Below are 70,683 nucleotides of genomic sequence, written 5' to 3'. Positions count from 1 at the left end.
CTCTGGGCACAATGAGATTATATCTGCTGGGAAAAAAAAAAAACTCTGCACTGGCGTCAGGAAGGGCATCCGGCCAGTAAAACACTCTGCTAGAAAATTTTCCTTCCATCTATCCATCTTTACAATGACGTTTTGGCTGCGACCCCTCTTAAAAACAACTGCACGGTGGGAAGAAGTGAAGCTTAAGGAATCTGGACAAAATGCGAAATACTTACAGGTAAACTGCTGTTCCCAATCATTCAGCGTTTCTCTCTGCGTGGCATCCAGGTCAGAGAGGTCGTCGTACTCATCTTTCAGAGCTTCTTTATCGAGGCAGAAAGTTGCGAGGCCACGGGAAGCGTCTCTTCCAGCAAAGATGCCGTAAGGTCCCTCTGCAGAGCACAGCCCACAGTTAGAACAATAGCAACAACACTTAGACTTATATACCGCTTTACAGCCCTCTCTAAGCAGTTTACAGAGTCTACCTATTGCCCCCCAAAATCTGGGTCCTCATTTTACTTATCTCGGAAGGATGGAAGGCTGAGTCAACCTTCAGCCGGTCAGGATCGAACTCCCGGCAATGGGCAGAGTTCGCAATAGCAATAGCATTTAGATTTATATGCTGTTTCACAATGCTTTCCAGCCCTCTCTAAGCGGTTTACAGAGTCAGCCTCTTGCTCGGGGGGGCGCAGACACAACACCGGGTTCTCATTTTACCGACCATTGGAAGGATGGAAGGCTGAGTCAATCTTGAACCGGTCAGGATCGAACTGCTGGCAGTGGACAGAGTTAGCCTGCAATATTGCATTCTAATAGGAAGGAAGGAAGGAAGGAAGGAAGGAAAGGAAAGGAGGGAGGGCAATAGCACTTAAGACTTATATACCAGTTTAAGTGCTTTATAGTCCTAAGCGGTTTAGAGTCAGCCTATTGCCCCCAACAATCTGGGTCCTCATTTTACCCACCTCGGAAGGATGGAAGGTTGAATCAACCTTGAGCTGGTATGGATGGATGGATGGATGGGGAAAGAAAGGGAAGGGAAGGAAGGAAGGAAGGACGGAAGGAAGGAAAGAAAGAATAGCAATAGCACTTAAACTTATATACCGCTTCGTATCCCTCTCTAAGCGGTTTACAGAGTCAGCCTCTTGCCTCCAACGATTGGGGTCCTCATTTTACCCACCTTGGAAGGATGGAAGGCTGAGTCAACCTTGAGCCTGGTGAGATTCGAACTGCCAAATTGCAGTCAGCAGAAGTCGCCTGCAGTACTGCACTCTAACCACTGCGCCAGCACAGAGGCATTCACGTCCCTACTTTGAAAAGTCTTGTTAAATTTGGATCCTCCAATACTTGGGTAAGCAGATCTAACCTTTGCGCAGGATTTTAAAAGCAAAGGCTTGCTTTAAAAAAAAAAAAATAGTTGCCTGGTTTTTCTAAAGGCTGCAGTTTTACCTGGATCCATCAAGGACTTTAAACAGTAACCGTAAATCAGTAATTTTGCTCCTTCTTACAAATTGGTGCTGGGTTTGGGAAATGTTGAAATGTTTAATCGTTCTCTAGCTACTGGCCTCCCGCCCCCCCTCAACGAACAGAAATTTTACTCCGTTATGTTGAATTTTGTTAGCCTTGACATTCTCAGGGTTTTAGGAACGTTGAAAAAACACAGACAAGCCCTCAAAAAAGCAATGGCAAGACTGTGCAGAAATGGATAGATTGACATTGAAAATTAAACAGAAAGAAGACTCAGAATATTATCAAAGACAGAACTTATTTTACCAGTGGTTGGGGGAAAAAGGGGCTAGAGATTAAGAAGGGAATCTGTATCTTTAAGCCAATTAAATATCCAGACACCCTGGTGTTTATTAAGCGCTAACAACTGCAAGCAATAGAAAATTAATACAATTTATTTTTTAAAAAAGCCAATGGCATTGTTGCAAGAAAGAGAACCAATGATGTAGATTTCTGAAACTCTGGCTTAGAAACATTTAGCTTTGTGAAGATTAGGCTATCTTTTTTTTTTTTTTTGAATTTATATCCCGCCCTTCTCCGAAGACTCAGGGCGGCTTACATTGTGTTAAGCAATAGTCTCATCCATTTGTATATTAAATACAAAGTCAACTTTTATTGCCCCCAACAATCTGGGTCCTCATTTTACCTACCTTATAAAGGATGGAAGGCTGAGTCAACCTTGGGCCTGGTGGGACTTGAACCTGCAGTAATTGCAGGCAGCTGTGTTAATAACAGACTGCATTAACCTGTTGAGCCACCAGAGGCCAACAAAGTCCTTGATAGTCGTCCCTCGATAGGCCTCACCGCACTATCAAACCAGATGTTTAGACTGGGATTTATTTGACCTTTTTAATCCAGCTCTGGAGCCCTTTCTTCATTATTATGATTTGCTTCCCGAAGCCCTGCAAACCAGGTGGTTATAGAAACATACTTCGAATAGCTTTGCAAGATTCGGTAAACATGCAAAGAAGGAGGATCGGAAAAACCTGTTTGGCCAACGCCAGGCGAGGATTGCCAAGAGATTGCCATTCTGGTTTTCTTGCTCCTTGCCTAATCTCTGAAAGGAAGAACTGCAGGGGGGGGGGCTTCGAGGCAAAGCCATTTGGCCTTGTGTAATGCACAACCTCCCACAGGTTGTGCCGAAGGCGGAGTGGCGAAAGGCACCCAACGAAGGGCAACGTTGCAGCCTTTGGATTGACCTTCTTAAGACTTGGGGGGTGGATAATCCCCCTCGGAGAACAAGTCCGGCTACTTAGACGATGACGTGGAATTGAGATGGAAATTGGGGGGGACGCAGGCAGGCAAGCTTGGCAACAGCAGCTGGCACAGAACGGTCTGTTTCCTACACGCACACCCGTCCTAAATTATAGATTTAAACCATATGAAAGAACTCTTCGGCGAGGAGGCAAGCGTGCAATGATCCACGGCTTTATCTCTGGATTTCCACTTTCCGTGGTTGCCCGTTCCCAGGGAAAAGTCTCCCTGCTACTCCACCTGGAACCCTGTTCGGGTTGATTCACACAACCGCAAAGGCTCAGGGCAACACGCGGTTGTGTGCCAAGAACAGTGGTCACTGCCTTTAAGGCAGGCACTCCCTGCTTGATTTCAGGCTGGCAGAGAAGTTTTGTCTCCCGTGGTTTTTGAGCAACGGCAGATCGGATCGCAGGCATAAATATTTTACGGGGAAACACAAGAGCCACCGGTTTGGATCACACAAACACACACACACACACACACACAAGGGCCTTCCTTGGGTTGTGTGTTCCTGGCTGCCTAAACATCCCAACCAGCAGGGTTCAAAGGTAGGATTTCAGCTGAAGTCTTTGGCACTTTGGTTTTTCAAGGGTCCTGCAGTTTTTGAATTTTGGAATTCAAAAGCTGCAGGCTTTTTGTTCCAAAATTAAACACTGGGTTCAACTAAATAGTATAAGTTCTCCTGCTTGAGCAGGGGGCTGGACTAGAAGACCTCCAAGGTCCCTTCCAGCTTCTATTCTATTCTATTCTATTCTATTCTATTCTATTCTATTCTATTCTATTCTATTCTATTCTATTCTATTCTATTCCTATGTCTATTTTATTCCTATGTCTATTCTATTCCTATGTCTATTCTATGTCTATTCTATTCTATTCTATTCTATTCTATTCTATTCTATTCTATTCTATTCTATTCTATTCTATTCTATTCTATTCTATTCTATTCTATTCTATTCTATTCTATTCTATTCTAAATCTGGATTTCATCAAGGCTTAGTCTGAAAGAAGTGCTTTCAGATTACAGCCCTGCCTTGGACCCGTTAGCTAGAAATAAACAGAAATGACTCCAATAACTCTCTAAAACTGATTTACTGCAGTTTCCAGCATTAGCATGTAGGCATGCTTTGCTAATTTGGGGGAAAAAATTACTATGAACTGCACTGGTTTTTGAACATTATAGGAGGAAAGCTATATAGTAGCCAAAAACAATGTGTCTAACTGCACTTTTCATCTTATTATTTATCTTATTTGTATCCTGCCTTTATTTATTTTTTTAAAATAAATAACTCAAGGCTCAAGTGAATATACCTAATACTTACTTTCTTTCCCCTAATTTTTCCCATAACAACAATCCTTTGAGGTGGTTTGGGCTAAGCTAGAATTCCCAGTTTGAAGCCTGAAGCCTTCACCACTAGACCCAACTAGCTCTCCAACTTTCCAACCGACATATTTTATTTATTTAATTTATTTAGAAACTGTATATCGCTGACTCAAAGCGGCTTACAAGGATATAGAAACACCGTATAAAAGAAATGAAAAGAAAAATAATAAAATAACCCCTCACCCATTATTTAAAAGGCAGACGCTACCAGACTACCATTGACTTGTAAAGTGATTTTAAGTTCTGGGGACATTTCTGACAGCAAAGTCTCGCAGATTTATCTTTGCCCTCTTACATCACAAACTTGGAAACGCTTTGTTAAGACCAGAGTCCATTTTCCAACCAGGTTAGTGTTTGGAAGTGACATTTTCAAAGAGGTTCTGCAAAAAAAACCCCACTATGCCTGGATTATTATTATTATTATTTTATACTATTCATTTACCCAAGAGTTTCAATCTCCAAGCGCACTTGCTCTCTTGCAGGATCGCCGAGAAAAATTCTGCATGGCTGGATGTGCGTAATGTGCAATCTGTTTGTTCGTGCCTTGCGTGCACTATCTGGCCCGTGAAAATTTCAAATACAAAAAAACTGGCCTTGACCAGACCGCAAGGGAGCAGAAAGAGGCGCCTGTGTGTGTTTGTGTGCCAAAGTCTACCCTTGTTCTTTAAGTGTAATCTGAAAACTATCTTGTGCTGGTGACATTGACCTATCCCACCTGATAAGGCAGGAAAAGTATGTTGCAGATCCCGTCTAAAAGAATTTCGACTAGCAGGATTTAGGACAGGGGTCTCCAACCTTGGTCCCTTTAAGACTTGTGGACTTCAACTCCCAGAGTCCCTCAGCCAGCAAAGCTGGCTGAGGAACTCTGGGAGTTGGAGTCCACAAGTCTTAAAGAGACCAAGGTTGGAGACCCCTGACCTAGGAGAAGGGAACCTTCACTGCTGTTGTCCCAAAAAGAGCCTGCCCGTCCTTCCGTCCCCCACCCCCAACTATTCTGGCCTTCCAGAACAGCGTCCAGGCCTGGCTGTGTCCAGTGTGTGTGTGTGTGTGTGTGTGAATGTGTGTGTGTGTGTGTGTGAATGTGTGTGTGTAAGAGTGCTACCCAACCCTGGGGGTGGTGGGTGGCTTGAAGGTGCCCCCTCCTGCCTCTTTCAACTGTCTTAAATTCCTGTTTTTTAATTCTCTTCTAACCCTCTTTCTAGCAGCAGGGTTTTTATTGCTTAAAAGGCCCGGAGTCACTGAGCTGGGAAGGAGGGCGTGTAGAAATCTGATAAGGAAAAGAAACCAGAGATTGGATCCTAGATACACCCCACTAAATACTTCTACCTAACAAGCAGCAAATCCTCAAATCCAAAGGAATCTACTTCAAAGTCTGCAACTCTCCCTCCTCGGCATAAATAACCCCCCAGCCCGGGGAATCTGGTTGCAAGTTGGAGGATCCTTTCTGGGCCTTTCTGGCTGACTGCAAGTTGGGGGCTTTCTCTGGCTGATTGCAAGTTGGGGAATCCTCTCTGGGCCTTTTCGCTGACTGCAAGTTGGGGGTCCTTTCTGGCCGATTGCAAGTTGGGGGGAATCCTTTCTGGCTGATTGCAAGTTGGGGGATCCTTTCTGGCCGATTGCAAGTTGGGGGGAATCCTTTCTGGCTGATTGCAAGTTGGGGGATCCTTTCTGGGCCTTTCTGGCTGATTGCAAGTTGGGGGGGGGTCTTCTCTGGCTGACTGCAAGTTGGGGGATCTTCTCTGGGCCTTTCTGGGTGATTGCAAGTTGGGGATCTTCTCTGGCTGATTGCAAGTTGGGGGATCTTCTCTGGCTGATTGCAAGTTGGGGGATCTTCTCTGGGCCTTTCTGGGTGATTGCAAGTTGGGGATCTTCTCTGGCTGATTGCAAGTTGGGGGATCTTCTCTGGGCCTTTCTGGGTGATTGCAAGTTGGGGATCTTCTCTGGCTGATTGCAAGTTGGGGGATCTTCTCTGGGCCTTTCTGGCTGATTGCAAGTTGGGGATCTTCTCTGGCTGATTGCAAGTTGGGGGATCTTCTCTGGGCCTTTCTGGGTGATTGCAAGTTGGGGATCTTCTCTGGCTGATTGCAAGTTGGGGGATCTTCTCTGGCTGATTGCAAGTTGGGGGATCTTCTCTGGGCCTTTCTGGGTGATTGCAAGTTGGGGATCTTCTCTGGCTGATTGCAAGTTGGGGGATCTTCTCTGGGCCTTTCTGGCTGATTGCAAGTTGGGGATCTTCTGGCTGATTGCAAGTTGGGGGATCTTCTCTGGGCCTTTCTGGGTGATTGCAAGTTGGGGGATCTTCTCTGGCTGATTGCAAGTTGGGGGATCTTCTCTGGGCCTTTCTGGGTGATTGCAAGTTGGGGATCTTCTCTGGCTGATTGCAAGTTGGGGGATCTTCTCTGGGCCTTTGGCTGATTGCAAGTTGGGGGAGCTTCTCTGGGGCTTCCCGGGGCCAACGGATCCCAGCCTCCCCCCATCTCCCCCACCCCTGGTCTCTCAACGGCGCTCCCGTGCGCGCGCGAAGCCGGCTCCCCTTTGGGGGCCGAAGGCGGCTGGGCTGGGCTGGCGGGGAGGGGGGGGAGATGGTGATGGGACCCCGGGGGTCCCCTCCGCGGGCTGCTGCTGCTGCTGCTTACCGGGCCCGTAGAACTTGCGGCCTCGGCTGACGTCGAAGACCTTCCCGTTGATGGCCATGAGGATGCGCGGCTCGGCCAGGCCGTCGTAGGGGCGCAGCTGGGCCAGGGTGAAGTCGCGGCGCTTGAGCTTGGGCAGCGGCGGCGGCTCCTCTTCGCCCTCGGGCTGGGCGCGCGGCCGATCCCCGCGCACGATCTGGTAGAGCAGGAAGAGGCAGAGGCCCAGCAGGCTCAGGTTGAGCGGGGAGCTGACGATCTCCATCAGCAAGCCGGGGCTGGCCGCCTCCGAGCCTTCCGCCGCCGCCTCCGCCCCGCCACCGGCTTCTTCCACCGCCATGGCTCCGGCGTTGCGCGCGATGCGGCTGCTTAGGATCGCGGAGGAGGAGGAGGCTGCTGCTGCTGCTGCTGCTGCTGCTGCTACTGTTGCAGGATGGAGGAGGCCGGCGGCTGGACTAGCTGGAGCGCCGGAGGAGGAGGAGGAGAAGGTGGAGGAGGAGGAGGAACCGGGGCGGTGCGCAACAAAAGGCGGATCGGCTGGATGGGGCGGGGGGAGGGAGTGAGGCGCGCGCGGGGCCGGCTTCCCGGGGCAAGGGGAGGGAGATTGCGCAATCGGAGATCGCCCCAAGGGGATCCACCCCCCCCACCCGGCCTTGGCTGGCTCAGCAATCAGCCGCCCCGAGATGGAAAGGGGTCGGATGACGGGCGATGCAAACCTCGGATTCCAGTTTTGCAGCTTGCTTGTTTTGCCGGCTTGGAGTTTCTTGGGGTCGCCACCAGAAGTTGGAGGTTCTTAGGATATTAGGGTAGGATAACGATAGGAAAAGGATTAAATAGAAAGAAGAGAAGAGAAGAGTTTGGAATGAGTAGAGTAGAATAGAATAGAATAGAATAGAATAGAATATGAAAGGAATAGAATAGAATAGAATAGAATAGAATAGAATAGAATAGAATAGAGATGGGAATAAATAGAAAATAGGAATAGGAATAGAATAGAATAGAAGAATAGAGTTTGGAATAGAGAATAGAACAGAATAGAATAACAGAGTTGGAAGGGACCTTGAAGGTCTTCTAGTCTAACCCCCTTCTCAGGCAGGAAACCTTATACCACTTCAGACAAATGGTTGTCCAATCTCTTCTTTAAAACCTGGTTTATATTTTCAAGAGGAAAAGATTAATACTCGGGTTCTGTTCGGACACCTTGGGGACAATAATGTTTGCTTGTCAAGCAATAATATCAATAAAGGAGACTATTTTTTAGCTCAGGGCTGACATGAGGGCTCTCTGAGTTTGGTGGTTTCCTTGCGGATGTCTCATGACCCAATTAGGTAACTTCATCAGGACTAGCAACCAAATCTTCATATTGCCATTGAAGACTGTCAATTTCCCTTCCCTCGAATTAAAATTATAAAGAAACCAGGGTAAAACATTTAATCCCACAACCATGATGTTGCTCGGAGTTATTCTTTTGAGTTTGGGCGGCCTTATCGGTGTTGTAAACAAATAAACGAATGAATAAATTCTTCTACTCCGAACTCACATCATCTGTTTGATGTGGCCCGGCCCTGTTGCAATCAAACCCGATTGGCAACATTGGAACTATCTGGAAGAACATCTACATACAATTGCAATTCTCCGCAAGGCTCTTGCAATATCGATCCTACAACCTCACGGCTGTTTTCAAGTTGACCTCAACAATGAGAAAAACAAAATGCCTTTAAATGAGAATTGAGGGTAGCAGCACTATTAACCTGCTCCATTGATGCTGGACCCTGAATAATCCCTTCCAATTTTCACATACCTATCTTCTTTTTCGAGTTTAATTCCCCCCACCCACCTGTTACCTGTTTATCCAGTAGTTGCAATCATGGGCATTTAAAAAAAAATATCTATGAATCTATGTGTATTTTCTCTGACCCCCATCATGAAATGTGAAACTTGCAAAATGTGAGTTGCTATGATTGGGGCAGCGTAGAAATATGTTTAGTAAAGAAATAAAACATTTAAATGTTCTTTGGCACTCACCCTATTTATTTATTTATTTATTATTATTATTTTTTTATTGCTTTTTTCTAACAAACAAAAAAGAAAATACATTATTGCACCCTTGTGCTATACATAAAACAGAAGATTTGGGTCTTCAGATATGTCCTCATGATTGCCAAAATCCACGTTCTCGAGGTACAGGTACCGAGGCGTCCAATTTTCCAAGCGCATAGTCCACGAATGGTTTCCAAGTCTTCCAGAAAATATCTTCTTTATACACACCACTTCTAATTTTAATATCACATGTCATTTTATCATTTAAGGCTAATTTCCACATTTCAGAATTCCACTCTTCGCACTCACCCTATTTATTTATTTTGATAAATTCAAATAAACGTCATGCAAATCAATGTGAATTTATTTGCTACCTATCTCGTAGCAAATGACCCTGTTCGCTTATTCCCTGTCCTGTTTCTAAACATTTATTTTAATTTTTTAAAAAAATGAACGGAAAATTAGCATATAGCAAAAGACCATAATCTGCATTGCAAATTATCACTCCAGGCTCCATGTAGCCCTAAAATCATTTTTAGATGAGTGACACTATTCAATACAAGAGTGTCTGGTTTTATCTGGAAGTTAATTCCCTTTCTGATTGGCCCACAGTCACTATAGCAACTATTTTGTGTGTCCACAACCTGTTTTGCAAATACAAAATAAAAAAATACATATTAGTATATTTGGACTTTTGCAGAGGTTAGAATTTTGGGGTACTGAAGTTTGGGAAAACAAATTAGGGGACTGGAGTATAAAACATATGAAGAACGATTGCAGGAACTGGGCCTGACTAGTCTAGTGAAAAGAAAGACCGGGGGGACAGGATAGTAGTCTTCCAATATTTGAGGGGCTGCCACAGAGAGGAGAGGGTCAAGCTATTCTCCAAAGCACCTGAAGGTATGACAAGGAATAATGTATGGAAAGTGATCAAGGAGAAATTCAACCTGGAAATAAGGAGACATTTTCTGACAGTGAGAACAATCAACCCATGGAACAGAAGTTGCCTTCAGAAATTGTGGGAGCTTCATCACTGGAGGCTTTCAAGAAGAGACTGGACTGCCATCTGTCATAAATAGTGTGGGGTCTCCTGCTTGGGCAGGGGGTTGGACTAGATGACCTCCACAACTTCCAACTCTTGTTATTCTATATTCAATGGAACAGACGTTGCCTTCAGAAGTTGTGGGAGCTTCATCCCTGGAAACTTTCAAGAAGAGACTGGGTTGCCTTATGTCAGAAATAGTGTAGGGTCTGCTTGGGCGGGTGGTGGGTGGTGGTTTGGACTAGATGACCTACAAGGTCCCTTCCAAGTCTGTTAATCTGTAAAACTCTTGTGCTACGCAGATTTTATAACTGGAGTTTTAGTTCTGTTCTTTCCCCACACGAGGGAGTACTGGAATTAATGAAGGACGATTGGAGATTTTTGAATTGAACAGGGTAAAAAAATAATTACAAAATGCAATTGTCTTCCTTTATTTGCGGAATTTTGCAGTTGGAGAAGAAGGGGGGGGGGAAGAGAGAGAGAGATCCACAGATTTTATTTATTTATTTATTAAAAATAGCTTAACCACTGACTGTAGACCCATGGAAAGATTTCACTATGAAACAGTGCAGTTTCCCATCCAAATGGTGGGTTCAGACATTACACGGAGCCTTCGCAGGTCTTCGTTGTGACGTCGTACGGTTGCAAGTTTAGCTTATTTTTATTATTGTTATTTTTATTATACATTTTCCTTTATTATGCATAACATTTCCATTTCTGCAACCACAGTGTGCGGTCTGTATCGCATCTCTTTTGAATACACATAATTTTATACACCCCATAATTAGCTTATTTATGTCTACGTTTAATCGATTTGTACAGCTGCTCGTCTCAGCCAGGGACTCTGGGCAGCGAACAAGGAGAAACAGAATAAAAAACTATTTTATTATAGATAACCAAAATTAATTAGATACCATGAGCATCTTGAGAAGACACAACACAATGTTGGCACCGATAACAGCCAGAAGGTGATGTTTTTGCATGGTTTGAAACACAGCCCTGGGTCACCAAAATGGGTCTATAAAACCACGCTCTGAATTTGTGGGCTCCTGACACTCAAATGAAGCTCAAGAATATTTAGATAGAAAAATGGGGGGGAAAAGAACTTTATTTATTCAGTTTATCTGGCTGCCCATCTGAACAAGTGAATCTCAACAGAGAACCATCTTAAAATAAATTAAGAACAAGTCCCTCCTCCTCCTTCTCTTCCTCCTCTTCCTCTCCTCTTCCTCTCCTTCCCCTTCTCTTCCTCTTCTTTCTCCTTCTCCTTCTTCCTCCTCTCCTCCTCCTGCTCCTCTCTTCTTCCTCCTCCTTCTCTTCCTCCTGTCCTCCTCCTCCTCTTCCTCCTCTTCCTCCTCTCCATCTTCTTCTCTTCCTCCTCTCCTCCTTCTCTTCCTCCTCTTCCTCCTCTCCATCTTCTCTTTCCTCCCCGCCTCCTCCCCTCCTCTTCCTCTCCTCCTCCTCCTCCTCTCTTCCTCTTCTCCTCCTTCTTCCTCCTCTCCTCCTGCTTCTCTCTTCCTCCTCCTCTCTCCTCCTGATCCTCCTCCTTCTCTTCCTCTTCTTCCTCCTCTCCATCTTCTTCTCTTCCTCCTCTCCTCCTTCTCTTCCTCCTCTCCATCTTCTCTTCCCTCCCCACCTCCCTCCCCTCCTCTTCCTCCTCCTTCTCTTCCTCCTGTCCTCCTCCTCCACTTCCTCCTCTTCCTCCTCTCCATCGTCTTCTCTTCCTCCTCTCCTCCTTCTCTTCCTCCTCTTCCTCCTCTCCATCTTCTCTTTCCTCCCCGCCTCCTCCCCTCCTCTTCCTCTCCTCCTCCTCCTCCCATCCCAAACACAAAAACTAGAATACACAGAAGCCAAACCAGAGCTCATGGGTGGCAGTGGCAAGACCAGCCAGGAGAGGGCACCTTTCACATCTCTCAAAACCCAGGCCTGGATCACAAACCAGGTTGAGCCTCCCAGACACTCTTCAAGGGCAGCCCCAGGGAGGGCACCTGGCAGTAGTCTTTCCCAACTCCTCTGCCTCGCCTTCCCGATGTCAGCGGCGTGGGGGGGGCGTGGGAGTGGGGGCAAGCGGTGGATAGCCACCCCATACGACGATCGGAGCCGCCCGAGAGGGAACGAACGCTAGGGCGCTCTGCCCATGGTCCACGATGCTCTGGGCTCGCTTATCCTCCCCCACCCCCACCCACCCCCACTGGACCCCAAAGGAGGCAAAACCGTGCAGCTACAGACGGAGCCCGCGTTGCAGGGACGCACGGACGAAGCCCGAGACTCGAGTCAGGAGATTGGGGGGGCATTGATTGCGCGCGTGTCGTGGGAACGCAGCCTCGGGGTGGTTGGCAAACGCCAAGAGGAGGAAGGCGCCCGGGAGGAGCCCAAACGTTGGCTCCGGGCGCCTGGCAGGCAGCAGCCTGGTCCGCTCCCCGACCGGGAACGCCCGTGGGCGGCGACTGCTGCTCGGCCGGCCGCGGAGGAAGCGGCAGCCGGGGTGGCTGGAAGAGGAAAGGGGACCTCGGGGCAGAGACCTGGCGGGCAGGTACCGGAGGGGATGCATGCAAGCCTTTGCACTATGCAGGATTGGGCGGGGGGGGGGGAGGAAAGCAATCTATTGGGGGTGGGTGTCTACCTCTCTCTTTCCCCCCCCCCCCGTCTTAACATTGCCCCAAGAGGGGCGCTGGGCTGAACTGCACCCCCTTTGCGAAGTGGAGGAGGGAAGGGGTCCTGCATGTAGAAATCTCTGCCTCTTCCTCCCCAACCCTCCGTCGGGGGGTCTTTGGTGAGCCACAAGCTCTGCCCATTATGTGGGAGGGGGGAGAGTCAAGTAAAGTGCACTCTGCCCATGCTCGGAGGCACTCTCTCCCCTTGGCTTTTTAAGCTTCCCCTTTTTTGGGGTAGGGGGGGCTCCTCTGGGTTGGCTTGGCGGCGCTTTTCCTGGCGCTTCGGCCGGGCAAGGGGAGTTGGCGGGGGTTGCGTGTGTGCCAGGAGGAGAAGGACGAGTTGTGCCGGGGCGGGCGGGGCGATCCCGGGACGGGTCGGGGCTTGCAAGGGCCCGGAGCTCTTGCAGGGAGAAGCGCTGCCTCTTCGAACAACCGGCGACAGACGGGGCTTCTCTTCGCACCTGGGACCGGCCCGGTCTTCTGAAAGCGCCCCGGGAGGGAGGGAGGGAGGGAGGGGGTTTCCTGGCGTGGGAAATCCAGTCCTTTTTTGGGGGGCGACATCTTCTTCTCTTCCTCCTCTCCTTCTCCTCTTTCTCCTCCTTCTTTTCCTCCTCTCCTCCTCCTCCTTCTCTTTCTCCTCCTGCTCTCCTCTTTCTCTTCCTTCTCCTCCTCTTCCTCCTCTCCATCTTCTTCTCTTCCTCCTCTCCTCCTCCTACTTCTCTTCCTCCTGTTCTCCCCCTACTCTTCCTCCTCTCCTCTTCCTCCTCCTCCTCCTCCTCATCCATCTTCCTCTCCTCCTTCTCTCTCCTCCTGTCCTCCTCCTCCTCTTTCTCCTCCTGTCCTCCTCCTCCTCTTCCTCCTCTCCTCCTCCTACTTCTCTTCCTCCTCTCCTCTTCCTCCTCCTCTTCCTCCTCATCCATCTTCCTCTCCTCCTTCTCTCCTCCTCCTCCTCCTCCTCTTCCTGCTGTCCTCCTCCTCCTCCTCCTCCTCTTCCTCCTCTCCATCTTCTTCTCTTCCTCCTCTCCATCTTCTTCTCTTCCTCCTGTCCTCCTCCTACTTCTCTTCCTCCTGTCCTCCCCCTACTCTTCCTCATCTTCCTCCTCTCCTCTTCCTCCTTCTCTTCCTCCTCATCCATCTTCCTCTCCTCCTCCTCTCCTCCTCTCCTCCTCCTCCTCCTTCTCTTCCTCCTTCCTTAGGAAGAACCAGGTGGCCTGAACAGAGTGTTGCTGTAAAGCTGCATTGCGCCCCCCCCTTCCTAGAGAGGTGATCCAGGTTTGGCTCCCTATAACCAAATTTCATTTCCAGGAAATCTGTATTTAGAACAGGGCTAAACGGTGCAATGAAAGAACAGGCTGGTGATATCTTCCTTGGAAGTGGGGGAGGGACGATGGAAGATGAGAACCCCCTCCTAACCTGAATCCAGAAGGCCAGCCAACTCATCCTCGCATCCTAAATTCAAATTAAGGTGGAGTAGTAGTAATAGTAGTGAGGGGTTAACAGGTGATTCCAAAGTATGATTCTACACTACTAGGTGGCTCAGTGGCTAAGACACTGAGTTTGTCGATCAGAAAAGTCAGCGGTTCAAATCCCTAGTACAGGTCTCCTGCATGAGCAGGGGGTTGGACTGGATGACCTCTAAGTTCCCTTCCAACTCTTGTTACTGCTACTTATCCTTCTTTTTTCCTCCTCCTCCTTCCTATCTTCTAAGTACTCAGATTTGGTTTGTACCTGTTGACTGGTTGTTCTAAATCAGTGTCTTTTTAAACTTGGCATCTTTGAATGGTGTGATATTCAACTCCTATAATTCCCTAGCCAGCAATATATGAACTTCAATTCTCAGAATTTCCCAGCCATCATGTATATGGACGTCAACTCCCAAAATTCCCCAGTCGTCGCTATGGACTTGAACTCTCAGAATTCCTCAGCCATCATCTATCATCTTCACTTCCCAGAATTCCCCATCCATCATGTATAGACTTGAACTCTCAGAATTCCCCAGCCATCATGTATGGACTTCAGCTCCCAGAAATCCCCAGTTGTCACTATGGACTTCACTTCCCAGAATTCCCCAATCCCTCATGTATAGACGAACTCTCAGAATTCCTCAGCCATCATGTATGGACTTCAACTCCCAGAATTCCCCAATCCCTCATGTATAGACGAACTCTCAGAATTCCTCAGCCATCATGTATGGACTTCAACTCCCAGAATTCCCCAGTTGTCGCTATGGACTTCACTTCCCAGAATTCCCCAATCCCTCATGCATAGACGAACTCTCAGAATTCCTCAGCCATCATGTATGGACTTCAACTCCCAGAATTCCCCAATCCCTCATGAATAGACTTGAACTCTCAGAATTCCCCAGCCCTCATCTATGAACTTCAATTCCCAGAATTCCCCATTCATCACAGATGGATTTCAACTCCCATGTTACCTGGCGAATTCTGAGCTGAGCTGGACATATCTTTAAGAGTTACCCAGTTTGAAAAAAAAAAAAAGCTGTTCTAAACCGATTGTGATAATTTGGAGAGTGGATTTCTAAAAGATCCTCAGTGTCCCATTTGAAAGTGTGTCATGGAAATGTTGTGTTCAAGCAGGAAAAGAGAGAATGGCTCCGTTGTTGACATGACTGCTAGAATGTTCCTTCCTCTTTAAAATCCACCCCAATTGCAGTTTTAAAGAGCTTTTATTTCTAAACCAATTACATGACTATGTTATGTTTTGGCTTTTTTTTTTTTAACAAAAGTTCATTTTTCATAGTTTGGTTTCCCTGCTAATTTTTTCAGCCTTTTTTTTCTCCTTTACAAAAGCTCATCGGCCACTGTTTTGTTTTCTGCTAATTTGTTCCAAACACCAGTTATGCAGCCTCCTCCTGTGTATCTTTCTAGGAAGATAATGCTTTTTAACCCCAGAGGTATTTTGCTTAACTGTAGTGAATCAACCTTAACTGCCGAAGTTCGCAGAATTCCCTTAACTTCCGCCTTTTGTTGGCAAATGTCGACGCCTGGGATAAACTACAAACGTGGTTAAAACTGAGTATATTATGTGAACTCAAGGCAGACTCAAGCTTAAACCACATCTCGGGCTCCTGTGGTTTAGCCAGCATGTTTTTACTCGCTGCCTTTTGTGCAAATCCAATTGAGTTTAATGTTTGTTCGGTGCCTGCTCAGTTGTAGCGTGGCTTTCTTGCAAAACTGGGGATAGCATCAGTGGTGGCTTTCCAATATTCTTACCACCGGTTCGCCGTGCGTGCCTTCTGCACGCTTCGTGCATGCGTGTGCCTTTCGTGCATAGGCTTTGCTCACTTGCATGCCTTCCATGCATACGCCCGGCCTCGAAAATGTGTCTAAATAGGACATCATAGAGCTGGGGGGGTGGGCACCCGTGATTTCCGCTACCAGTTCGCCTGAACTGGTATGAACCTTCTGAATACTACCTCTGGATAGCATGGTAGGAGAACTCGCGAGTAAAGCTTTGGTAGAGCTTCTGCTCGTATTTTTTGTTTGATTGGTACTGTGTATTCTTTTGCATTTAAATAAAATAGTTTAGATTGTTAGAGGTCCAAGGAGACACAGAAAAACTCCAAAGCGTTCAATCACCTGATTAGAAAAGGAAGACCACCAGGAGATGCTAGGATCACAGGCTCGGTTGAAAAAGGCAAGGCAAACCATTATGCAGAAAATGCAAAAAAGAATGACTTGGATGTGTTGATGTAGGTAGTAGAAGTTATATACCGCACCACTTAATGCTGGAAATATTGATAAATAATCAACCAAACTCAACAAATATTCATAAATACAGCTAGCCCTCCACTTACGACCACAATGGAGCCCAAGGTTTCTGTCGTTAAGTGAGACACTTGTTCAGGGAGTTTGGCCAAATTTTCTTGCCACATGTATTAAGCGAACCGCTGCGGTCGTTAGGATAGTCACGCGATTGTTAAGTGAATCTGGCTTCCCCAATGACTTTGCTGGTCAGAAGGTCGCAAAAGCGGATCACGTGACCCTGGGACACTGCAACCGTCATAAATGTGAAACAATTGTTTAGCATCCGAATGTAAATCACTCATTTGGATGTTGGAACGGTCCTAGTGTGAAAAACCGTCATAAATCTTCTTTTTCAGTGCTGTTGTAACTTCAAACGGTCACTAAATGAATTGTACAGGTAGCCGAGTGCGTTGTATGTTGTCATCTGCAATGAGCAATTATTGGTTTCTCTAGAAACAACAGTGTATTTATAATTCTGCTGAATCTATGCTTTAAATTCACATTCCTCAGTGCGATGGCCAAACTAGCATCTTTCTCCGAAAATAAGACCTTGTCTTATATTTTTTTGAACCCTGAAATAAACGCTTGGCCTTATTTTCGGGGAGGTCTTATTTTGGGGCTCCTGGAGCAAGACGGGGATCCTCTTGCCATCTTACCTGATTTCCAGCTTTGTCTCCCTAACCCTAACCAGAGGAAATGGCAGGAACCAGCTGCGCATGCACTTAGATAATTTTGGGGAGGGCTTATTTTCAGGGAAGGTTTATTTTCAGGGTGGGCTTATTTTCGGGGAAGCACAGTAGTGAGGAATGGCATCAGCTGAAGGCCAAACACACCATCGAGAGAACAATGTTGGAAAATAGCATCTCCCCAAACATTATTATCTGCGATATAAATTTGCTTCTCCATACGTAGGAACTTCTGGATGTTTTCCAGACTCCTAAGAGAAGAAGCCTGGTAGCTGCAAGATCGTATTTCGTGGCTAAGTCTTCCATTTTGAGGAAGTACCCATTTGCATGCCTCTTGGAACTGAACCCGTGTGTGTTTTGTGGGAGGCAAAGAGAAGTCTGTTGTAGTAGGTCCCGTCAGGTTGAAAGTCTTTCTAACAGAGATTGTTCATCTTTTTTCTCTGGAATCCATCGGCTGCGTCAGCCTCCCAAATCGCTAGTCACATCACTGGAGCGCCCAGAGATGGAAAGGTGAACGAGGGGGATAAAGCAAAAAAAATTTGGCCTTCTGTCCCAAAAGGTGCTTTATTTTCAAGAGGCAACTGGACTTTCTGTTGTTGTTTTAAGACGTTTCGCTTCTCATCCAAGAAGCTTCTTCAGCTCCAACCAAGTGGCCTCAATGACTCTCTAAAAGGACGCAAATGTTGGGCAAAATTGCATATGTGGTTAGAAAAAATGTTAAGGCAGCATATAGATTTTAAGCCTAAAATCTACGTATATACTGCCTTAACATTTTTTCTAACCACGTATGCATTTTCGCCCAATTTTTTTTTTCTCCTTTTGGGCATGTCCACCACAGATGGTAGTATGTGCCCGGTTTATTTAATTTAATTTAAGCCAGAACTATTTTTGTTAGTCCTGGCAAATAGATGGGGAAGAAATGGAGGTAGTGACAGATTTTATTTTCCTGGGCTCCAAGATCACCGCAGAAGGGGACTCCAGCCAAGAAATGAGAAGACGCTTGCTCCTGGTATGGAAAGCTATGGCAAAGTTAGACAGCATTCTAAAAAGCAGAGACATCACCCTGCCAACAAAACTGCGTATAGTCAGGGCTCTGGTTTTCCCAGTTGCAATGGATGGCTGTAAAAGTTGGCACACCCCCAGCCAATCAGAGCACAGAAAAAACCCCATCCAATCAGAGCACAGCCAAGCTCCCACCCAATCAGTTCAAACCCCCACTAGCAGTTAAAAGGAAGAAACAGCTGCGATCACACATTGCTCCCAGAAGCACGAAGCTGAAGCCTGAAGATGACGAATGAGACTTCGTCGAAACGTCGCCAAGACACTTCCAATTTTACACGGGAGAAAACCCGAACAACCAAAGACCTATATAATGTACATATGTATATACATACATACATAATGTATATGTGTGTGTGTGTGTGTTATTTTTAAGCCAGAACTATTTTTGTTAGTCCTGGCAAATAGATGGGGAAGAAATGGAGGTAGTGACAGATTTTATTTTCCTGGGCTCCAAGATCACAGAAGGGACTCCAGCCAAGAAATGAGAAGACGCTCCTGGTATGGAAAGCTATGGCAAAGTTAGACAGCATTCTAAAAGCAGAGACATCACCTGCCAACAAAACTGCGTATAGTCAGGGCTCTGGTTTTCCCAGTTGCAATGGATGGCTGTAAAAGTTGGCACACCCCAGCCAATCAGAGCACAGCCAAGCTCCCACCCAATCAGTTCAAACCCCACTAGCAGTTAAAGGAAGAAACAGCTGCGATCACACATTGCTCCCAGAAGCACGAAGCTGAAGCCTGAAGATGACGAATGAGACTTCGTCGAAACATCGCCAAAACGCTTCCAATTTTACGCGGGAGATATATATATGTTGGAGTAATGTGATTATCCTACTATTGAGTAGTAAATAGAAATGATAGAATAGAGAACTACAAAGGCAAAATACGTACGTTGATACAGAATGCTATAAAATTACCATTAATGTTATGTAGTGTTCAAAACGTTATGCCTTGACATGTTTTGTTTTTATATATGCGTGATTGTTTTTTGTGTTATTTTTAAAGACAAACTGTTTAATAAAAATTATTAAAAAAAGAAAAGAAAGTTGGACCATAAGGAAGGCTGAACGCCAAAGAATGGAGGCCTTTGAACTCTGGTGCTGGAGAAGACTCCCGCGAGTCCCTTGGACTGCAAGGCCATCCAACCGGTCAGTCTTAGAGGAGATCAACCCTGACTGCTCTTTAGAAGGCCAGATCCTGAAGAGGAAACTCAAATACTTTGGCCACCTAATGAGAAGGAAGGTCTCACTGGAGAAGAGCCTAATGCTGGGAACGATGGAGGGCAAAAGAAGAAAGGGATGACAGAGAACAAGGTGGCTGGATGGAGTCACTGAAGCAGTTGACGTGAGCTTAAATGGACTCCAGAGGATGGTGGAGGACAGGAAGGCCTGGAGGAACGTTGTCCATGGGGTCGCAATGGATCAGACATGACTTCACAACCAACAACAACAACAATAACAAAAACAAGGTCCATCCTTATGCGAGCGCTTCTTTTCTCTCCGTGTTACTCAATGTCTGCTATTTGCAGCTCTCCTAATTCGAAAACAGTCCAGTCCTGTCAGATCGGCTCGACCGGATTCAAACATCATGTCATAAAGCCATCAAGGAATTTAATTTGCACAATGGGTAAACTCAGCTGTAGGGAGTTTGCATTGTACACGTGGTGATACATAAAGCCCGGCTCGTGGGTTCAAGGTAGGGGTGGACCCAACCTTTTGTGGCTCCCTCTACAAATCACAGTGGAAGAGGAAAATGGCTTGTTTCGACCTGGTTAGTGGGGGAAATTGGCAATTGGAGAGCTTATGTTGTGTAGCTCACAGGTAAAGAGTTTCTAGGCTGCCTCTCCGAAGACTGAGAATAGAATATAATATAATTTTATTGGCCAAGTGTGATTGGACACACAAGGAATTTGTCTTGGTGCATATGCTCTCAGTGTACATAAAAGAAAAGATACGTTCATCAAGGTACAACATTTACAACACAATTGATGGTCAATATTTACAGTACTTACGGGACCGCCTGCTGTTTCCACATGCCTCCCACCGACCCGTACGCTCTCACAGAGAGGGTCTTCTCAGGGTGCCGTCCGCCAAGCAGTGTCGGCTGGCGGCCCCCAGGGGAAGGTCCTTCTCTGTGGGAGCACCTACCCTCTGGAACGAACTTCCCCCCGGTTTACGCCAATTGCCTGACCTTCGGACCTTTCGCCAGGAACTGGAAACTTATCTATTTATTCAAGCGGGACTGGCCTGATTTTTAAATTCTAAATTTTTAATTTTTAATTTTTAATTTTACTGGGTATTTTATATGGTCAATTGGACGGTTTTAATTTCGGCCTTTTATTGAATAAGCTTTTTAATTGTTATTTTAATATGTATATTAATTGTTTTAAATGAAGGCTGTACACCGCCCTGAGTCCTTCAGGAGAAGGGCGGTATAAAAGTTTAATTAATAAAATAAAATAAATAAATATATCAATATAAATCATAAGGATTGCTAGCAACAAGTTATAGTCATACAGTCATAAGTGGAAAGAGATTGGTGATGGGAACTATGAGAAGATTAATAGTAGTGCAGATTCAGTAAATAGTTTGACAGTGTTGAGGGAATTATTTGTTTAGCAGAGTGATGGCCTTCGGGAAAAAACTGTTCTTGTGTCTAGTTGTTCTGGTGTGCAGTGTTCTATAGCGTCGTTTTGAGGGTAGGAGTTGAAACAGTTTATGTCCAGGATGCGAGGGGTCTGTAAATATTTTCATGGCCCTCTTCTTGATTCGTGCAGTATACAGGTCCTCAATGGAAGGCAGGTTGGTAGCAATTATTTTTTCTGCAGTTCTAATGATCCTCTGAAGTCTGTGTTTTTCTTGTTGGGTTGCAGAACCGAACCAGACAGTTATCGAGGTGCAAATGACAGACTCAATAATTCCTCTGTAGATGAGGGAGTTGAAGATGTTGGCTTTGTCTGAACTTGCTTGTCTCTCTCTCTCTCTCTCTCTCTCTCTTCTTAGGGATGAAAATTAATTCCACAGATTATTGTGCTCGTCCTTTACATAACACATGTTTGGCAAAGTCAAGAATTTAACAGTATGTGTTTGGGATGAGAATACTCCCCTCCCCCACCTTCTTCTAAAAGGATTTCATTTTCTTTGGGGCAGGTTGCTAATCTTAAAATTGTTTTTCTCCCGGCAGAGGTAATGTGCCAGATATTCCTGAGGTAGTCCTCAATTTACAACAAGTTCGTTTAGTGGCCGTTCGGAGTTATCGGCGCTGAAAAATGGGACTTACTACCGTTTTTCACACTTAATGACCGTTGCAGCAACCCCGTGGTCATTCAGAATTGAAATTCAGACGGTGGGCAAATGACTCGTATTTATGACGGTTGCAGTATCCCCGGCTCGTGTGATCCCGTTTTATGACAAGCAAAATCCATGGGGAAGCCGGATTGACTTAACAACCATATTACTAATTTAACAAACTGCATGGATTCGTTTAACAACTGTGGCAAGAAAGGTTGTAAAACGGGACAAAGTTAACTTCACAGGCGTCTTGTTTAGCGGCAGAAACGTTGGGCTCAATTATGGTCGTAAGTCGAGGACTAGCAGTAATAATGTCCTTACTCTCAGTGCAAAGTGCTAGTAGAACCATTGAAGCTTCCTTTAGGCCTCTTGCATTCAGAAGACTGGGGGTTTTAATAAACCGTGACCTCAGGTTAAGTGTTGTGTCTCATTCGCTTTCCCCGCGGCCGGCCCGTCTTATCTTCTTCCCAACGCTGAGGAATGTTCTAGCATGCCTCCTGGCCCCAGCCCTGGCTCCCTGCCCAGGCAAACGGAGTAACTAGACCCCTCCCCCTCCCCCAGAGCATGTGAGCCTGAGGAAGGTCAATTACCAACAGCTGCAGACTGGAGTGACCCTCGCTTCAGGAGAATTGATAGGCGGCGGCAACAGAAGGAAGGGAGGGGCAGGCCTGGATAAGTGCTGAGTCATGGAGCCACACCCCATGGCCTATATAAAGGATCTGCTTTCTGGCATTCTCTGAGTCAGGCAAAGTCTACCTTATCTTGCCTGCCTTGAGAACTTTGCTAGGACTTTGGCAGAGCTGCAGAGGCACGCCTGATTCGGATTTCCCTGACCCGGCCGTCAGCGGAGGAGTGGGACACGACATTAAGTTTAAATTTATGATTTGTGACTGGCACTGATAAGAACCAAAATACAATATCAGACAGAGTTAAAAGTACATTTTGTTTTGTTTTTAATTTCTGTCTGATATTGTATTTCTAACATCTATGAGGTTTTTTAAAAAAAGTCTGGACAATCACTTGTCTGAGATGGCGAATCTAGGGCACGCGTGCCACAGCTGACATGCAGAGACCTCTCTGCGGGCACGCGAGCCGTCGCCCAGCTCAGCTCCACCGCGCATGTGTGCGCCTCCTGCTGGCCATCTGATTTTCGGTATGTGCAGGGGGCAGGGGGCATGCAGGAGATGTGTGCGCATGTGCAGGGTCACATGTGTGCACATGTGAAGTTGCATGTGCATATATTGGGTAGTCGCACGTATGTGCGGGGGGTGGGGGGAGTATCGGGGAGTGCGACTTGCCCTCCCCACAGCCTGTTTTTATTTATTTATTTATTTATTTATTATTTACATTTCTATACCGCCCTTCTCCGAAGACTCAGGGCGGTTTACAGCCAAGTTAAAAAGACATACACAAAAATTAAAACACAATATTTGAAATTTAAAAATCTTAAACCATAAGGCCGAATATTAAAATAACAAGAAATAAAACCACTCAATTAAAAATTACTCTTAGGCCAACCCTGCTCGTTGAAACAAAAAAGTCTTGAGCTTAAAGGCCCGGAGGTCGGGAAGAAGGCGTAGCCCCAGAGGCAGTTCGTTCCATAGGCTAGGTGCCCCCACAGAGAAGGCTCTTCCCCTGGGGGCCGCCAGCCGACATTGTTTAGCTGACGGCACCCCGAGGAGACCCTCCCTGTGGGAGCGCACAGGTCGATGGGAGGCTATTGGTGGCAGTAGGCGGTCCCGTAAGTAACCTGGTCCTATGCCATGGAGCGCTTTAAAGGTGATCACCAACACCTTGAATCGCACGCGGAAGACCACCGGCAACCAGTGCAGCTTGCGTAGGAGAGGTGTTATATGGAAGCTCCGAGACGCTCCCTCTATCCCCTGCGCAGCCGCAATCTGTACCAGTTGAAGTCTCCCGGTGCTCTTCAAGGGGAGCCCCATGTAGAGAGCATTGCAGTAATTTTTGGACCCAGGGGGCTGCAGGGAGGCTTATTAGGCGCAAAAATGGGGCTGGGGAGGTACGGTGCGGTGCACAATACATGGGGAGGAGCATGGGGGGGGTCACGTTTGCATGCGCAGGAGCAGGGGATCATGCACGCATGCATGGGGGGGCGCATTGCATTAGGGGTGCCGGCACGCATGCGCAGTGTCGCACTTGCACACACGTCGTTGCGCGCGCCCACACGTGATTTTAGCGCACAACGAGAAACACGTTCGCCGTCACTGGTATAGGTTCTCCTGCTTGAGTAGGAGGTTGGACTAGATGACCTCTAAGGTCCCTTCCAGCTCTGTTCTATTCTAAGTGAGATCCAGGATGCAACCTCTATGAAATCATAACGTAAACGCTGAAATGATATTGAGCAGGACAGCATCTCAAATTGCGGTGAAGCGAAAGTCCCTAAAAACTGTTATGTCAACAAGCCATGCCTAAAACTGTAATGAGTTATAGTTACGAAGTATGCATGGCGGGATATTGGCCCATCAGCCAACCAAGCAAACAGGAATGTTGGTTTGTTTGAACTTGCTTAATTGGAAATGAATCAAGCAGGCTAGCAATGAATCTGCAGCTGTACTACTTCAGAACAAAAGACTTAAGCGGGTGTTTATATGAGTTAGGGCAATCCTAATTTTCATTTTCATATTTTTTTTTTTAGATGTTAATGTTCGTATTTCAATCTGTTATCTATGATATACAGGAATTGTTTTTATTCCGGTTGTTGTTTGTTTACCTCCAATGCTTGTTTACCTCCAATTGTTGTTTACCAATTGTTGTTTACCTCCAATGCTTGTTTGAGATACTTGTTTGCTCCAATGCTTGTTGGCTTTAAAAACTGATGAAAAAAAAGAATTATAGTTCCAGTTTTGGCTGAATGCGGTTTATATCACACAAAATTGCTTCTATCAGATCTTGCCTCTCTCTCGAAACAAAGCGAATCCAAGGGCTGAGATCTGACCACAAATCGTGGTTTATTCAAGCTGCGGGGGACTGTGCTCATACACTAAAACCCCATCCAAACAACCTGTGTTTTGGATCTGTAAAAGTTATTTGAATGAGACCAAAAATGTAACTTCGAATGCGTAACATTTATTGATCAGCCCTTGGGCCATATCAAAGTGCAGCGTTCCAGAAACTATTACTAAAATGTGATGTAACTTTGCAAAACGGTAAGCCCTGGATTCTCTGCTTTCAGGGGGGAAAAAATGCTTTAATTACAGACAGAAAAAATATTCTCACTGCAGATGTAGGTAGGCCTCGACGTACGACTTCAATTGAGCCTAAAATTTCTGCCGCTGAGCGAGACATTTGTTAAGTGAATTTTTGCCCCCTTTCTTGCCACCGCCGTTAAATGAATCACTGAAGCTGTTCAGCCAGGAACCCGGTTGTTAAACGAATCTGGCTTCCCCGTTGATTTTGCGTGTCAGGAGGTCGCCAAAGGTTTAAGAAAAGGAAACTCTGAAGTGGCGTGAATTAATTGCAAATCCCCGATTAATAATAATAAAAAAGAGAGAGATAAGGGTGCTAGATTGGATCAACCACGTTTCCCACGTATTTCTGAGGCGAACGCTTTCTCCCCCTCTTGAGTCAAACCAGCACGTAGAATTAGACAGATCCCTCCAACTTCTGCAAAAGTTCAAAAAAAAAAAGGAAGCAACATAAGAAACACGAAAATGACTGGCCATCGGATGTTGCTGGCCACGGAAAAACAAAAAGGATTGGTTGAACTGGTGGGAAGCCCAGTCAGAAAAATATGTATATATATGTTGCAAAAGTTTTGTGGCATGCTGGCATTTCTCTTTGCCAAAGGGAACAAACTTGATATTCTTCTTGATAAACTGTTTATGCGGATGCTTTTAGTTCCTTCGCTCGTTCCAAATGTTTATCTGGAATGATTAAAACTATCCGTTTGTTTTTTTTCTAAAAAAGAAAAAAAAAATTCCCAGGGAGATGGAACAGTTGGGAGGCTCTCGTTATCTCTGCCAAAAAGAGACAAATGGTCGAAGATTTGGGGCTGAGGTGCTGTGGTTTGGTTGAGCTGGAAAGAGAGAGAGGAGAGAGAGAGAGAGAGAGAAGAAAGAGGAGGGAGGGAGGGAAGAGAGAGAAAGAAGGGAGAGAAAGAGAGAGGAGAGAGGGAGGAGAGAGAAAGAAAGGGAGAGGGAAAAAGAGGGAAGAGTGGGAGGGAGAAAGAGAAGAGAGAGGAGAGGGGGAGAGAAGGGAGAGAGAAAGAGGGAAAGAGAGAGTGTGGGAGGGAGGAAGAGAGGAGAGAAAGGAGAAAGAAAGAAGAGAGAAGGAAAGAGAGAGACGAAAGAGAAAAGAAGAGTGAAAGAGAGAGAGAGGGAGGGAGAAAGAGGAGAGAAGAGAAGAGAGAGAAAAGTGAGAGAGAGTGTGGGAGGAGAAGAGGAGAGAAGAGAGAGAGAGAGAGAAGAGAGAGACGAAAGAGAAAAAGAAGAGAGTGAAAGAGAGAGAGTGGGAGAGAGAGAGAGAGAGTGGGAGGGAGAAAGAGAAAGCGTGAAAGAGAGAGAGTGAGAGAGAGAGAGTGGGAGGGAGAAAGAGAGACTGGGAGGGGGAGAGAGAGAATGAGACAGGAAAAAGAGGGGAGTGAACTGTTCGTACCAGTGTTGGGAACAATTCTGCAAAACCTCCTGTGACTTTACATTGTATCAGCAAACCGGCTGTCGTATCTTTGTGGTTGCGTTGGGAAATTGGCAAGTGTGGATTTTATTTTCTCTGCTGTTCAGTTCAGCAGTTCCGATGGGGGCGGGAAACTTTTGCAAGATGAAGCCTCAAATACTTGTGGATTGACCGGCTGTAAGATCCCTATAAAAGATCATGGCAGGTTTTTACAACTGCCTGAAGACAAACAAGTAAGTGGTTTTCATTCACGCTTTCTCGCTTTTCTTCCTTCCGAAGAAGAGAGCTCCACGTTTAGTGGATGCTGGAAACACAAGGACTTACTTACTCACTTAACTTACTTACTCCAACGCCTGCCTTGTTGCAACCTCCGTTCTTCCCGAGCGTAAATAGTTTGTAAACCTCCAAGCAACCTCTGCAGATTTTAAGGTGCCTTTGGGAAGGAGCTTCATTTGACGGAGGAGTTTGCTAATAAAACTTTTCTTTGCTTTTCCTGAAGTGCCATGAAATTCAAAAAAAAAAAGGAGGGGGGGGGAATATTGATCAGGAATACCACAATTCTGTGCTGGTTTATTAAGATAGATAGTTGGTCACAAGGGCCTGATGTGAAGAGCATCTGAACAATTAATCCTCCCCCCCCTCTAAGATTACCTAAATCTACTTGACTAGTCAAAGGGACTAAGAAAATGAAATGGGAATAAAACATTCCTTCTGTTTAGGACCAGGGGAGACAGGATAGCAGTGTTCCGATATTTGAGGGGCTGCCACAGAGTGAAGGGGGGGGTCAAGGTATTTTTCCAAAGCACCTGAAGGACAAAGAATAACGGATGGAAACTGAACAAGGAGAGATTCGACTTAAAAATAAGGAGGAACTTTCTGACAGTGAGAACAATCAACCGATGGAACAGAAGTTGCCTTCTGTTTCATTTCAAGAAGAGACTGGGCTGCCTTATGTCAGAAATGGTGTAGGGTCTCCTGCTTGGGTAGGGGATTGGACTAGATGACCTACAAGGTCCCTTCCAACTCGGTTAATCTGAGAAAAAAACCAAGTATTTTTCGGGTGTTGAATCGGTTACTGATTGTAATTGGTTAATAATTAGTAATTGATTAGTAATTGATTAGAATGGGATTCCCTTGCATCAGGAGACCATGGTCATTCAGAAAGAAACAGTGATGGGATTCAGCCGGTTCGCACCACTTCGGGAGAACCGGTTGTTAACTTTCTGAGCAGCTTGGCAAACTGGTTGTTAGAAGAAATCATTAGGGCAGAGAACCGGTTGTTAAATTACTTGAATCCCACCACTGGAAAGAAGGATAAGAAAGTTTTGGAGTTTCTCTTCTTTCCGGAATTTTGGAACGAGGAGCATGGTGAGGCTTGTGATAAGAAAGCCTTTGAAGTCGGATAAACCGTTTTAGGAAGCCTTAGGTTGAATGAAGCAGAGGAGGATTCACAACTGGACAGGAATTTGAAACATAAAATAACATAAAATTCCCCTGTGCTGGCTGGGGAATTTGGGGAGTGGAAGTTCCCACATTTTTCAGTTGCCAAGTTTGCAAAAACACTGTTCTACATTTTTTGGTGGCCAAGGATATTTCCATTCTGGGATATCTCAATGCCACTCTGGTGTACAGTTATATATGGAAGTTCTGGAAGTTCCTCCATCCATATACTAATCAGGTTGAAGCCAGTTTAGCTTCCCTAAATCAGCCTGCAATAAAATTATCCACCTTCAGTTACTGGGACCCCAAATGTTATGGTTGTGAGAACATCGGTATCTAATTAAACCTTTATTATGGTCAAAAAACCAGCCTAGAGAGCGTTGTCAATACCAACATTGCTTTCACAGATCCTACTGAATTAGTTGGGACTCAGGCTGTACAGACATGGAGTAGGGGACAGGGAGAACAATTAACCAGTGGAACGACTTGGCACCAGAAGTTGTGGGTGCGCCGTCGCTGGAGATTATTAAGAAGTAATTGGACAAGAGGTTTGACTAAAAGACCTCCAAGGTCCCTTTCAACTCCGTTATTCTGTTACAAGCTGGCTGGGGAATTCTAGGAATTGAAGTTCACCTGTTTTAAGGTTGCCAAGTTTGGAAAATACAGCTAGCCCTCCACTTACGACCACAACGGAGCCCAGAATTTCTTCTTGTTAAGTGAGACATTTGTTAAGTGAGCTTGGCCAGATTTTTCTTGCCACCATCGTTAAGTGATTCAGTGCAGCTGTTAAGTTAGTCAGACGGTTGTTAAGCGAATCCCCTTGACGTTGCTTGTCAGAAGGTCGCAAGAGGGGATCACGTGACCCGGGGGACACTGAGACCGTCATAAAATACGAGTCGGTTGTCAAGCCTCTGATTTTGGAGCGAGGGGATGCTGCTGCAATGGTCGTAAGTGTGAAACATGGTCCAAAGCAGTGGTGGGATTCAGCCAGTTCGCACCTATTTGGGAGAACCGGTTGTTAACTTTCTAAGCAGTTCGGAGAACCGGTTGTTGGAAGAAATCTTATTTTGTTTTTTTCCACTTTACAGGGCTAATCCTGTACGGCAGGCAGGAAGGAAACATTCTGGTGGTGTTTCTAGCCTCATCTTTATTGCCCTGTTTACAGAAACTGCCTCTTGGTTAACCCTTATCACATTGTAACAGCTAAGGCGAAGCGCCCATCGACGCGAGTGACGTTGAGTTGGCCACGCCCACACGGTCACATGACCACCGAGCCACACCTACCCAGCTGGTCATTAGGGCAGAGAACCGGTTGTTAAATTATTTGAATCCCACCACTGGTCCTAAGTCACTTTCGCCGGCGCCATTGTAACTTTGAACAGTAAACTAAACGAACCATTGTAAGTCGAGAACTACCTGTATGGTAGATCTAGATGTCTGATGTTACCGCGTGAAGAGAGCCCCTCCTGGCAACCCACCCCCCAAGGGCGCCTTGCGGATTGAATTCCTTGGCCGCAGAACATCTGTATCAAATCCACTTGGACTCAAATAAACCGGGAGGGGGGAGGGGTGAAGGAGAGAATTTAATCTCTCCACATTGCAACCCATGGAAATGCAGTGGGCTCTTTTTTTTTTTTTCATAAAAAAGTTTTATTTTTACAATCATATCAAACAGCTCATCTAATGTACAGTTATATACAATTAGTCAGGCTTGCCCAGTCACCCCCCCCCCTTTTTAACACTCTTCCCTCTTCTACCTTCTTCTACTTTCCAGACCTTCCTCTCCTTCTCTTATCTACATCCTCTCCTCCCTCCACCCTACACCTTCCTTCTCCCTCTTCTACCCCTCTTCCTTCCTCTTCTCCTCTTTCCTACCTCCTACTCTCTCCTCTTTTCTCCCTCCTCACCGTTCTAAAATGGTAACTGGGCAGACCCGACCCTACATTAATTATATTTATACATCTTCAATAATCCCTGTACATTAACCATCACTCCATCCTCTACCCTCAACCCCCCCAATTCCCCTCCTTGAGGTGGATAAGCAAGGAAGATACATTGCTATTGAAATGCAGCGCTGCTGGGTCTTTGCTATTGCTATTTGAAAAACGCCAAGCATTTTTCAGCGGGCCGCTCTGATCCGGTTCCAGAAGTATGATACCATATCCTGCATTTGAGGGAGGGGTGGTGGAGAGGAAATGAGTGGGGTGGGCTGGAGAAGGGAGATCGTTCCTGCTTTTTGCAATATATATATATATTTTTTAAAGAAACGAGGGGGTTGCCAGGCATAGCTCTGCTGCTCGGAGGTGGGAGTTGGACAGCCTGGGTATGTGTATGTATGTGAATTAGAAACACATTGGGTCCAATAACGTTTGTGAGGTTGTGAAGCCCTGAATGCCGACATGGGGTTTCTTTCTTTCTTTCATTTTTTTTTTTGAAAAAAAAAGGTTTTTTTTATTTTATTTTTTTAAAACAACCCACATACAATATATTTTTTGAACAAAATATTGGTCAGGTACCTAGTCAAACCCAATTTCCCGAAGGCCATCACTCTGCTAAACAAATAATTCCATCAACATTGTCAAACTATTTACTGAATCTGCACTACTATTAATCTTTATTTATTTATTTATTTATTTATTTATTTATTTTATTTGATTTTTATACCGCCCTTCTCCCGAAGGACTCAGGGCGGTGTACAGGCATAATAAAACCGACAATACAATATATAAGTTTAAAATACGATTTAAAAAACTTATTTTAAATTAGCCCAATGATTAAAATTTCCCATACTAAAAACCCCGTTTAAAATTAATAAATTTAAACATTAAAATCCCAATTTAAGCCAGCCCCGCGCGGATAAAAAGATGAGTCTTGAGTTCGCGACGAAATGTCCGAAGGTCGGGTATTTGGCGTAAACCCGGGGAAGCTCGTTCCAGAGTGGGAGCCCCACAGAGAAGGCCCTCCCCCTGGAGGCCGCCAGCCGACATTGTTTGGCGGACGGCACCCTGAGAAGTCCCTCTCTATGGGAGCGTACGGGTCGGTGGGAGGCGTGTGGTAACAGCAGGCGGTCCCGTAAGTACCCAGGTCCTAAGCCATGGAGCGCTTTAAAGGTCATAACCAACACCTTAAAGTGCACCCGGAAGGCCACAGGCAGCCAGTGCAGTCTGCGCAGGAGCGGTATTACATGGGAGCTACGCGTAGCTCCCTCTATAACCCGCGCAGCTGCATTCTGGACTAACTGAAGCCTCCGAGCGCACTTCAAGGGGAGCCCCATGTAGAGAGCATTACAGTAATCTCATCGTTCCCATCACCCATCTCTTTCCACTTATGACTGTATGACTATAACTTGTTGCTGGCAATCCTTATGATTTATATTGATATATTGACCATCAATTGTGTTGTAAATGTTGTACCTTGATGAAGGTATCTTTTCTTTTATGTACACTGAGAGCATCTGCACCAAGACAAATTCGTTGTGTGTCCAATCACACTTGGCCAATAAATATTCTATTCTATTCTATTCTATTCTATTCTATTCTATTCTATTCTATTCTATTCTATTCTATTCTATTCTATTCTATTCTATTCTATTCAGTTTTCACCCCCTCGTTGTATAGTTTATCCAATGTATTTCCCTTTCCCGCTTAAAATTTCATTGTTTGCATATTTCTAACAAAAAATTCATTATAACCCTCTATCCCAGGGGTCTGCAAACTTGGCTCTTTTAAGATTTGTGGACTTCAACTCCCAGAGTTCCTCAGCCAGCTTCGCTGGGAGTTGAAGTCCACAAATCTTAAAAGAGCCAAGTTTGCAGACCCCCTGCTCTATCCTGAATTTAACTCTTAAATCAAGTTAGTCCCCCGGCTTTTTGCCCCCTTCCTTATCCCTCCCTTCTACATTAAAAGCATATATTCCCAATCACAATTTTTTTTCTTTTCACTCTTTGTAATCAATATCCATCGTCATTATATTTTACTAAACAAGGAAATAATAATTATTATTATTTTTAATTTGAATTTATATCCCGCCCTTCTCTGAAGACTCAGGGCGGCTTACATTGTGTTAAGCAATAGTCTTCATCCATTTGTATATTATATACAAAGTCAACTTTTATTGCCCCCAACAATCTGGGTCCTCATTTTACCTATCTTATAAAGGATGGAAGGCTGAGTCAACCTTGGGCCTGGTGGGACTTGAACTTGCAGTAATTGCAAGCAGCTGTGTTAATAATAGACTGCTTAGTCTGTTGAGCCACCAGAGGCCCTATTCTTAATTTTATCAAAAGAAGAATGATAACAAAAAAGAAAAAGCAAAGTAATGCCAACTAGCATTCATTATTTCAATGTTGTGTTGTAGGACGGGCAAGGAATAACACTAAGCCACACCAAACACTTTCTCCACCATCATCCAGACCGTGTCACAACTTGCAGCTCAAGAGGAGAGGAGGCAGGAGTAGACACAACCTCACACGTTGCATGAGACCAAAAAGTTTGTTTGGTTTCCACACTTCCACACCACACTTCCTGAAATAAAGCACAGAGGGACTTGCGTGTCGTGCTTAACTAACAAATCCTGCTGCAGAAATCACAATGCCTCTGTGTGTGTGTGTGTGTGTGTGTGTCTACGTGACACACTGAGCCTACACTCGGCTGCGTTATGATTTAGTAGGTTGGGTCCTTCAAATCATAGTGTGGCACATTTGACGTGTTGCTGTGTGTGTGACCTGCTCCGTACGAGAATGGCATTTGTCCCATCCTGTTGGTTGTTGCTTCTTTTTTTGAAAAACGTTGAACTGTTTGAAGAAAACGTGTGTAAAAAGGCAAGACAGAAGATGGAAGAGAAATGTCAAGAAGATGAGATAGATAGATAGATAGATAGATAGATAGATAGATAGATAGATAGATAGATAGATAGATAGATAGATAGATGATAGATAGATGATAGATAGATAGATAAATAGATAGATAGATAGATAGATAGATAATAGATAGATAGATAGATAGATAGATGATAGATAGATAGATGATAGATAGATAGATAAATAGATAGATAGATAGATAGATAGATAGATAATAGATAGATAGATAGATAGATAGATAGATAGATAGATAATAGATAGATAGATAGATAGTTAGATAGATAGATAGATAGATGATAGATAGATAGATAGATGATAGATAGATGATAGATAGATAGATAGATAGATAGATAGATAGATGATAGATAGATGATAGATAGATAGATAGATAAATAGATAGATAGATAGATAGATAGATAGATAGATAGATAGATAATAGATAGATAGATAGATAGATAGATAGATAGATAGATAGATAGATAGATAGATAGATAGATAGATTAGACCAGGGGTCTCCAACCTTGGCAACATTAAGCCTGGAGGACTTCAACTTTGCTGGCTGGTGAGCTTTGCTGGCTGGGAAGTGCTGGGAGTTTAATTCCTCCAGGCTTAAAGTTGCCAAGGTTGGAGACCCCTGGATTAGACAGACAGACCGACACATTAGATAGATGAAAGAAAGAGAGAGAGAGAAAGAGAGAGAGAAGAGGGACTAGGGGTGAAATGATAGCAGTCTTCCAATATCTCAGGGGTTGCTCCAAAGCACCTGAGGGCAGGACAAGAAGCAACGGGTGGAAACTGATCAAGGAGAGAAGCAACTTAGAACTAAGGAGAAATTTCCTAACAGAACAATTAATCAGGGGAACAACTTACCTCCAGAAGTTGTGAATGCTCCAACACTAGAAGTTTTTAAGATGTTGGATAACCATTTGTCTGAAATGGTACAGGGTCTCCTGCTTCAGCAGGGCGGGTTGGGCTAGATGACCTCCAAGGTCCCTTCCAACTCGGTGATTCTCTTCTGTTCCTTCCAATTCTGTTATTCTGGCTGCCAGGAAAATTCTGGGAGTTGAAGTCCACAAGTCATAAAGCTTCTAAGGTTGGACACTCGGGGCCTAATGTCTCCTGCATGAGCAGGAGGGTTGGACTAGAAGATCTTCAAGGTCCCTTCCAACTCTGTCACGAAGGGGCGGAGGTCAGGGGGCGCCCTCGACTCACAATTTGGAATGAAAAATTGAGGGAGGCGGGGGTTTGTGTGGCAATAGCAGATTGTACAAAATTGGCCCAGCGTCAAAGATAGAGTTTGGTGACTCAGGTGGGGTTTTTTTCCGCCGCTGAACATCACCTATTTTGACCCGTTCTTCCCATTTGTTTTGTTAACTAACTAACAGATTCACAGAGTTGGAAGGGACCTTGTAGGTCATCTAGTCCAACTCCCTCTGGCCAAGCAGGAAACCCTATACCATTTCAAACAAATGACTGTCCAGTCTTTTCTTGAAAGAGCTTCCAGTGATGAAGCTCCCACAACTTCCGAAGGCAACTTCTGTTCCATGGGTTGATGGTTCTCACTGTCAGAAAATTTCTCCATATTTCTAGGTTCCTTGATCAGTTTCCATCCATTATTCCTTGTCTGGCTTTTGGATGCTTTAGAAAATAGTTTGACCCCCTTCTCTACGTGGGATTGCTTGAACCCTCTAATTTTTATTTTTATTTTAAAATCATGTTTGGTTAGAAATACCCGTGCCGTGACTCTCTTGTTTTCTTATCAAGAACATTAAGGACTAGAGCCCTTCCTTTCAAAATATTCCCAAACCACAGGCGTTCGGACTGAGTCAACTTCAGGCTACGGGCTTCCTGCATGCCTGTCAGAAGGTCTCTTTTCCAGCCGGAAAAAACATATTTAGGGTTGGGCCCCGTGAGTTTCTCTCCTCCAGCGGTGTTAAAATAAAAATTTTTTTTAAAAAAAGCATGCAGCCTTTTAATTATTTTCTTTCCTCTCCTGCAAACCCTGATTCCTGGACTTCCTGAAAGAGTGGGTGAGCCTTTTCCACAAATTCAAGGATCGTTTTCCAGTGGGAGCTGGCAGAAAGGAAGGCTTTGAGATCCTGGTGGCTCTCCCAGAGCCGCTCCTGTTTGTGGTTGCTTGTCGTGAGATGAATTCGGTGGGGTGTCTCAAAACGGATCGTGATCCCACCCGGATAAATTGCCTTCCCTCCTTCCTCTGCTTAGGAACTGCATCGCGATGACCGCCTTAGACGAGCAACCAGAGACGTTGGATGGCGAGGAAGCAGCAGCCGATGCATCTTCAGGTGAGTTCTTAAAAAACAACCCAACGGGTGTGTGTGTGTGTGTTAGTGTGTATGTGTGTGTGTGAGTGAGTTTTCAAGCGGCTGGGTTTTAAGAGTCAGGGTCTGGACAGCGGGAGGGTGCGTCTATCCTTTCGCACTTTTTTTCAAAGCCCAAAGAGGGATTTCCTGAGCGTGGGAAGAAGGAACTGAACAATAACAGAAGTTGGAAAGGGACCTTGGAGGTCATCTAGTCCAACCCCCTGCTCAGGGGCAGGAGACCCTGTACTAGGGATTCGAACCAGCCGAACAGGCGACCGGTTGTGGGTACTCCCATCCCTGGAGGTCCATGGCGATTCTCCAGTCCTCCAGGTTCATGATTGTCCCAAAGGTGCTGGGTTTTTTGTTTTTTTTTCAAGAGGCATCTGGACTTTCTGGTTTTTTTCTTTGAAGACGTTTCGCTTCTCATCCGAGAAGCTTCGTCAGCTCTGGAGGTTTTTAAGAAGAGATTGGACAGCCCTTTCTTTGAAATGGTATAGGGTTTCCTGCTTGAGTAGGGGGGTTGGACTAGAAGACCTCCAAGGCCCCTCGTCCCAAAGATGGTTTTTTTTCCCCCCAAAAGGCAAATGGACTTTGTTTTACCTTGAAGACTTTTCGCTTCTTATCCAAGGAGCTTCTTCAAAGACTGTGATTCTGTTATTCTCTTTTTCTCCTGCATGTCCCGGCGACAGGTGTGTTCTCTCTCATTCGACCAGCAGTTATTTTTTTTATGTACGTAGAAGAATCATTCTCCTACAGGTATTCCTCGACTTAACGACCACAACAGAGGCCAAAATTTCCGCTGCAAAGCGAGACATTTGTTAAGGGACTTTTGCCCTCCCTTTTACGACCTTCCTTGTCACCGTGATTGGAGACAGAAGGAATTTGTCTTCGGTGCATTATTATTATTATTATTATTATTATTATTATTAATTAATAATTACATTTGTATACCGCCCTTCTCCCGAAGGACTCAGGGCGGTTCACAGCCAATAAAAACCACAATACATATAATACAGGTTAAAAAACCGTATAAAAATCTAATAACAGCAGCAAGATTACTAATAGGACAATACTGGAAGAAAAAAGAACTACCTACAATAGAAGAATGGATATTGAAGGTTGCCAATTTGGCTGAGATGGCGAAGATATCAGCCTTTTTGAAAGACAATACGCAAGAAAGATACTTAAAGGAATGGGAAAAATGGATTGACTATATTCAAAGTAGATATCAGACTAAGAGTTATCAGACTGTTTTTGAATGATTACGATGTATTATTTTTGATTGTTTTCGGGGGAAGTTAGGAATTGATGATTGTAGGGGTATAATTAAGTTGGGACGAATTTTTTTTTAGCATATGTTTGTTTTATTTTTAACTATACCTTGTGCTCGTTCCGGGAAGTCGGGGGGGGGGAGGGGGGTTGTGAAGGGAGGGGGGAGGGGAGGTGGGGGGAAAGTGGGGGAAAATTTTTTCTGTAAAACTTTTTGAATTAAAAAAAAAACAGTATAAAAAACTAATTCAATATATGGCCTAAAAATTCTGCATCATGCAGAAAAGGGCCCAGTTCAATCCACTATTTAAGGATGGCACCCACCCAAGTTGCGTTAATTGTCTCCACTGCTCTTGCGTCCTTCCCAACACAGCAGAGGGAAAAACAGGTAGTCTTTCTGTTGTTGTTTTTTGCGTTGTTTGTGTCTCTGCCGTCTGCAGGGAATGGTGGTGTCACAGTCTTCGTACCCTGCTCCCCTGGCACCGGAGAGTTTGGTCAAGGGGGAGGGGGAATTTTTTTTAAAAATCTGATTTGCAGAAAGCAGGAGACAAAAGACCCACTTAAAGGACGTTTTGTTTGTCTTTGTTTCAAAGGAGTTCACACACACACACACACAGCCCTGCCAGCTGTGAGTATGGCTGAGCCGAAGAATGGGCTACAGTGCCTCTGCCCATCTCATGATGGCTCTGCAAGCCGGAGGCATCGTCCCCCCCGCCTCACGCACCAAAGCTGGCTGCTCTTTGCCACATGAGCTCAAAGAGGTTGCCAGCTTTCCCTCTGTGTGGGGGGGGGGGCAAACACGCAGCTCCCCACCCCCGTCACCGCATCCCTAACTCCGCAGCCCAGAAACGCTAGGTCGATTTTGATAAAGGAGAATATTGGCAGCTCAGTTTCCAAGGGAAAGCCAACTCCGTTCCCCCAGTAGCACTGATGAGGTTGCCTAATTTGGTAATGAAACGTCTACAAGGAAGCAACCTGAGTTCAGAGAGCACCAAGGACCTCACAGTTGTTGTCCTCCTCCTCCTCCTCCCCTTTCCCTTTCCCTTTCCCCTCCTCCGCCTCCTCCTTTTTCCTCCTCTTTTTCTTCCCCGTCCCCTTCCCTTCCTCCTTATTCCTCCTCTTTTTCTTTCTCCTCCTCTGTCCCCCTCCCCCTCCTTCTCCCCTCTTCCTCCTTTTTCTTCCCCTTCCCCGCACCTCCTCTTCCTCCTCCGCCTCTTACACCACCACAACCCTCTTCCTTCTAGCACTGATGACATTCCCTAGTTTGGCAACGAAATGTCTGCAAGAAATCAACCAAGCTAAGAGAGCACCTGGGACGCCTTCGAGGTTAATTTTCCATGGAGCTCTGAAATGCAACCCAGTAATCCAAAAATGTAATAAAAGGTGGAAAAATCACAGGCTTGGCATACCAAGGAGGTTAGATTCGCAGCTGTAGCTGAGCCGTGGTGACACGGTGGTTAGAATGCAGTACTGCAGGCTAATCCTGCTCACTCCTGATTGCCTGCAATTTAGCAGTTCGAATCTCACCAGGCTCAAGGTTGACTCAGCCTTCTATCCTTCCCAAGTCCATAAAATGAGGAACCAGATTGTTGGGGGCAAGATGCTGACTTTGTAAACTGCTTAGAGAGGGCTGTAATGCACTGTGAAGCGGCATATAAGTGTTGTTATTGCCCTCCATCCCTCCCTCCCTCCCAGTGGTTAGAATCAGTGGTGGGATTCAATTAATTTAACAACCGGTTCTCTGCCCTAATTATTTCTTCCAACAACCAGTTCACCAAACTGCTCAGAACGTAAACAACCGGTTCTCCCGAAGTGGTGTGAACTGGCTGAATCCCACCACTGGTTAGAATGCAGTATTGCAGACTAACTCTGCCCATTGCCAGGAGTTCGATCCCGACCAGCTCAAGGTTGACTTAGCCTTCCATCCTTCCAAGGTAGGTAAAATGAGGACCCAGCTTGTTGGGGGCAAGAGGCTGACTCTGTAAACTGCTTAGAGAGGGCTGTCAAGCACTGTGAAGCAGGATATAAGTCTAAGTGCAATTGTTTGAGAAGGAAAGAAGGAAGGAAGGAAGGAAGGAAGGAAGGAAGGAAGGAAGGAAGGAAGGCAGGAAGGAAGGAAGGAAGGAAGGAAGGAAGTTGTAGTGGCACAATTGTTACAATGCAGTACTGCAGGCTAACTCTGCTCACTGCCAAGAGTTCGATTCTCACCAACGCAAGGTTGACTCAGCCTTCCATCCTTCCAAGGTCAGTAAAATTAGGAAGGTTGTTGGGGGCAATATACCGACTCTGTAAATCGCTTAGAGAGGGCCGTAAAGCACTGTGAAGCGGCATATAAGTCTAAGTGCTGTGGCTATTAAATTAGTCTAAGCTTTGTTGTTGTTGTTGTTGTTTGCACAGGGAAGAAAAAATCCAAATTCCAGACCTTCAAGGACTTCTTCGCCAAGAAAAAGAAGAGCAAAGATCTCCCTTCCTCCTCGGACGAGACGAAGCGAAAGCCAAGCCAGGACAACAGCGATGGCGGTTCTCCTCCCCTGGACTCCATCTTGCTCCATTCGCCTGGGGAAATCGAGTGAGTTGTTCCTGCCTGTCTTTGTGTCTCTCCCCAGCAGCGAGGAAGCTCTTGTCGTCTCTTATGCCGGGCGCACAAGCAAATCTCATAGCTGGCTTGGAATGTGGAGAATTTCCTCTTTCCCTTTTGCAAGCGTGCCTCCCGACGGTTTTGAGTGGCGCAAGGTTTTCCCTCGGGAGGGATGGTTTCACTTGCAGAAACGAAAAACGAGAGGAAGTCGAACTGCCCCTTTCCTGAAAAACCCATCCAGATGGGGCTAATTAGCGGTGTGGGGTTGGCTTAAACGGTTACATGTGTGTTGGTGCGTGTTGTATTGCAGCACATTGCATTGCACAGGTAGGGCTCGGCTTACGACAACAAAGGAACCCTGCATTCCTGCTGTTAAGCAAGACAGTGAGGTGAGTTTTGCCTCGTTTTACGACCTGTTCAGGGAATCTGTGTTGACCTGCGGGAACGGCACAGAGGTAACACAGGTAGCTGGCAGTTCAAACCGCCCCTTTATTGCTCCAAATGTTCCCCAAACGCTCCCATGTTTCTGGCAAGCTATGGCGTGCAATCTTTTTTTTTTTTTTTTTACTTCAGCCGAATAGGTTATAAAAAAATGCTTTTAAAAGTAAAAAAAAAAGGCTCTGATGATCAGGCAGCTCAGCTGGGATCGTCAGAGTTTTTACCTTTTAAAAGCATTTTTTACAACCTATTTGGCCGAATAGGTTGTAAAAAAATGCTTTTAAAAGTAAAAAAAAAAGGCTCTGACGATTGCGCGGCTCAACTGTGATCATCAGAGCTTTTTTTTACTTTTAAAAGCATTTTTTGAAAGAAGCAGCAAGCAGGGAAGCGGGCAACCGGGCATTGGGTGGGCATGGGTGGGGGTGGGGATGGGGCAAGGATTTTTGCTACCGGTTCTCCGAACCACCCGCCACCATCGCTACCAGATCGGCTGATCCGGTCTGAACCGGGAACATTTCATCCTTGATTCTTACACTTACGACCGTTGTTGTACATGTCGCTATGATTCAGACGTGACACCCAACATGTGTTTCTGATGGCCGCAGAGTTCTTAAGTCACACAATCCCCAGGTGTGACTTTGGCCACCAGCCGACTTCCGACACGCATGGGGAAAGCCAGATTCACTTAACAACCGCATGAATCACTTAAAGACCGTAGCAAAACAAAAACAAAAAACAAGAAAGAAAGTCTTAACAATTGCTTTTTCCTTTTCGCGCGGTGGCAACCTTTGAAAAGCTTAAATAGATTTTATTTCAACTTTCAGGTTCAATGGAAGCACGGGAAACCAAGTTTTACTGCAGGACGACGAATTTCCTTCCGAAGCATTGCGTGATGTCGTTGGGGATGCATCCTTGCAGGAAAATTTCTCTGCAAAGGTGAAGAATTTTGAGGTGAGAGGGACATTTGGGAAACTTTATCCGACTTGTGCAGGAAACAATTTGGCCCTAAACATAAGCCTCAAAAACTCACACTAGCATACGTGCCAGAGGTGAAATGTAAAATTTGCTACTACCGGTTCTGTGGGCGTGGCTTGGTGGGTGTGTGTGTAATGTAACTGGGTGGGCGTGGCCAACATTTTATTTTATTTTATTTTATTTATTTATTTTTATTTATTTATTTTGTCACACAGTATATATAAGCATAAGCATGAAATAACTATATAATATATAAGCATAAGAATGCAATAACTATATTAATTTTTATTTATTTATTTATTTATTTGTCACAACAATATATATAAGCATCGTACAAAAGGTAATATAATATATAAACATATATATGAGTAAATATTAGGAGGTATAAGCATATATATATATATATAGGAAGAAGAAAAGAAAAACAATAGGACAGGAATGGTAGGCACGTTTGTACGCTTATGCACGCCCCTTACAGACCTGTTAGGAATGGGGTGAGGTCAATAGTAGACAGTTTTTGGTTGAAGCTTTGGGGATTTTGAGAAGAGACCATAGAGTCAGGTAATGTGTTCCAAGCACTGATAATTCTGTTACAGAAGTCATATTTTCTGCAGTCGAGATTGGAGCGGTTAACATTAAGCTTAAATCTATTGTGTGTTCTTGTATTGTTGCAATTGAAGCTGAAGTAGTCTTCGACAGGAAGGACATTGTAATAGATGAGTCTATGAGTTAAACTTAGGTCATGTTGAAGGCGGCTGAGTTCTAAATTGAGGTTGTAAAAAAATGCTTTTAAAAGCCTCTGACGATCCCAGCTGAGTTGCCTGATCATCAGAGGCTTTTCTTTTTCTTTTAAAAGCATTTTGTTTTGGCCTTTAAAAGAAAAAAAAAGCCTCTGGCAACTCAGCTGGGATCGTCAGAGGAGCCTTTTAAAAGCATTTTTTCTACAATCTCTTCGGCCGACGAGGTTGTAAAAAAAATGCTTTTAAAAGCCTCTGGCGATCCCAGCTGAGCCGCGCGATCATCAGAGGCTTTTTTTTTTTACTTTTAAAAGCATTTTTTTGGCTGAAGAAAAAATGCTTTTATAAGTAAAAAAAAACACCTCTGATGATCGTGCGGCTCAGCTGGGCATTGGCGGGGGAGCAGGGATTTTTGCTACCAGTTCTCCGAACCACCTGCTGCCATCACTAGTGGATTGAGCAATCCGGTCCGAACCGGGAGCATTCACGTACCCCTGGTACGTGCCCATAAAAAGCAGGGACGGCTCTAAACTTACCCAATTCTTGAATTTCAACCTTAGCTCTGGCAGCAGGACAAGCCCAAACTATATGAGTTCAATGTTTCAATTTTGGAACTGCTGTTTTCAACCAGAAGGTGATTGTAAATATGAGGTCAAACTGGCTAAGGAAGCCGTGCAGGTGGGCCTTGACTTGCAATAATTCATTTAGTGACCGTCTAAAGCTGGTTGGTGCTGAAAAAAAGGTGACTTATGACCGTTTTTCACATTGAAAACCATTGCAACTTTCCTGCGGTCACGTGATCAAAATCTCTGTTTGGCAACTGTCTCGTATTTATGACAGTTGCAATGACCCCAGGTCATATGATCGCCTTTGGTGACCTTCTAACAAGCAAAGTCAAAGGGGAAGCCAAATTCACTTAACAACCATATGGCTAACTTAACCAGTGCAGGGATTCACTTAACAACGGTGGCAAGAAAGGCCATAAAATGGGAGAAAACTACTTAATAAACGTCTCACTTAGCAAGAGTAATTTTGGGCTCAATTGCGGTCTTAAGTCGAGGATTACCTTTATACAATTCTTGAATTTAGCCTTAGCTGTAGGACGAGCCCAAGCTATGTGAGTTAAACGTTTCAATTTCTGAACCGCTAATTTTCAACAACAAGGCGATTGTAATAAAAAGCTAAACCGTTCTGGCTAAGGAAGCTGCATTTCCAGGAATAATTTTTCTCCCAAAGCTGGCTGCCTTCAAATATCTTGACATTTGACTCCTTTAGCCCAACTCATCCATAAACAATAGGAACAAGGTTGTTGTTATTGTTGTTGTTGTTGTTGTTTTAAATCCTCTTTTTTGTTGTCAATTTTAAAAAAAAATAATCTCCACCATCTACATTTTCTGTTGCAGCAAAATTTCTGCCTCGAGTCTCCACCTGTAATTAGCTCCGGCGAAAGGATCGATGATCTAAACACTGTTTCAGAAGATGATGTTTTGCCCAGTAGCCTTCTAAACATCTCCACCATCCATGATATTCTGGCATCTTCTACAATTCAGGTATGGTCCGGTGAAATTTCATAGCCAAGAGGTCATAGAGAACAGCCGTGTTAAAATCCAGGGAGTCCTCAAATTACAACCGTTGTTTAGTGACCATTCAAAGTTATGACCTACCTGAAAAAGGGGACAGGTGATCCAGATCTGAAGTTTAAGTGGTTCCCCACTGAAGGGGAATCATGTGATCGCACTCCAAATTCTCTACAATGTGGCTGTATGTATTTTTGTTGGCAGCATCCTGCAGTGATGTGACTGAATTTCACTACGGTTTTGCCCAGTGGTGAAATTCATTTTTTTACTACCGGGTCTGTGGGCGTGGCTTGGTGGGCGTGGTGTGGTGTGGCTTGGTAGGCATGGCTTGGTGGACGTGGCAGGGGAAAGATACTGCAAAATCTCCGTTTCCACCCCACTCCTTGGGGAAGGATATTGCAAAATCTCCCTTCCCACCCCACTCCTGGGGGAAGGATATTGCAAAATCTCCATTCCCACCCCACTCCAGGAGAAAGATATTGCAAAATCTCCATTTCCACCGTACTCCCGGGGAAGGATATTGCAAAATCCCCATTCCCATTCCACTCTGGGGCCAGCCAAAGGTGGTATTTGCCGGTTCTCCAAACTACTCAAAATTTCCGCTACCGGTTCTCCAGAACCTGCTGGATTTCACCCCTGGCTTTGCCCAAAACTTCCAGTTTATGTCCCATTTTCTGCAAAACCCATAATGAACCATTGGTTCACTTAATGACTGTGGTGTTTAATTAATGACCCCACAAAAAAAACACTGATTAGTCGTGTGACCAATCAGTTTTTTGACTGATATGACTTAGGACCATAATTGAGGGATCCATCCAGTGGTGGGATTCAGCCAGTTCGCACCACTTCGGGAGAACCGGTTGTTAACTTTCTGAGCAGTTTGATGAACTGGTTGTTGGTAGAAATTATTAGGGCAGAGAACCGGTTGTTAAATTATTTGAATCCCATCACTGGATCCATCACAGTTGTAACTCAAGAACTTCTTATAACAGATTTCGTGCAGTTCACAACTCAAAGCAAATACATTTATATCTCCACCGGAATCAATTTATAGGTCTGGGTTGACCTATAAATAAAGCCATATCTATTGAGTTTCCTTTAGGAGCACAAATTACTTGGATTTAAGGTTCTGTTACAGCAATGTTCACCGTTCTTGGCAAAAAAAATAAATAAATCCAGGCACAGAATTTGTGGTCATTTAGAGATTTGTCCTCATCACCAATTGTGGAAAATATACAGATTAACAGAGTTGGAAGGTCATCTAGTCCAACCCCCCACCCAAGCAGGAGACCCTACACCATTTCTGACAGATGGCAGTCCAGTCTCTTCTTGAAAGCCTCCAGTGATGAAGCTCCCACAACTTCCAAAGGCAACTTCTGTTCCATTGGTTGATTGTTCTCACTGTCAGAAAATGTCTTCTTATTTCCAGGTTGAATCTCTCCTTGTTCAGTTTCCATCCATTATTCCTTGTCTGGCCTTCAGGTGCTTTGGGAAATACCTTGACCCCCTCCTCTCTGTGGCACCCCCCAAATATTGGAAGATACTATCCTGTCTCTCCTGGTCCTTCTCTTCACTAGACTAGCCATGCCCAGCTCCTGCAACCGTTCATTGTATGTTTTAGCCTCCAGTATACATAGAAGAAATCAGTAGGAATTGGAAAGTAAGATTATTATGGGGGTTGGCTTTTTTTTTTCCATTTTAACGAAAGCTTAAAGGATTGTCTCATGAGATCAGCCTACTTTTTGGCAGGCAGGTGAAAAACTTGATGTTATGTTTATTTATTTATTTTGGCCTTCAGTCATCTTTAATCATGATTTGGCTACTCTTGGATAGTTCATAGCTGTCAGATGATTTCCTTCTTTTTGTGGTTAAAAAGGAGAAAGTTCTCCAAGCCAAGGAAATAATCATAAAAAAAGATCTCTTGTTATTCCTGTAGCTCTTTCAAAGCTGAGTGGTTAGCAAAGGAGGAGAAGAGGAGGAGGTTTCTTGCTCCCTTTGTTAGTTTTGGACAAGGTGGAATTGAGTAGCGTAATGTTGAATGAGCTTAATGGCGTCTTCTCATCCTTGTTGGACAAGGAACATGGCAAATAGCAAGCTCGTAACTGGTGGCTTCTTTTTATAAATAAGACTTGGCGGTGGCTCTCAGAACCCAAGAGAGCACTTTCTGAACAAAAGACTTCTGTTGGATTGGTCCACAGGTCAACCCCGTTGAACACTTGTCTTTTCATGACCTCCAGATCAGGGGGGAAATGCTTTCGGTTTGGACCGGATCGGCCGATCGGGGAGCGATGGTGGTGGGTGGTTTGGAGAAGCGGTAGCAAAAATTCCTCCCTCCGCCATCCACGCCCACCCAATCACCTGGTCGCCTGCTTGCTGCTTCTTTTAAAAAATGCTTTTAAAAGGTTAAAAAAGAGAGGCTCTGATGATCACAGCTGAGCTGCCTGATCGTCAGAGCCTTTTTTTTTTAACTTTTAAAAGCATTTTTTTTTACAACCTATTCGGCCGAATAGGTTGTAAAAAAAAAAGCTTTAAAAAAAAAAAAAAAGATTGCGCGCCACAGCTGATCACCCCTCTACACGTGCTGTTCTACTTACCTCATGCCTCCTTTCGGTGTGCGCTGCGTGTGCGCGAACTTTGCATTTGGTGCGTGGTACATACTGCCCATCCGCGCGCACAGTGCTCATGCACAGCCAGCGAACCGGTAGTAAACCGGTTCAGATTTCACCACTGTTCCAGGCCTCCTGTTTTGGCTTCCCAGCAATTATTGTTCAGATATACTTTACCTCCGGACATCTGTTCGTTCAAGGTCACTGTGTAGATGTTACATTTCAACAATGTCGGGTGCGCTTCAAGGTTTTGATTACCATCTTCAAAGCGCTCCATGGCATAGGGCCGGGTTATTTACGGGACCGCTTGCTGCCACCGACTACCTCCCACCGACCCGTGCACTCTCACAGGGAGGGACTCCTTAGGGTGCCGTCCGCCAGGCAGTGCCGACTGGCGACACCCAGGGGAAGGGCCTTTTTTGTGGGGGCTCCCACCCTCTGGAACGAGCTCCCCCCAGGATTACGTCTGCTTCCAGACCTTCGAACCTTCCGCCGCGAGCTTAAGACACATCTAGTTATTTGTGCAGGGCTGGCCTAGGGTTTAATTTTAAAATTAATTTTAAACGGGGTTTTGTACTTTTAACTATAGTTTTAAATTTGGCCTAATGGAATAAGTTTTTTAAATGTCGTTTTAACATGTATTTATTTTATATTTTATGTTTTATAAGGCTGTAAACCGCCCTGAGTCCTTCGGGAGATAGGGCGGTATAGAAATTTGAATAATAAATAAATAAATAAATGTTCAACGGTGGAATGTATCAGCAAGTTGTCCCAAAAGTACTTTTTCAAGAGGCAACTGGATGTAAGTAGAGTAGAGTAGAGTAGACGACTAGGGTAGAATAGAATAGAATAGAATAGAATAGAATAGAATAGAATAGAATAGAATAGAATAGAATAACAGAGTTGGAAGGGACCTTGGAGGTCTTCTAGTCCACCCCCCTGCTTAGACAGGAAACTATACCATTTCAGACAAATGGTTGTCCAATCTCTTCTTAAAAACTTCCACTGTTGGAGCATTTAAAATTTCTGGAGGCAAGTTGTTCCACTGATTGTTCTCACTGTCAGGAAATTTTTCCTTAGTTTTAGGTTGCCTCTCTCCTTGATTAGTTTCCATCCATTGCTTTATGTCCTGTCCTCAGGTGCTTTGGAGTATAGCTTGACTCCCTCTTCTTTGTGGCAACTCCTGAGATATTGGAAGATTGCTATCATGTCTCCCCTAGTCCTTCTTTTCATCAAACTAAACATAACCAGTTCCTGCAGTCATTCTTCAAATGTTTTAGCCTCCAGTCCCCTAATCATCTTGGTTGCTCTTCTCTGCACTCTTTCTAGAGTCTCAACATTTTTTTTATGGTGTGGTGACCAAAACTGCATGCAGTACTCGAGGTGTGGTCTTACTAAGGCTTTACAGAGTGGTATTAGTACCTCAATTGATCTTGATTTTATTCCTCTGATAATGCAATTTAGGATTGCATTGGCCTTTTTGGCTGCTGCCTCACACGGCTGGCTCATATTTAGCTGGTTTTCCACTAAGACTCCAAGATCCCTCTCCCAGTTACTGCTAGTTCCTGGAAAGGAACAGAAAATATATATATACCGTTTTGATAGGTTCCCCCCAAGGAATTATTGAGTCTGTCATTTGCACCTCTATAACTGTCTGGTTCGGTTCTGCAACCCAACAAGAAAAACACAGACTTCAGAGGATAATTAGAACTGCAGAAAAAACAATTGCTACCAACCTGCCTTCCATTGAGGACCTGTATACTGCACGAATCAAGAAGAGAGCCATGAAAATATTTGCAGATCCCTCGCATCCTGGACATAAACTGTTTCAACTCCTACCCTCAAAACGACGCTATAGAGCACTGCACACCAGAACAACTAGACACAAGAACAGTTTTTTCCCCAAAGGCCATCACTCTGCTAAACAAATAATTCCATCAACACTGTCAGACTATTTACTGAATCTGCACTACTATTAATCGTCTCATAGTTCCCATCACCAATCTCTTTCCACTTATGACTGTATGACTGTAACTTTGTTGCTGGCAATCCTTATGATTTATATTGATATATTGACCATCAATTGTGTTGTAAATGTTGTACCTTGATGAACGTATCTTTTCTTTTATGTACACTGAGAGCATATGCACCAAGACAAATTCCTTGTGTGTCCAATCACACTTGGCCAATAAAATTCTATTCTATTCTATTCTATTCTATCTGCAGCCTTCCAGCCCTATCCAGCTCTGCAGCTCTTTGAGTTCAGATGAGACGGATGGCGAAGACAATCAGGTAAAATATCAGTCAGGTAAACACAGGTATTTCTCAGTGTACGATCATAACTGAGACTAGAATTTCTGTTGCTAAGCGAGGACCTTTGTTAAGTGAGTTTTGTCCCGTTTTACGACCTTTCTTGCCACCGTTGTTGTTCCGTGAATCACTGCAGTTGTGGCATTAGGAACAATTATGACCGTTGCAGTGGCTTGATCCTCTTTTGCGACCTTCTGACACGCAACGTCAACGGGGAAGCCCGATTCACTTCAGCACCCGTGTGACTAACTCAACAGACGCAGCGATTCGCTTAAGAACCGTGGCAAGAAACGGCGTAAAATGGGGCAAAAGTCACTTAATGTTGTACCTTGATGAACGTATCTTTTCTTTTATGTACACTGAGAGCATCTGCACCAAGACAAATTCCTTGTGTGTCCAATCACACTTGGCCAATAAAAATTCTATTCTATTCTATTCTACTCTACTCTACTCTATTTCTATTCTATTCTATTATTCTATTCTATTCTATTCTTCTATTCTATTCTATTCTATTTTTCTATTCTATTCTATTCTATTCTACTCTACTCTACTCTACTCTACTCTACTCTACTCTACTCTATTCTATTCTATTCTATTCTATTCTTCTATTCTATTCTATTCTATTTTTCTATTCTATTCTATTCTATTTTTCTATTCTATTCTATTCTATTCTACTCTACTCTATACTCTACTCTACTCTACTCTACTCTATTCTATTCTATTCTATTATTCTATTCTATTCTATTCTTCTATTCTATTCTATTCTATTTTTCTATTCTATTCTATTCTATTTTTCTATTCTATTCTATTCTATTCTATTCTACTCTACTCTACTCTACTCTATTTCTATTCTATTCTATTCTACTCTACTCTATTCTATTCTATTCTATTTTTCTATTCTATTCTATTCTATTTTTCTATTCTATTCTATTCTATTCTACTCTACTCTACTCTACTCTATTCTATTCTATTCTACTCTATTCTATTCTATTCTATTATTCTATTCTATTCTATTCTTCTATTCTATTCTATTCTATTTTTCTATTCTATTCTATTCTATTTTTCTATTCTATTCTATTCTACTCTACTCTACTCTATTCTATTCTATTCTTCTATTCTATTCTATTCTATTCTATTCTTCTATTCTATTCTATTCTATTCTTAACCAATGTTTCACTTAGCAGTGTACATGTAGGGCTCAATTGTATAATAACCTGAGTACCACCAGATTACGAGCAAGAAGAAAATTGCTAACAATTTTTTTAAAAAAGTTTAGATATTAGATTAACAAAGTTGGAAGGGACCTTGTAGGTCATCTAGTCCAACCCCCTGCCCAAGCAGGAGATCCTACACCATTTCTGACAGAGGGCAGTTCAATTTCTTCTTGAAAGTTTCCAGGGATGAAGCTCCCACAACTTCTGAAGGCAACTTCTGTTCCATGGGTTGATTGTTCTCACTGTCAGAAAAATTCTCCTTATTTTTAGGTTGCTTCTCTCCTTGTTCAGTTTCCATCCATTATTCCTTGTCTGGCCTTCAGGTGCTTTGGAAAATAGTTTGACCTCTTCCTCTCTGTGGCAGCCACTCGAATATTGGAAGACTGCTATCATGTCACCCCTAATCCTTCTTTTCATCAAACTAGACATACCCAGTTCCTGCAACCGTTCATTGTATGTTTTAGCCTCCAGTCCCCTCATCATCCTGGTTGCTCTTCTCTGCACTCTTTCTAGAGTCTCAACATCTTTTTTTTATAGTGTGATGACCCAAACTGGATGCAGGATTCCAGGTATGGTCTTACTAAGGCTTTACAGAGTGGTATTAGTACCTCCCTTGATTGTATCCCTCTGTTAATGCAATTTAGGATTGCATTAGCTTTTTTGGCTGCCGCAGCACACTTTTGGCTCATATTTAATTGGTTGTCCACTAAGACTCCAAGATCCCTCTCAAGAGTTACTGCTATTAAGCCTCGTTTCACTCAGTCTATATGTGTCCTTTTGGTTTTTCTTGCCTAGTGTAAGACTTTTAAAAGTTTAAAAGTATACTATGTAGAACGTAGACGGGAGTTGAAGCACACTGTCATGTCTTTTTCTGTAGGTCGCTTCGGGGTCTCCTTCTAAGCATCGCGGCACAGTTCCTCCGGGAAGTCCCGTCTCGCCCCTTAGAGAGAGGATTCCGGTTGATTTCAACACCCCGGCTTCTCCCCTGGCCTGCCTAGACACCTCGGCGGCCAGGCACAGGATTGCGATGAACCCACGGAAGCAGAAAGGGTTCGCGAAGAAGAATCGCCACCTTCTTGTGAGTAGCTGTTAGGACAAGGTCCTTTGGGGAAAGAGAGAGTGAGAGACTTAGTTAGTGACGGCCGGCAAGACTTATGCACAAAAACGGTAGGACGTTTTGATCCCCAGCATGGAGGAATGGCTGCAGAAGTTGACGGAGTTAGCAGAGATGGCTAAATTGTCTGTTTTGATCCAAGGGAAAAAGAAAGCCACAATTAGTTTTGTTTCTCCTTGGAAACCGCTTCTGGACTTTGTGCTTGGTGTCGGGGAAAAAATGAAATTTTGATTTTAGGTTTTACTGATTGGATAGATTTACTGTTATAGAAATGGCTAGTTTACAGAAAAGGTAAAGGTTCCCCTCGCACATATGTGCTAGTCGTTCCCGGCTCTAGGGGGCGGTGCTCATCTCCGTTTCAAAGCCGAAGAGCCAGCGCTGTCCGAAGACGTCTCTGTGGTCATGTGGCCGGCATGACTCAACGCCAAAGGCGCACGGAACGCTGCTATCTTCCCACCAAAGGTGGTCCCTATTTTTTCTACTTGCATTTTTTATATGCTTTCGAACTGCTAGGTTAGCAGAAACTGGGACAAGTAGCGGGAGCTCACCCCGTTACGCGGCACGAGGGATTCGAACCGCTGAACTGCCGACCTTCTGATTGACAAGCTCAGCGTCTTAAGCCGCTGAGCCACCGTGTCCCTTGTTACTTTAATGGAAAAGTAGAGGTTGAGGTTGGATGTATAATGCCTTATTCTACTGCAACAGAGAGAGTTGGAAGTCTATGCCTTTTTTTCCCCTTTTCCCCCCTTCTTTTCTGCGCGTCTCTCTTCCCTTTATCCCTCCGTTTGGTTTCCTTCTATGTGCTTTTGTATTTTCCTATTTTATATTACATAACATAACATAACATCAGAGTTGGAAGGGACCTTGGAGGCCTTCTAGTCCAACCCCCTGCCCAGGCAGGAAACCCTACACCATCTCAGTCAGATGGTTATTATTATATTATTATATTATTATATTATTATTATAATTATTATATTATAAGCTAATAAAAAACTGTAAACCACAGAGAGTTAGATGAATAGTTATAGGTAGACCTCAACTTGCAACAGTTCATTTAATGACATTTCAAAGTTACAACGGCACCAAAAAAAGTGACTTACGACCGGGTTTCACACTTACGACCATGGTAGCATCCTCGTGATCAAATTCAGACCTTTGGCAACCGACTCAGATTTATGACGGTCGCAGTGTCCCGGGTTCATGCGATCCCCTGTTGCGACCTTCTAACAAGCAAAGTCAATGGGGAAGCCCCTAACAACCGTGTCACTCACTTAACAACTGCCGTGCTTCACTTAATAACTGCGGCAAGAAAGGTCATAAAATGGGCCAAAGTTCACTTAGCCACCGTCTCTTTGTTTAGCAGTATAAATTTTTGGGCTCTACTTAATTTAATTTATTCATTTATTAAATTTATTTGCTGCCCCCCTCTCTCTGCAAGTCGACTCTGTACACAGCTGGTGTACTTTGGCTTACGATCATAGTTGAGCCTGGAATTATGGTGGGTTAAGTTGTCCCGGTCACTAAGCAGGTCGCCTCTTGTCGCATCAGGTGGAGCAGATGTTGGAGAAGCAGCCACCTCTGGAGCCTGATGAGGATAAAAGAAGCCCTTCCAAATTCCTTGAAGACGCCGCTGGTCAGAGGAAGGCTTGGGAAGGTAAGGCCAACGGTGTTAGTGGAAGAAATCAGGATTTTTATTTTATTTTATTTGCATTTATATCCCACCCTTCTCCGAAGACTCAGGGCGGCTTACAATGTGTTAAGCAATAGTCTTCATCCATTTGTATATTATATACAAAGTCAACTTATTGCCCCCAACAATCTGGGTCCTCATTTTACCTACCTTATAAAGGGTGGAAGGCTGAGTCAACCTTGGGCCTGGTGGGACTTGAACCTGCAGTAATTGCAGGCAGCTGTGTTAATAACAGACGGACTTAGTCTGCTGAGCCACCAGAGGCCTCTTCCTTCCTTCCTTCCTTCCTTCCTTCCTTCCTTCCTTCCTTCCTTCCTTCCTTCCTTCCTTTTTTTTTTTATTTGCATTTATATCCCACCCTTCTCCGAAGACTCAGGGCGGCTTACACTATGTTAGCAATAGTCTTCATCCATTTGTATATTGTATACAAAGTCAACTTTTATTGCCCCCAACAATCTGGGTCCTCATTTTACCTACCTTATAAAGGATGGAAGGCTGAGTCAACCTTGGGCCTGGTGGGATTAGAACCTGCAGTAATTGCAGGCAGCTGCTGTTAATAACAGACCGTCTTACCAATCTGAGCCACAGAGGCCCTATTGAGTTCAATGAGAACTGGCCCCAGATAAGAGTCAATGGTGGAGGGGAGGGGACTGGATTTAGGCCTCTTTTGGGGCTGTAGGAACTCCAGAGCAGGGGTGAAATGCTTCCGGTTCGGACTGGATCAGCCGATCCGGTAGCAATGGTAGTGGGTAGTTCGGAGAACCAGTAGCAAAAATCCCTGCCTCCCCCGGCCCAGCTGAGCCACGCGATCACTTTTAAAAGCATTTTTACTTTTAAAAGCATTTTTTAAAAAGGTAAAAAAGCTGAAGCCTGCTAGGCAAAAAATGGGGGTGTAGGCAAAAAATGGGGTGGGTGGGGGGGTTCGTTTGAGAGAGAAAGAGAGAGAGAGAGAAAGAGAGAGAGAGAGAAAGAGAGAGAGAGAAAGAGGGAAGGAAGGAAGGAAGGAAGGAAGGAAGGAAGGAAGGAAGGAAGGAAGAAAGAAAGAAAGAAAGAAAGAAAGAGGGAGGAAAAAGGAGTGGAAGGAAGGACTACAAATCTGACACTAGACTCACCTTCAGAGGATAATCCAGGGCTGGAAGGGACCTGGAGCTCATCTAGTCCAACCCTGCTCCAGCAGGACATTGTTAGTGAGTCTACTGCTCCAGAGTAACAATGCGTTTGACCCCACCCTTGTGCTCAGCTTGCTTGTCTCCTACAACCAGTACGTGGTACATATTTTTAGAGGTAACCAAGAGCTTTCTTGTGTTGAGATGTGAAGGCTGGAAACCAATGAGGATGATGATGAAGATGATATGATGAGGATGTTGATGAGGATGTGGATGAAGATGATGATGAGGATGATGGTATGAGGGAGGTACAGATACAGATGAACAGAGTTGGAAGGGACCTGGTAGGTGATCTACTCCAGGGGTCTCCAACCTTGGCAACTTTAAGCCTGGAGGACTTCAACTCCCAGAATTCTGGGAGTTGAAGTCCTCCAGGCTTAAAGTTGCCAAGGTTGGAGACCATTGACCTACTCCAACCCCCCCTCCCCCAAGCAGATGATGGTGATGATGGTGATGATGATGAAGAAGATGGTGATGGTGACGACGATGATGTCAGTGATGTTGATGAAGATGATGTTGATGATGATGGTGGTGGTGAGGTTGATGAAGATAATATTGAAGAGGATGTTGATGACGATGATGGTGGTGATAATTATGATGATGATGTTGATGATGGTGGTGATGATGATGATGTTGATGTTGGAGATGATGGTGGTGATGGTAGCGACGATGCTGATGATGTTATCCATTCAGTTGTGTCCAACTCTTGGTGATTCCATGGGCCTGGTCTCTCCACATCTTGCGGTCTTGCGCTGCTTCTTTGAGTCGTTCCATACTCTGGCTGGTATCGGCTTGGAGGGGGTCCAGCCATTGTGGCAGCCTGGTTTCTCTCTACGGCTAATTAATTATTTTTCCCCCCAGTGAATTCCCCTGCATGACATGGTCAAGATAAATGAGATGAAGTTTTATAATTTTTGGAAACCCTTAACCTTCTCTTCTCTTCATTTTTCTTCTCTAGGCTTGTTGAGCCACCGTGTGGTGAACGTCAACGAAGATGGGACCGACCATGCATCACCTGGGACCAGAAACTTTGAAGCTTTGCCTTCTTCTTCCACCATTGGCCTCTGGGGAGATGGAAAGTCTGTCTTGATATCGGATGCCCAGAACTTGCCGGAGACCCAGCTCCAATTGAGCTCCACCAAGCCCTCTCCAAATGAACCATCCTGTCTCATCAAAGACGGAGAAGGAGAGAATGTGGACATTGAGGAGAAGACAGGAACTTGTGATCAAAAAGCACAGAGTGGTCCAGAAGTCACGGAGAACTCCGAATGTTTCCACTTGAAGTCCAAACCCATTGGCCTCCATAATGCATCGCCTTCTGCTTTGCCAAAGAGTGAGGGAGGAAAAGAACCTGGAGCAGAAGATAAGCAGATAGCTCGCTCACAACGAACAGATGCCCAAGCAAATGTTTCTAAACCTGCCAGGAACCGACACAGAGCATGTGATAGAGCTGTTGGTGGAGAAAGATCTCCTTCTCGGGAGGCAGATTTCGTGTTGGGTGTTCCACAGCTTTCTTCGTCTGCTCTGAAGGCCTCCTCAAATGCCCCAAAGGACTTAACACACAAGAACAGGCATGCTGTCGATGAAGATGGAAGAGGGCCTTCAGACATGGAACTTCAGCCTTCTCAAGGCCCTGGGAAGCCAACGGATTCTCTGCAGGGCACATTGTCCACATTGGAGGTTGATCCTGATAGACCTATGCTTCTGAATGCAATGGGTAAGAAACCGTGCCTCCTACCTGCGGACAGCACCGTTCAAGAGTTGGGTAGCCTTTCTTCTGGAAGACCATCCACTATGGGATCAACCGAGGTGGCTTCCAAAACTCTCCCTCCTGTCAGCGCTCCTGGAGCTCAGCTGGGAAACGTCATCACCGAGGAAGAAAGCAAAGCTACAGAGGTGGTCAAGAGCCAGACGAAGCCACCTTCTGTGAAGCCCGTGAGATTCACCATCGCTCCAGCCTGGCAGAGGTCTCTCTCGGGAGGTTCAAACTCGGTCGACAATTCCTGCCCTCAAAATTCTCCAACATCTCCCGTAAAACCAGAATTGTTTGAAGGAACTTCTCCACTCGATGGAGGCTCACAAATATTAAACACTCCTGAAAGATTTGACAGGGCTAATAGAAACACGGGGGTCACCTTAAATTCTTCCAGTGAGGAAGTCCAAAACTGTGAAAGTCCCTTTGGAGTGAAACTAAGGAGAACTTCTTCTTTGCTAAAGTACCAAACAGAACATCACTGGGACCCCCCCAAGCTGGCACCACTGGCAGTTCTTTCACCATCCTCTGTCAAAACCGAAATCAAGGCACCAAATTCTGGAACCAACCTTCAAAATTTTACCACGGGTGTTAAGGGTTTGGTTGCAAACTCCGGCATCCAAGAGAAAAATCTGCAGAAGACCAAAGCTGGAGAAAAAGGCACCAAGCTGCAGAAGACCAAAGCTGGAGAAGGAGGCACCAAGCCACAAGCAAGCAAACCTTCAGGTATTTCTCTTACTGAGGTGGGAGAACGTTGGCCAACAAGGTAGGCCAAGCTAAGCAACCGATGCCGTAGTGGTCATTGCTAACCTATGCAACTTTCATTCTAACAGGTGTAGTAACAGAATCGTGCAAATCTGATTGTCTCTTTCCTTCCCTCCTGTTGTGTCTGCGCCCCCCGAGCCGGGCCCCTGCCAGAAAGTGACTTGGAAAGTGAGGGGGAAGGGCCGTCAGGACTTACCTCGGGAGCACCGGCTTCCCTGGCTCAGCTCCTGGAGCCAGAGGCAGGCCAGGTGGAGGAGATAACGAAGCCTCTGTCCCCTGACTCTTTCCCCCACCAGGCCACGCCTCCAGACCCGGCTGATGGCAATCAGGCCTGGCTGGACCCTAGGTTTCGTAGGCAGGAGAGGCGGGAACAACAGAAGCAGGGGTGGGGCAGGCCGAGGAAGTGCTGTATCATGGAGCCACACCCCACAGGATATAAAGGCAGCAAGAGCTGCTGTGCCTCTTCGTAGCAGGCAAATTAATTGCTTAACTAAGAGCTGAAGTACTGTTTGTTCCTGGGTGACTCATCAGCATCAAGGCAGATAACAGAGTCACTTGGCAGACGCTCGCTAGTTTGCTGCCAGAGCTGATAGTGCCGGCTAATTAAGCCGTCACTCAGATGGAGGCGAGGGGGGACAGAACACCTCCCTTTCTCTTTGGGTGAAGGGGAATCTTCTCTAGTTACACTGTAGTCGCTGTACAGTGGGAAATTGATGGGCATTGTAGTAGAGCCAGGGGCAAGTTTCAAAACCCGGCGGTACCGGTTCGCTCGTGGGCATGCGCTTGCATGCACGCATGTGCAGAAGCGTCTGGGTGGGTGGCTGGAGACTTCCACCGCCACCGCTACCAGTTCGCCTACAGGGTGAACCAGTAGCAACCCACCACTGAGTAGAGCATACCCCGAGGTCTCCATTTTGCAGAAGGTCTCAAGCGGGAAGAGACGGCACCACACATTAATTTCCAGTTAAGGTGATTTATTGCTTGCAGGAATCTAGTCAATTAATGGTCAGCACTAAGCTGGTGCTAGTTAAAAGTCAACATGTTCTGTCCCCCCCTAACCACAACCAGGAAGACACGCGAGATGACTATATCTGCCAGCAATTTATTTCTACGACAGATATCAGTTCTGGCAATGAACCTGCGATTGCTTGCCCAAGCTCTCTTATCTCCTCAGAAGCTAGTGTAACTGCAGTTAGTTGCTGGAGCAACCAAGAGTTCAGAAATAAACAGAAATCCAGAAGCCAAAGTCTCGAAATATTGCAGCCAAAGTTTCCAAGAGTCAGTTTTTGTCCGTCACAAGAAGCTATAGAGCAGCTCCTTCTAGTTTTATACCCTGTGGGGTGTGGCTCCGTGATTCAGCACTCTCTAGGCCTGCCCCACCCTTTCTTTTGTTGTTCCCGCGTCTCCTTTCTGCGATGCCTGGGATTTAACCAGGACTGATTGTCAGCAGCTGGGTCTGGAGGCGTTGCCTGGGAGGGGGAAGGTGCGGGAGAAAGAAGCCTCATCATCTCCTCCACCTGGCCTGCCTCTGGAACCTGGAGCAGAGCCAGAGAGGATGGTCCTGCAGAGGGAAGCTCTGTCGGCTCTTCCCCCTCACTCTCTGAGTCACTCTGTGCCAGGAGGCCAGGCTCGGGAGCTGAAGACACAGCACAGCAGAAGTCAAGAGGGGTTGAACTTGGACCGATTGTGGGAATGTAATGATTCCAGGCTGCTTCCTCTCTTGACTCCGCTCCCTCTCCTTCAGTTTGCTTGCCGTGCTAAAAATCAACCTCGCCACAATTTTAATAGAATCACAGCGTCGACCTCGGAGATCTTCTAGTTTAACCTTTTTGCCATTGCATACCAAAAGCGGTGGGGGGGGGAAGTGCAGGGGGTTGCACATGTGCGTGCCCACACCCATAATTTAATGCACCCCCGTGCCCCATGCCCCTGCGCATGCTCGCACGACTCCTCCACATTCCCCCCGCTTTTGGCACATGATGGCACAGTGGACCTGGTAGGCCTGTTTTCCGCCCTCTCAAGGCTCCAGTGGCTTTCTAGGAGCCTGGGGAGGGCGAAAACAGCCTGCCCCACCCACCCCCAGAGGCCTTCTGGAGGATGGAAACAGCCCGTTTCCCGACTTCTGGTGGCCCGGAAGGCCCAAAAATCAGCTGGAGCTGAGCTAGGGCAACGCTCGTATGCCATCGATTCGCCATCACGGTTCTAGTCCAACCCCCTATTCAAGCAGAAGACCCTATGCCATTTTGGACAAATAGCTGCCCAGTCTCTTCTGCTGTAAAGCCTCCACGGATGGAGCACCTACGATTTCTGGAGGCAATCCAGTTCCACGTTCCCAACTGTCAGGAACTTTCTCCTTAGTTCTAGGTTGCTTCTCTCCTTGGTTAGTTTCCCTCCGTCGCTTCTCGTCTTGCCTTTCTGGTGCTTTGGAGAAAAGGTTCTTTCAAAGTCATGAAAATAACGGAGGGTATTTGGACTGATACTGGTTGGCAGGGGTGAAATGCTCCTGGTTCAGACCGGATCTCCCGATCCAGTAGCGATGGTGGTGGGTGGTTCAGAGAACCGGTAGCAAAAATCCCTGCTCTCCCTCCCCATGCCCAACTGAGCCACGCAGTCATCAGAGGGTTGTTTTTTTTTACTTTTAAAAGCATTTTTTCTTCAGCCGAAAAAATGCTTTTAAGAAAAAAAGCCTCTGATGAACGCACGGCTCAGCTGGGATCGTCAGAGGCTTTTAAAACCTCTTCGGCTGAAGAGGTTGTAGCAAAAATGCTTTTAAAAGGCTCCTCTGATGATCCCAGCTGAGTTGCCTGATCGTCAGAGGCTTTTTTTTCTTTTAAAGGCAAAAAAAAAAAAAGCTTTTATAAGAAAAGAAAAGCCTCTGATGATCAGGCAACTCAGCTGGGATCATCAGAGGAGCCTTTTAAAAGCATTTTTTCTACCACCTCTTCGGCAGAAGAGGTTGTAGAAAAAATGCTTTTAAAAGTAAAAAAAAAAGTTGGCCACACCCACCCAGTCACATTACCACCACCCGCCACTAAACCACACCCACAGAACAGTAGTAACAAATTTTACACTTCACCACTGCTGGTTGGCACTAAAAGCTGCAGCTTTGCTGTACCTAACAGGAGAGCCTGCTCCACCTGCAACAGGTAGATCCCTGCTAGAAGGTGAAGAGGCAGGCTTAGAGTAGAGCGCAGGTAGGTCCCAGCCGAGAAGGCAAATCCTGAAATGTGGAGCTGTGTTTCCACCCCTTTCTCTTCTAGAACAACCCCCTGCAGTGGTTTCGGGAAGCGCCTCTGTTCAGCCGACTTGGGTCTCCGTGGCAAAACAGAAGCAGCAAGGATTCCAGGACGATGGGGCGACCAAGGGACCGAAAAAGAGAGAGGACGCGACAGCCAAAACGGGAAAAGAGGATGCAAAGGTTATAAGCGCAACTTACCTGGAAAAGGTACGGTTGAAATACACACAGATTGTTCTGTCCCCCCTCGCCTCCGTCCGAGCGATGGCTTAATTAGCCGGCACTATCAGCTCTGGCAGCAAACTAGCGAGTGTCTTCCAAGTGTCTCTGTTATCTTTGTCAACGCCGATGAGTTACCCAGGAACAAACAGTACTTCAGCTCTTAGTTAAGCAGTTAATTTGCCTGCTACGAAGAGGCACAGCAGCTCTTGCTGCCTTTATATCCTGTGGGGTGTGGCTCCATGACTCAGCACTTCCTAGGCCTGCCCCACCCATGCTTCTGTTGTTCCCGCTTCTCCTATCTATGAAACCTAGGGTCCAGCCAGGCCTGATTGCCATCAGCTGGGTCTGGAGGCGTGGCCTGGTGGGGGGGGGAGTCAGGGGACGGAGGCCTCGTCATCTCCTCCACCTGGCCTGCCTCTGGCTCCTGGAGCTGAGCCAGGGAAGCCGGTGCTCCCGAGGTAAGTCCTGACGGCCCTTCCCCCTCACTTTCCAAGTCACTTTCTGGCAGGGGGCCCGCCTCAGGGGGCGCAGACACAACACAGATATTGAAGTAACACCCAGGGATGAAATGTAAAATTTGTTACTACCAGTTTTGTGGGCGTAGTTTGGTGGGGTGATGGTGGTAATGTGACTGTGTGGGTGTGGCCAACTTTGTTTTTTCTTTTTTAAACTTTACAGCAACTACAGAAAACTGATCCTAACCAAAATGTGCATCTATTGGAGAGTAAAGTACCGTTGAAGTCCGGGCCATTGGCTGCCAAAGGTAATAACGGAATAACAGAACTGGATGGGACTTTGGAGGTCTTCTAGTCCAACCCCCCGCTCAGGCAGGAGATGCTATTACCTGTGATGTACACATGTGCCAGAGGTGGCACACAGAGCCTTCTTTTGGGGCACATGTGCTGTCACTAACTGGTTTCTGGCACATGTGTGCCGGCCAGCTGGTCTTTGTGGGTGCGGGAGCGCTGGGAAACGGCCTGAAATCGGCCTGAAAAACGATTTGAAAACAGCCCTAAAAACACACAAAAACCAGGAATGTGCGCGCCATCCAGCTGGGTTTCCGGTGCTCTGGTGCGTGCAACACGCATGGGTGTTCCGGTTTGGGCACTCGGTACCATCACTGCCCTACACCACTTCAGACAAATGGTCGTTATCCAATCTCTTCTTAAACATTTCCAGTGTTGGAGCATTCATTCGCAACTTCTGGAGGCAAGTTCTTCCATTGATGAATTGTTCTAACTGTCAGGAAATTGCTCCTTAGTTCTAGGTTGCTTCTCTCCTTGATTAGTTTCCACCCATTGCTTCTCGTCCTGCCCTCAGGTGCTTTGGAGAATAGCTTGACTCCCTCTTCTTTGTGACAGCCCCTGAGATATTGGAACACTGCTATCATGTCTCCCCTAGTCCTTCTTTTCATGAAACTAGACATACCGAGTTCCTGCAGCTGTTCTTCATATGTTTTAGCCTCCAGTCCCCTAATCATCTTGGTTGCTCTTCTCTGCACTCTTTCTAGAGTCTCAGCATCTTTTTTACATCGTGGCAACCAAAACTGGATGCAATATTCCAAATGTGGCTTTACCAAGGCCTTATAAAGTAGTATGAACACTTCATGTGATCTTGAGTCTATCCCTCTGTTTATGCAGCCCAGAACTGTGTTGGCTTTTTTGGCAGCTGCCACACACTGCTGGCTCTTATTTAAGTGAATTGTCCAATAGGACTCCAAGATCCCTCTCAGTTACTACTATTGAGCCAGGTACCACCTATATACTGTACCTGTGCATTTGGTTTTACTTGCCAAAATGTAGAACCTTACTTTTTTCACCACACGGAATTTCATTTTGTTAGAAGTAATTGTAAGTTCCTTTTTGTTTGATCTTGTCTTCCTTGGACAAAATAAATAGCTGCTTGTTGGTCTAATTCAGAATTTGGAAGGTCAATGAAATTATCATGTTGCATGCTCAAACCCACTTCCTGTTCCTTTCCTTATTTTTTTTTCAGAAGAACAGCTGTCCTAGACCAGATAAAGAGGCCCATCTCGGCCCCTTGCAAGGCGTTAGCACAGCTGTCTTCGCTCACTGTGATGCTAAGAATAGGAATAGCAAATTCGTTTCCCTTCAAGCCCTATCGCTGGCCGAATAGATCCGTACCACAAATATTGCAATGTTTTCGGTGTGACATCAATTACTCCAAAAGCACAATTTCTTAGCCTAAATGTTCTAGAATCTCAGGGGTGTCAAACTCGCGGCCCGCAAGATGAGGAAGGAAGGAAGAAAGAGGAAGAGATAAGGAAGGGAAGGGAAGGGAAGGGAAGGGAAGGGAAGGAAGGAAGGAAGGAAGGAAGGAAGGAAGGAAGGAAGGAAGGAAGGAAGGAAGGAAGGAAGGAAGGCAGATCAAGAGATAAAGAAGGAAGGAAGACAGAGAAAGAGATAAGGAAGGGAAGGGAAGGGAAAGGAAGGAAGGAAGGAAGGGAAGGAAGAAAGAAAGACAAAGAAAGAAAGGAAGGCAGAGAGATGGATGGAAGGAAAAGACAGAGATAAGGAAAAAAGAAAGGAAGGAAGATAGAGAAGAAAAGAAGGAGAAAAAGGAAAATGGGAAAGGAGGAGGAAAAGGAGGAAGGAAGAGGAAGAGATAAGGAAGGAAGGAAGGAAGGAAGGAAGGAAGGAAGGAAGGAAGGAAGGAAGGAAGGAAGGAAGGAAGGAAGGAAGGAAGGAAGGAAGGAAGGCAGATCAAGAGATAAAGAAGGAAGGAAGACAGAGAAAGAGATAAGGAAGGAAGGAAGGAAGGAAGGAAGGAAGGGAAGGAAGAAAGAAAGACAAAGAAAGAAAGGAAGGCAGAGAGATGGATGGAAGGAAAAGACAGAGATAAGGAAAAAAGAAAGGAAGGAAGATAGAGAAGAAAAGAAGGAGAAAAAAGGAAAATGGGAAAGGAGGAGGAAAAGGAGGAAGGAAGAGAGGAAGCAAAACGTTTTCAAAGAAGTTTTTAAAAAAGGCAAATTGCCTTTTGGAAAAAAAGCATCTTGGGGAAAACCAAAAAACGATGCGATTCTTCTTAGGCATCTGTAGCCTTCAGACCTTCTTGACGTCCCGCATTGTTTTTTCAGAAGGACATCCCAGATTCCTCCCCCAAGAAAGTCCTCGGGTGGAAAAGGAGACCAGATTACCACCAATCCTTCCCGTGGCTTCCTGCAGCGCCACCGAACCTCCGTGGCTGTCTCTGGCTAAGAAGAAGGCCAAAGCATGGAGCGAAATGCCTCAAACCGTTCAATAGCCGGTGGAAAACACACACACACACATACACACACACAAAAAAACTTCTCACTATCTGCTGCAGGTAGCAGTGTTAGTAGCTGAAAGCTGACCGCGAACACGTTTGTAGAACATCCGAGAAACGCCGATCCTGTTTTAAAACTTTGAATTCCTAAAAGAATTTGGCGCCTCTGCCAAAATGTGTGCCTTGGCCCGACCATCTGAGGTCATTTTCCATGCTGGCTGTCCGCTGGGAGCCACAATCCAAGTGGGGAAGCTGAGCCAGCTCCTTGAAGACCAAGACTTCTGCTGATGATTGATGTTTGATGATTCCTTCCGCCTGTCGTGTCCCACTCCTCCGCTGACGGCCGGGTCAAGGAAATCCGAATCAGGCGTGCCTCTGCAACTCTGCCAAAGTCCTAGCAAAGTCCTCAAGGCAGGCAGGAGACCAGAAAGTGACTTCAGCAAGATATGTTTAGACTTTGCCTGACTCAGAGAATGCCAGAAAGCAGATCCTTTATATAGGCCATGGGGTGTGGCTCCATGACTCAGCACTTATCCAGGCCTGCCCCTCCCTTCCTTCTGTTGCCTCTGCCTATCAAGTCTTCTGACGCGAGGGTCACTCCAGTCGGCAGCTGTTGGTAATTGACCTCCCTCAGGCTCACATGCTGTGGAGGAGGGGGAGGGGTCTAGTTGCTCCGTTTGCCTGGGCATGGAGCCAGAGCTGGGGGCTGGAGGTATTTCTTCCTCTTCAGCCTGTCCGGGCATGGAGCCAGGGCTGGGGCCGGGAGGCATTCTAGAACATTCCTCCGTGTTCGGAAGCAGATAAGAAGACCCCGGCTGAGGTGAGATCGGACGAGACACAACACCGCCGATCAGTGTTTGCCCAAGGTAGACGAAGCTTCTGCTGGAACTTCTGTCCTTCCTTACAGCCTGTTGGGACATAGATGATCTAAGCCAGGGATGTCAAACTCGATTTCATTGAGAGCCACATCAGGGTTGGGTTTGACCTCAAGGGGGGTGGGTGGGATGGATGGTGTAGCCAGAATGGGCATGGCCAGCTCAACATCACTCGTGTTTGGGAGAGCCTGTGGTGGCCTGGGCGGGCCTGGGGACATAGGGTGAGATCCAGCAGGTTCTGACAAGTTCTGGAAAACTGGTAGAGGAAATTTTGAATAGTTCGGAGAACCAGCAAAGACCACCTCTGGCTGGCCCCAGAGTGGGGTGGGAATGGAGATTTTGCAATATCCTTCCTCCAGGAGTGGAGTGGGAATGGGGATTTGGCAGTATCCTTCCCCGGAAGTGGGGACGGAATGGGGATTTTGGATTAGCCTTCCCCTGCCACGCCCACCACACCCACCAAGCCACGCCCACAGAACCAGTAATAAAAATAAATTTGAATTCCACCACTGGCTGCAGGGGAATCCACTGTCGCCAGTGGAAGAAGGCGAGACCAGGGAGAGCGCCAAACCCTCGCCCTCCAGAAGAGCCTCGCCATCCCTCTCAGGCCACGTGAAGGACCCCTGGATGGCGGCTCAAAGCTGTCCAGAGCCCTAGGCAGTGGAGGGCAAACAAGTTAGTTTTGCTAGCCGTCTGCCAACAAAAACGGAGCTCGGGAGGGGCGCAAGCTGCGTTTTTGGCTGCGACGGCCACTCTGCCAACGGAAACGGCTACCACCAGGTTGTAAGTCAGCACTCAGTCGGCCTGGGCCAGGCCGAAGTACTGCTGACTGGTCTTTTGTTGTTCCACGACAGATTTAAGCACTCTGCGGGCTGGATCTGCCCCCCCCCACCTCCCAGCAGTTGTGGGTTGCTCCCCGTTTGGTCCGGTTCTTGTGAACCGGTAGTAACGGCGGTGGGAGGCTCCGCCCACCCACCCAGACGTCATCCTGAACGATCTGCGCACATGCCCTCGTTGCGAACCGGTAGCGGAGATGAGTAGAACCCAACCCTGACCTCCAGGCCTTGAGTTTTGACACTCCTGATCTAGGCCAATTCTTCTCAGACTTGACCGCTTGAAGATGGATGGGCTTCAATCCCCAGAGTTGGCTGGCTTGAAGTCCGCCCATCTTCGGGTTGCCAAACCCTGACAGATATGGATCCTGGCTTGTAGTTTTCCAACAGTGAAGATATTTACCTCTGTTCTCTGCCCACGTCAATAGACTGTCTCATCGTAGCGGATTGATTTTTTAAATTTTTTTTTGAAGCTACCAGATCAAGAAATCGGGTCCTGCAATTAACTCTTCGCTCTCGGAATTAACCCGTTTCAGTCCTACCCCCGACCACTTGCCCTAACTTCTCAACACTTGAGTGACATCTCTTTTGCTCTGCACAAGCGAACAGAAAAGCAATACGTCTTCTTATTTTTCTCGTGTCTGTTACGGTTGGGATTTTTTTTAAAAAAAAATATGTCAATAAATAGCTTTTCAATAAAAGGTAAGTAGATGCTGTTGGTTTATTTTCACAAGTTTTTTTGGATCTCCCGACTTTTTCTATTTTTTGGTTTTGTTTTATTCTAGAATAGAATAGAATAGAATAGAAAAGAATATGAATTAGGAATAGAATAGAATAGAATAGAATAGAATAGAATAGAATAGAATAGAATAGAATATGAATTAGGAATAGAATAGAATAGAATATGAATTAGGAATAGAATAGAATATGAATTTAGAATAGAATAGAATAGAATAGAATAGAATAGAATAGAATATGAATTAGGAATAGTTTTAGTTTTAGTTTTTTATTTAGATTTTTATACCGCCCTTCTCCCGAAGGACTCAAGGTGGTGTACAGCCAAGTAATAAAACCATACAATATACACATTAAAACAAAAAACTTAAAACCAAGCATAATTATATAAATGGCCGAAATTTAAAACAGTCAATTTTAAAACTCTAAAATTCATACATAGCCCCAATAAAATTTAATAAAACTTTTAAGCCAGTCCCGCTTGAATAAATAAATGTGTTTTCAGCTCACGGCGAAAGGTCCGAAGATCAGGCAATTGGCGTAAACCTAGGGGAAGTTCGTTCCAAAGAGTAGGAGCTCCAACAGAGAAGGCCCTACCCCCGGGGGCCGCCAGCCGACATTGTTTGGCGGACGGCACCCTGAGTAGACCCTCTCTGTGTGAGCGTACGGGTCGGTGGGAGGCATAAGGTAACAGCAGTAAGTACCCGGGACTTATATAGAATAGAATATGAATTAGGAATAGAATAGAATACAATAGAATAGAATAACAGAACAGAGCAGAATAGAAGAACAGAGTTGAAAGGGACCTTGGAGGTCTTCTAGTCCAACCCCCTGCTTAGGCAGGAAACCCTACGCCACTGCTGTGCTTGCTCAGAGGGAGGGGCGCATACGAGGGACGCGTCTGTGCATGCGTTGGGGGTTGCATGCACGGTGTGTGTGCGCAGGCTTTCCAGGCCCAAACCGGGGCACCGGGGGCCCTAGCATGCCCCCCCGTTCCCCATTTTGGGCCCGGAAAGCCTCTTGCACCAACCTTGAAGCCAAAATGGGGTGCAGGGCGGCCTGGGGCGCATGCGCGGGGGGTGAGCGCTCACATTGCGTTTTGGGGGTTCGGCCACACACGTGTGCATTTGCACATGCGCACGATTTGGCACTCGGCACCAAAAAGATTAACCATTTCTGAGAAATGGTTTTCCCCTTGCTTGCTTTTCTTCCTAGGGCTGAGCGAGACTGACCGGCCCAAAAGCACCCAGTCGGTTTTGTGCCCGAGGCAGGACTAGAACTCACCGTCTCCCTGTTTCTAACCTAGTCGTTTAACCTCTGCAGCAAAACGGTTCTCAAAAACACGCTAACAGAATTGGAAGGGACCTTGGAGGTCCAACCTCCTGGTCACGCAGGAGACCCTAAACCATTTCAGACAAATGGCTGTCCAATCTCTTCTTTAAAAATCTCCAGTTTTTAAGACGGAGCGCCCACAACTTCTGGTGGCAAGTAGTTCCACTGGTTGATTATCCACACTGTCAGGAAATTTCTCCTTAATTCCAGGTTGCTTCTCTCCTTGAATGGTTTCCATCCATTGCTGCTTCTCCTGCCTTCTGGTGCTTTGGAAAATAGGTTGACACCCCCCCCCTTACTTCTTTGTGGCAGCCCCTCAAATACTGGAATGCTGCTATTAGGTCACCCCTAGCCCTTCTTTCCATTAAACTACGATATACTGTAGACATTAATAACCAGCAGAGGGCAGAGAAAACTTTAAAGAGAGCTGCCAGAAGCGGATTTAAACGGCTTTCCTAATTTCTCACCCTGAGCAATTAAAAATCCTTCCCCGACTCGTGCCGAATTTACTTCATGGCCCTAATCCAGATCCCTGCATTAAAGCAGAATGTTTACTTGGCGCTTTTCTTACTCTGCTGTTAAGTCTTTTTCCTTCGAAGCCTGTTCTGTGCCCCCTCGCCTCAGTCTGAGCGATGGCTTAATTAGCCGGCACTATCAGCTCTGGCAGCAAACGAGCGAGCGTCTGCCAAGTGTCTCTGTTATCTCCCTCGATGCCGATGAGTCAACAAACAGTACTTCAGCTCTAGTCAAGCAGTTGATTTGCCTGCTACGAAGAGGCATAGCAGCCCTTGCTGCTTTTATATCCTGTGGGGTGTGGCTCCATGACTCAGCACTTCCTAGGCCTGCCCCACCCCTGCTTCTGTTGTTCCCGCCTCTCCTGCCTACGAAACCTAGGGTCCAGCCAGGCCTGATTGCTATCAGCTGGGTTTGGAGGCGTGGCCTGGGGGAGGGGAAAGAGTCAGGGGACGGAGGCTTCGTTATCTCCTCCACCTGGCCTGCCTCTGGCTCCTGGAGCTGAGCCAGGGAAGCCGGTGCTCCCGAGGTAAGTCCTGATGGCCCTTCCCCCTTACTTTCCAAGTCACTTTCTGGCAGGAGGCCCGGCTCGGGGGGGCGCAGACACAACAAAGCCATTCTCTCGTCGCATGAATGCATTGTTGCCAAAAAGCGATGGTCTGCAGTCTAAGAACTAGCAGTGGATGATGGGTACAGGGTGATAAAACAAGCAGAAAGGGCAGTGTTTTAAGATGGGTGGACTTAAACTCCCAGGATTGAAGCATGGCTGGCTGGAGAATTCTGGGAGTTGAAGTCCACCCGACTTAAAAGCCGCCAGGTTTGCAAAACTCTTATTTTATGACATTGCCTTTCTCCAACATACGATGGAACAGTTGCAAGAACTGGGCATGGCTAGTCTAGTAAAGAGAAGGACCGGGGGAGACAGGATAGCAGTCTTCCAATATTTGAGGGGCTGCCACAGAGAGGAGAGGGGATCAAGCAATTTTTCAAAGCAACTGAAGGCCAGAGAAGGAACAGTGGATGGAAACTGAACAAGGAGAGATTCAACCTTGAAATAAGGAGGAATTTTCTGACAGTGAGAACAATCAACCCATGGAACAGAAGTTGCCTTCGGAAGTGGTGGGAGCTTCATCACTGGAGGCTTTCAAGAAGAGACTGGACGGCCATCTGTCAGAAATGGTGTAGGGTCTCCTGCTCGGGGGTGGGTGGGTTGGACTAAATGACCTAGAAGGTCCCTTCCGAACTCAACTGTTAATTATCAACAGCCTACAAGCAATATTATTCCTTTAGAAGAAAATATTTGTAGCTCAGGGTTGAACTGTGGGGTCTTTGGTGTTCTCTGAGCTTGGTGGTGGTTGTTTTTTTTTTTTTGCAGATGTTTTATTACCCAACTAGCTGGTAAGACTGAAGAAGTTACCTAGGTGGGTAATGAAATGTCTTTAAGGAAACAACCTAGCTCAGAGTGCATCAAGGACTCCACAGATGTTACTTCTGATGATGGCTTTTGACTGCTTGGCAAACCGCCCTCCGAAATACACTCTTCCCACTGAGCTCATATCCCTCCTTTAACACACCTACAGCCCCGGCAACAATAAAATAACGTATGATGCTCCTGGGGAGGAAAGCTATGGCAAATCTAGACAGCGTACTAAAAAGCAGAGACATCACCCTGCCAACAAAAGTGTGTATAGTCAAGGCTTCGGTTTTCCCAGCTGCAATGGATGGCTGTGAAAGTTGGACCATAAGGAAGGCTGAGCGCCAAAGAATGGAGCCCTTTGAACTCTGGTGCTGGAGAAGACTCCTGCGAGTCCCTTGGACCGCAAGGCAATCCAACCGGTCAGTCCTAGAGGAGATCAACCCTGACTGCTCTTTAGAAGGCCGGATCCTGAAGAGGAAACTCAAATCCTTTGGCCACCTAATGAGAAGGGAGGACTCACTGGAGAAGAGCCGAATGCTGGGAACGATTAAGGGCAAAAGAAGAAGGGGACGGCAGAGAAGGAGGTGGCTGGAGAACTTAAATGGACTCCAGAGGATGGTGGAGGACAGGAAGGCCTGGAGGTCGCGATGGGTCGGACACGACCGCAACTAACAAGAACAACAATCTCATTTGGGTGCTCAATTCCAAGGAGACAGCCCGTTCTTATTTATAACGTTCTGTTTTGGGTTTTATTTATTTCTTTTTCCATATGTAAAGAGGGACAAAAAATCTGTGGAAGAGGCACACTTGGAGCAAAATAAGAGCCGGGATGGTTTTATGTAAAGAAGAAAGAAACTCGCGTTTACAAGTTGAATTAAAACAAGAGGGCCTGCAGGGACGTGGCGAGGCGGGATGGGAAGGGGAAGATAGGCAGGGATGGGCTCACTTCCACATCCCTGCGGTTAGTTGTAAAGACGAATAACCCGGAGGCGGTAGTGAAATTCAAATTTTTTTTACTACCGGTTCTGTGGATGTGGCTTGGTGGGCATGGCAGGAGAAGGATACTGCAAAATCCCCATTCCCTCCCCACTCCTAGGGGAAGGATATTGCAAAATCTCCATTCCCACCCCACTCTGGGGCCTGTCAGAGGTGGCATTTGCCTATTCTCTGAACTGCTCAAAATTTCCACTACTGGTTCTCCAGAACTTACTGAACAGCACCCCTGGTCCAGCACCTCTGGAATCCCATTGTCTCCTGCCAATTTGATTTGAATTTTATTAGTTCAGATTCTTGCACAGAGCCGTGCAATAAACCTGCAGCCATCTGAACCCTCTTGCTTCCTGATTTATTATTTTATTATTTATTATTATTTCACCCCTGCCCGGGTGGGGTGGTATTCTAATGGTCATAACTTCAGAACCGGGTCATAAGTAGCTTTTGGTGGTGCAGCTTATCTTTGAACCGTCGCTAAAGTGACTGCAACCACAACTATGTTGGGCAGACACACACACACAGACACAGCTCACAACTCTAAAAGCACTCAAAAATAATCATTTAATGCAATGGGATTTACTTTGGGGTAAACACACAGAGGTTCTCGCACTTACAACTGGGGGGGAAAAAAAACCTGTGGAAAATCAAAATTCAAGCAGAGACTTCTGCAGCCAAAATGAACAGAGTTATTCCTGAATCCTTAGGAAAACAATTGTTAAATAATTCAGACCTTGTAGAACAGGGATCTCCAACCTTGGTCCCTTTAAGACTTGTGGACTTCAAACTCCCAGAGTTCCTCAGCCAGCTTTGCTTGAAGTCCCACAAGTCTTAAAGGGACCAAGGTTGGAGACCCCTGTTGCAGAAGACAAGTCAGGTTAATCTATGGTAGCAAAAAAAGAAAAAAATATATATCAGGAAATATCCGGTGGCCCCGATTTTGACCGCCAAATTTTTTAATTAAAAAATTCATCCGCTTTTGAACGAAGCTTTGGCCTTTTTAAGTAAAGGTATGTTCGCCGGCAAAGCGGGGGGCTACTCGGTTCTTCCCGATTTGTGAATATTTTAAGCTTCACATTAACTGGATTGGTTTTAATGCAACGGTTCCAAAATAAAAGATTAAATTAAATAATAGCCAGTCTTGACTCAAAGGACGCCCTGACAAAGTCTTGTCAAATTCTATTACAATATATAGACAGGCGCCTCTAAGTGAACAATGTAGGAACTTCGCTTGAAAGGCAACTGCTGAAAAAGAAATATATATATATATATATTTCTGTTTCTGCTTTGCAGACCGAAGTGGGACCAGCTGGAAGATTATTGCAGCTTAAGAGAAAAGGAGCATTTTTTTTTCTTTTTCCCATTCAAGTCCTGAGAATTTAAGGCCCTTCGTAGTAAAGTTCGTTTGCAGCCTTCGGGCACCATCGGGCACCATCGAGTTGGAAGGAGCGTGTGTGAGAGAGAAAGGCCTCGGATTGCAGGGGGAATTCACACCCCGCTTCACTTCTGAGTGAGGAAGAGGAAGGTCAGAATGCTCCGGATGCCGTACAGACGGGCTTTCAAAGAAGTCATCGCTAGGAAAGGAAGCTGAGCTTTGTTCTCCAGAGGAAGGACGGCCAAGATCCACCAGCACCAGGCGGGACCATCGGGGTTCACCTGTCACGAAAAAGGCACACCTGCACCGAATCTGTAGGACAGGGGCGTCGAACTCAAGGCCCGTGCTGGAAAATGTAAGGGGCCGGCCCACATCGTTTCGGCCCGGTCTACCCAACGTGAAGAGGAAACATGTCAGCAGTTGGGGGAGTGGTGTCAAGCTGGCCCTGCCCACCCAGTTGGCCACCCCCCGTACCCCCAAGGTCAACCTCAGCCCTGATAAGGCCCTCAATGAAATTGAATTTGACACCCCTGCTGTAGGACATGACTGGGCTGAGCCGGAAGGAGGGGTGAAACGCCTTATCAGTCATGAGTCCCTGCACACCGGCAAGAGATTTAAGTCCAGCCCACCTTGAATTCCTTCCTTATCCCCCGCTCATTTCCCTTGACTGTTAGTTGGCCAGATTCTTGTAGTCAGCTTAAGCGCGTCGTACCTGTGGGTCTGGTTCTTTAACAGGCATCGGACCGAAATGATGGATAATGCGTACTCTGAGTGAAGATTTCAGAGTGCGGAACCAGGTGCGGGCCTGATCATACACGGCACTGTGGAGGATGGTCAAGTACTCAGACGCCTCTCCGTCGACCTAAAAGGGACACAGAATGGAGCAAGAGTTTAGGCTGGGCCTGGCAATACAGGAGAAAAGATTTTTCTCCTCAGACATGTTGATGATAACAACAACAACAACAGGAAAATGATGGTTGGCCAGGACTCGGCTGCCCTACCTCCTAGAGTTATTGCTCCCTCCCCCCAAAATAAATAAATTAAAAACAAAACAGGTAGTTCTCGACTTACAACCATTCGCTTAGTGACGATTCAAAGTTACAATGCGGCATTGAAAAAAAGGGGACTTGTTTTTCCACAGTTATGACATCTGCAGTG

The 70,683-nt window shown here is 45.7% G+C and overlaps 3 protein-coding genes across 4 annotated transcripts in view; 1 reads left to right on the top strand and 2 right to left on the bottom strand.

Moving 5' to 3' along the window:
- The window catches only part of PGRMC1 (progesterone receptor membrane component 1), a 9,456-nt gene extending 2,237 nt beyond the window's left edge, over nt 1-7,219 (bottom strand). Inside the window, exons 1-2 of the mRNA XM_058196712.1 lie at nt 6,754-7,219; nt 216-371 (exon numbers count right to left, since the gene is read on the bottom strand). Coding sequence (XP_058052695.1) covers nt 216-371; nt 6,754-7,087 — 490 coding nt within the window. The 5' untranslated portion in view covers nt 7,088-7,219. The remainder of the gene's footprint in view (nt 1-215; nt 372-6,753) is intronic.
- Nucleotides 7,220-12,141: 4,922 nt separating this feature from the next.
- KIAA1210 (KIAA1210 ortholog) lies at nt 12,142-63,899 on the top strand. Its single transcript, XM_058196701.1, has 12 exons — nt 12,142-12,362; nt 34,442-34,521; nt 38,206-38,377; nt 39,649-39,775; nt 41,940-42,086; nt 46,946-47,011; nt 49,121-49,321; nt 50,906-51,011; nt 53,172-54,692; nt 57,992-58,176; nt 58,867-58,951; nt 61,286-63,899. Exons 2-12 carry the CDS (start codon nt 34,455-34,457, stop codon nt 61,450-61,452), a joined length of 2,844 nt encoding a protein of 947 aa, XP_058052684.1. The 5' UTR covers nt 12,142-12,362; nt 34,442-34,454; the 3' UTR covers nt 61,453-63,899.
- A 4,794-nt stretch (nt 63,900-68,693) lies between these two features.
- Nucleotides 68,694-70,683, bottom strand: part of LONRF3 (LON peptidase N-terminal domain and ring finger 3) — a 24,120-nt gene continuing 22,130 nt past the window's right edge. For both annotated transcript variants that reach the window (XM_058197000.1, XM_058197001.1), the window contains 2 exons: nt 70,238-70,387; nt 68,694-69,806 (listed from right to left, as the gene is read on the bottom strand). In XM_058197000.1, the coding sequence (XP_058052983.1) occupies nt 69,651-69,806; nt 70,238-70,387 (306 nt within the window). In that variant the 3' untranslated portion in view covers nt 68,694-69,650. The remainder of the gene's footprint in view (nt 69,807-70,237; nt 70,388-70,683) is intronic.

This window comes from Ahaetulla prasina, chromosome 11 (assembly GCF_028640845.1).
Source record: "Ahaetulla prasina isolate Xishuangbanna chromosome 11, ASM2864084v1, whole genome shotgun sequence".
Taxonomy (NCBI): domain Eukaryota; kingdom Metazoa; phylum Chordata; class Lepidosauria; order Squamata; family Colubridae; genus Ahaetulla; species Ahaetulla prasina.
The sequence above is the reverse complement of the archived record's forward strand: the minus strand, read 5'-3'. Positions and strand labels throughout refer to the sequence as shown.

Excerpts from the sequence above, each read along its gene's own strand:
- KIAA1210 (XM_058196701.1), top strand. The coding sequence starts at position 34,455 with ATGACCGCCTTAGACGAGCAACCAGAGACGTTGGATGGCGAGGAAGCA. Across the intron at positions 42,087-46,945 it reads TGGCATCTTCTACAATTCAG|CCTTCCAGCCCTATCCAGCT; the intron begins GTATGGTCCGGT and ends TTCTATCTGCAG. Across the intron at positions 58,952-61,285 it reads CGGGCCATTGGCTGCCAAAG|AAGGACATCCCAGATTCCTC; the intron begins GTAATAACGGAA and ends TTGTTTTTTCAG.